At 40.4% G+C, this 60,948-nt stretch overlaps 1 protein-coding gene across 2 annotated transcripts; it reads right to left on the reverse strand.

The window, feature by feature from the left end:
• Window positions 1–25,284: 25,284 nt before the first annotated feature.
• LOC105489713 (zinc finger protein 626) lies at window positions 25,285–58,761 on the reverse strand. Of its 2 annotated transcripts, none has more exons than XM_011754719.2 (4): window positions 58,615–58,761; window positions 43,732–43,858; window positions 43,111–43,206; window positions 25,285–32,216 (listed from the first exon to the last, which is right to left on the reverse strand). In XM_011754719.2, exons 1-4 carry the CDS (start codon window positions 58,615–58,617, stop codon window positions 30,655–30,657), a joined length of 1,788 nt encoding a protein of 595 aa, XP_011753021.3. In that variant the 5' UTR covers window positions 58,618–58,761; the 3' UTR covers window positions 25,285–30,654. The 2 variants fall into 2 exon arrangements, with proteins under 2 accessions (XP_011753021.3, XP_024651129.1); XM_024795361.2 differs by lacking the exon at window positions 25,285–32,216 and adding an exon at window positions 38,771–42,879.
• Window positions 58,762–60,948: the final 2,187 nt, after the last annotated feature.

The following is a 60,948-nucleotide window of genomic DNA, read 5'->3' on the forward strand; positions in this document are numbered from 1 at the left end:
GTTAGGCCGTTTCGAGTCCCAGTGCTGGTTGCTGTCCCTCCCCCAAGAAGCTCAAACAGCTAAGACAGCAGCCAGCTGCAACTGTGGTACTGGTCGCCCCTCCAGTGGGAACTCCGCAGGCTTAAGCAGATTCTAGCTCATAGGCTGTTCATAATCTGCTCAACTCCAGGGTTGTGTCAGGCATAATAAGTCCCTCTTCAAAGGGTAACTTCCTTGTTCTTTGTTCTCAAAATCAACTTCCTTGTACCTTCCGCTCCTAGCTACCTGCTCTGTAAACATCTCTTCTCCCCGTCTCAATCTGTAACCCACATCTCTTCCTTATTTGGAAGAAGCCCTCCTCGCTCCTAGTTATCTGCTCTATAAACAACCTTCCTGCCAGTCTCGATTTAAAACAGCCATTGAGTTAGCTTAGATTGTGCCATCTGACTCCGGCCAATGGGAGCAGGACACAGAAGCAGGGACTGTGTTAGGGATAAAAACCCCTTCCCTCCCTTGTATGCTGTGCTCTCACAACAGCCAGAGACATGACTGGCACCCTTCTGCAGAAGTAAATTTGCCTTGCTGAGAAATTCCTTGTTTCATTGCTCTTTTTCTTTGCGACTCTCAGCTCTTGTTTCCAACAGTTGGGACCTTAGGCTCCAGTGGCGTGGGTTCATGAGTGGAATCTTCTAATCCATGGGTTGCAAGTTTCATGGAAAAAGCACAGTTTCCCAGGATGGATAGCATGCTCACTCATGGCCTCCTTTGGCTGGGTGGGGGTGGGGGCTCCCCAGGCCCATGTGGGTGTCAGGTGGGCTGCGTACCACACTGCTCTTCCTTCCTCTCCATGGGTCACGCCAGCCACCTAGTCAGTTCTGATGAGAGAACCTAGATACCTCAGGTTGTGGTGCAGGATTGACACACTATTATGGTTCTTTTTTATGGGATGCTGCATCTAGTCAGCCGTCTTTGCCCTGCCCCCACCAATTTTTCTTTGAAAGTCTAATATAATTCAGCTGTGAATCCACCTAGTTCTGAACTTTTTTTTTTTTTGGTTGGCAATTTTTAAAAATTATTATTTCAATCTCACTTCTTGTTATTAGTCTGTTCAGAGTTGTTGTTTTTTAATCCAGGAGGGTTGTACATTTGCAGGAATTTATTCATCTCCTTTAGGTTTTCTAATTTGTGCACATAAAGGTGTTCACAGTCACCCTGAATGATCTTTTGTATTTCTGTGGCATCGGTTGCAATATCTTCTGTTTCATTTCTAATTGAGCTTATTTGGATCTTCTCTCTTCTTGGTTAATGCTGTTAATGGTCTATCCATTTTGTTTATCTTTCCTAAGAGCCAAGTTTTCATTTCATTTATGGTTTGGATTTTTTGGTGGTGGTTGTTTCAGTTTCATTTAGTTCTGCTCTGATCTTTGTTATTTCTTTTCTTCTGCTGGATTTGGGTTTGGCTTGTTCTTGTTTCTCTAGTTCCTTGAGTTGTTATCTTACATTGTCTACTTATGCTCTTTCAGACTTTTTTGATGGAGGCTCTTGATGCTATGAACACTCCTTTTAACACCACTTCTGCTGTATCCCAGACGTTTTGATAGGTTGTGCCATTATTATTGTTCCATTCAAAAAATTTTTAAATTCCAATCTTGATTTCATCCAATGATCATTCAGAAACAGGTTGATCTTAAATTTAATATTTAATTTAATTTCCATGGTTTTATTTAATTTCTAAAATTTAATTTCCATGTATTTGCATGGTTTTGATGGTTCATTTGGAGTTGATTTTCAATTTTATTCCACTGCAGTCTTAGAGACTAGTTGATATAATTTTGATTGCCTTAAATTTATTGCAACTTGTTTTGTGGCCTATCATATGTCTGTCTTGGAGAATGTTCCATGTGCTGATGAATAAAATGTATATTCTGCAGTTGTTGGGTAGAATGTTCTGTAAGTATTTGTCAAGTCCATTTGTTCTAGGATGTAGTTTAAGTCCACTGTGTTTTTTTGTTGTTATTGTTGACTTTCTGTCTTGATGACTTGTCTAGTGCTGTCAGTAGAGTATTGAAATTCCCCATTATTAATGTGTTGCCATTTATCTCAGTTCTTAGGTCTAGTAGTGATTGTTTTATGAATTTGGGAGCTCCAGTGTTAGGTGCATACATATTTAGGATTATGATATTTTCCTGTTGGACTAGTCCTTTTATCATTATATAATGTCCCTTTTTGTGTTTTTTATTTTTACCTGTTTTTGCTTTAAAGCCTGTTTTGTCTGATGCAAGAATGACTACCCATTTATAACTATGTTATCTTTGACAAAGTTGATGATAACGATCAATTGGGAAGTAACTTCTTATTCAATAAATGGTACTGAGATAATGGACTAGCCATATGCAGAAGTTTGAAACTGGACCTCTATCTCTCGCCATGTACAAAATTAACCTAACGTTGATTAGAGACTCAAATATAAAATCTAAAACTGTAAAGTCCCTAGAAGAAAACCTAGGAAATACCATTCTGCACATAGGTTTTGACAAAGATTTCATGATGCTGACTCTCAAAGCAACTGCAACAAATACAGAAACTCACAAACAGGACCTGATTAAACTTAAGAGCTTCTACACAGTGAAAAAAACCATCAATAAAGTAAACAGACAACCTGCAGAATCAGAGAAAATATTTGAAAACTCTGCATCTGAAAACGGTCTAATATCCAGAATCTATAAAGAAACATAAACAAATCAACAAGCAAAATATAAACAACCAATTAAAGAATGAACAAAGACATAAACAGACACGTCTCAGCTGGGCACTGTGGCTCACGCCTGTAATCCCAGCACTTTGGGAGGCTGAGGCAGACGGATCTCAAGGTCAGAAGTTTGAGACCAGCCTTGCCAACATGACAAAACCCCGTCTCTACTAAAAATACAAAAATTAGCCAGGCGCGGTGGTGGGTGCCTGGAATCCCAGCTACTCGGGAGACTGAGGCAGGAGAATCGCTTAAACCCGGAGGGTGGAGGTTGCAGTGAGCAGAGATCCTACCACTATACTCTAGTTTGGGTGACAGAGCAAGACTCCATCTCAAAACAAAAACCAGATACTTCTCAAAAGAAGACATACACAAAGCCAAAGAGCACATTTAAAAATGGTAAACATTACAATTATTAAAGAAATGCAAAAAAAACCCACAATGTGATATTGGTCAGGTTGCAGAACAAGGGGAATGTAAGTTAGTTCAGCCACTGTGGAAAGAGCAGTGTGAAGATTTCTCAAATAACTTTAAACCATTTGACACAGCCATCCTGTTACCAGGTATATACCAAAAGGGATATAAATCATTCTACTATAAAGACACATGCACACATATGTTCACTGTAGCCCTTTTGACAATAGCAAAGATATGTAATCAATCTACGTGCCCATCAACAGTTGACTGAATTAGAAAAACGTGGCGCCCGGCGCGGTGGCTCACGCCTGTAATCTCAGCACTTTGGGAGGCCGAGGCGGGCGGATCACAAGGTCAGGAGATCGAGACCATCCTGACTAACACGGTGAAACCCCGTCTCTACTAAAAATACAAAAAATTAGCCGGGCGCGGTGGCCCCAGCTACCCGGGAGGCTGAGGCAGGAGAATGGCATGAACCCGGGAGGCGGAGCTTGCAGTGAGCCGAGATGGCGCCACTGAACTCCAGCCTGGGCGACAGAGCAAGACTCCGTCTCAAAAAAAAAAAAAAAAAAAAAAGAAAGAAAAACGTGGCGCATGTACACCATGGAATACAAGTCAGACATAAAACAGAGTAAAATTACGTCCTTTGCAGCAACATGGATACAGCTGGAGGCCATTATTATAAGCAAATTAATGCAGGAACAGAAAACAAAATACTGAATATTCTCACTTATAAATTGAAGCTAAACATTGAGTACACATGACTCAAAGAGGAAAACAATAAACACCAGGGTCTATGTGAGAGTAGAGGGTGTGAGCAGGGTGAGGATCAAAAATCCAGCTATCTGCCAGGCACGGTGGCTCACGCCTGTAATCCCAGCACTTGGGAAGGCTGAGGCAGGCGGATCACCTGAGGTCAGGAGTTGGACACCAGCCTGGCCACCATGGTAAAACCTTGTCTCAAAATACAAAAATTGGGCCAGGCGCGGTGGCTCATGCCTATATTCCCAGCACTTTGGGAGCCTGAGGCAGGCAGATCACAAGGTCAGGAGTTCGAGACCATCCTGGTTAATATGGTGAAACTTGGTCTCTATTAAAAATACAAAAATTAGCCGAGCATGGTGGCATGAACCTGTAATCCCAGCTACTCAGGAGGCTATGGCAGGAGAATCACTTGAACCTGGGATGCAGAGAGGTTGCAGTGAGCCAAGATGAGGCCACTGCACCCCAGCCTGGGCAACAAGAGCAAAACTCCATAAAAAAACAAATAAATAAATCTACCTATCAAGCACCATGCTGACTATCTGGCTGATGAAATAATGTGTACACTAAACCCCAGTGACATGCAATTTACCCATTTCACAAACCTGCACATGCACCCTTGATCCTAACATAGAAGTTGGAAGAAAACAGCACAAATAAAATAAAATTCAGAAATTGAGTAGATGGAACAACGATGATTTTTAAAAAGAGCTTTTTTGGCTTTCAAAAATATGGATGTTAATAGATGTTCTGGATCTTCAGCCTCGTCTTGGACCATGAAGAATGGAAAACGAATGTCAGGGGTGATGGAGCAGAGATACCCCTAAATGCTTCCTGAAGCTTCCATGCTGGCCCAGGTATGCCTAACTCCCAAGTTTTTATGAAAAAAAAAAAAAATTACTTAGGTGTTTTAAGTCATTATGGATAGATCTCAATTATTCATAGCTGAATAAAGGAAAATGAGCTGTTGAACTTGAACAAAAAAATAAGATATTTTGAAAAATTTGCTCCAGTTACAATTTACCAATAACAATTACAGCTCTTTGCCAGGTGTGGTGGCTCCCTTCTGTAATTTTAGCATTTTGGGAAGCCGAAGTGGACAGATCACCTGAGGTCAGGAGTTTGAGACCAGCCTGGCCAACATGGTGAAACACCATCTCTACTGAAAACACAAAAATTAGTCAGGTGTGGTGGGGTGCACCTGTAATCCCAGCTACGTGGGAGGCAGAGGCAGGAGATTAGCTTGAACCTGGAAGATGGAGGTTGCAATGAGCTGAGATCATGCCACTGCACTCCAGCCTGAGCTTGGAAAAGTGAAGTGACATCTTCTGTGATGTGTTGTAAGGAATTGAAAAGTTAAATAATATAGTTTTGATTTATGAACAGATTTAGAGACAAATGGAATATAAAATTCAAAAATAGTATGAAATATATATGAAATGTAGTATATGATAGATGCAGCAGTAGTGAAATAGGAGATGTGTGCTCAATGTGTCTCACTGGAGACTAAAACCCACAAATATGCAGTGAGGGCCTTGTCTCCCAATGTTTTATGTTTGCACATCTGATGTTTCCACATGTGCAGAGAAGATGTTTAATATTTGACTGTCTTTGGCTGTGGTCTGATGGATGAGTTTCTCCTGACTCAATACACATTGTAACCTGTTCTGAGTTCACAGTATGTCTCTTGGTGAATGTAGATGTTACTACTGTCTGGAAAGGTTGACCATCTACAGCAGACACTCTTGCTCTGTTTGGGAATAGGCACATATTGTTTCTGTAGTTATTTTCAGTTGATGAATTTTCTGGGGGACTTCCCCACGCCCTTGCCCCACATGAGGTAATTGTCTTAAAGCAGTTCAGGAAGAACAACTTTGTGTAGACTCTGGAATGGGCTGCTTTAAAGTAGGATACTCTATATAACCTATATTCTAATATGCAACCAACAGAAGACAGTACACTTTTTTTTTCTTTTTTCTTTTTGTTTTTTAGAAAAAAACTTTTGGAGAAAATAGGCAAGGCATGTTGGCTCATGCCAATAATCCAAGGACTTTGGGAAGCCATGACAGGAGAATCACTTGAGGCCAGGAGTTTGAGATCAGGCTGGGCAACCTAGGGAGACTTTGTCTCTCTATATAAAAAAAGAAATTAGGCCGGGCGCGGTGGCTCAAGCCTGTAATCCCAGCACTTTGGGAGGCCGAGACGGGTGGATCACGAGGTCAGGAGATCGAGACCATCCTGGCTAACACAGTGAAACCCCGTCTCTACTAAAAATACAAAAAACTAGCCGGGCGAGGTGGCGGGCGCCTGTAGTCCCAGCTACTCGGGAGGCTGAGGCAGGAGAATGGCTTAAACCCGGGAGGCAGAGTTTGCAGTGAGCTGAGATCCGGCCACTGCACTCCAGCCTGGGCAACAGAGCGAGACTCTGTCTCAAAAAAAAAAAAAAGAAATTAATAGGGCATGTTGACATGCAACTACAGTCCCACCTACTCAGGAGGCCAAGGCAGGAAGATCACCTGAGTTCAGGAGTTCCAGGCTACAGTGAGCTATAATCATACCACTGCACTCCAGCCTGAGTGACAAAGTAAGATGTTGTTTATAAATAAAAGAAACAAATAAAGATTCTTTGTTATAAGAAATAAAACTAATCTTAAGAGGATGTTCTATAATGTAAATTAACAGATGTTTTATGCCTATATTGAAACTTTTGTTTGTTTATTTGTTTGTTTTTGAGACAGAGTCTCACTCTGTTGCCCAGGCTGGAGTGCAGTGGTGTGATCTTGCCTCACCGCAACCTCCACCTCCCGGGTTCAGCTGTAATCCCAGCCACTCAGGAGGCTGAGGCAGGAGAAATAACATGGTGAAAGTACCAATAAACATGGTGAAATACCGTCTCTACTAAAAATACAAGAATTAGCCTGGCATGGTGGCACACGCCTGTAGTCCCAGCTACTTGGGAGGCTGAGGCAGAAGGATCACTTGAACCCGGGAGGTGGAGGTTGTAGTGAGCCAAGATTGCATCACTGAACTCCAGCCTGGGGGATGGAGCGAGGTTCTTTCCAAACAAAAAAAAAAGAAGAAGAAAAAGAAAAAAAGAAAAAAGAAAGACTTTTTTCTAATAAAAGAAATCAGAAGAAGAAAAAAATAGTGGAGAGATACAACATGATCATGAATGGAAATACTCCATATTGTCAAGATGTCAGTCCTTCCTAGCTTGATCTGTGATGCACTACAACCTTAAACAAAATTCCACAAACTTCTTTTGGGGCTATTGACAAACTGATTCTAAAGTTTATATGTACAAGCAAAAACCTAGAATAAGTTTACATGTAGAGGCTAAAGACCTAGAATAGCCAACACAATATTGCAGGAGAATATAAAATTGGATGACTGAGACACCACTCAGCTTCAAGATTAAATATAAAGCTATAGTAATCAAGAGAGTGTGATATTGGTAAAAGAACAGACAAATCAGTTGATGGAATGAATGCAGAGCCCAGAGGTAAGCCCATATTAATATGCTGAATGAATCTCTGATAAAAGACTAAAGGCAGTTGTAATGCAGCCAAGAGAATCCTTTCAACAAATGATGCTAAAACAATTGGACATCCACATACAAAAGCATGAATCACAAACATTACAGCCTCACAAAAACTAACACAAATGGATCACAGACCTAAATTTAAAATGCAAAACTCTAAGATTCCTAGAATGTAATTAGAGAAAATCTAGATGACCCGGGATTTAGCAATTATAAGTTAGATAAAATACCACCAGTTCATTTTCTAAAAGTAAAAAATTGATGTCAAATTTACCAAAATTAAGTATTTTTGCTCTGTGAAAGACACTGTAGAGAATGAAAAGAAAGACACAGTACGGAAGAAAATATTTGCAAAAGATATATCTGATAAGGATTGTTATCCAAAATATAGAAATGGTTTTTAAACAACAATGAAACAAACGACCTGACTGAAAAGTAAAAATAAAGAGTGAGCCAAAGACCTCAATCAATACCGCACCTGAGGGCAGCAGGAATGAAATAACCACAGGTAAACCGCTGCTTACCACCTGTTGCCCATCCTTCTTTCAGAGAACAGACAGTGAACAAAGGATGCTGGGGCCACAGGAGAAGAAAACTCTATGTCTTCAGATCTGTTCACAGTCTGGAACTTTCATGTTTACATAGGAAAAAAATAGATTAAAGGCAAACTTATTTTGCTATTTGGCCTTGACCCTAATGGTCACGCTGTGGTTATCTGTTTTCTCCTGTGGTATGGGAAACTGAGTGAATATAAGCACCAATCACATGCATACATGTCCACAGGTCCATATGTATTTCTGCATTTATTTATTTATTTATCTTTTTTTTTTTTTTTTTTTTTTTTTTGAGACTGAGTTTTGCTCTTGTTGCCCAGGCTGGAGTGCAATAGCATGATCTTGGCTCACAGCAACCTCTGCCGCCCGGGTTCAAGAGATTCTCCTACCTCAGCCTCTTGAGGAGTAGCTGGGATTACAGATATGTGAAACCACGCCCGGCTAATTTTTTGTATTTTTAGTAGAGATGAGGTTGCTCCATGTTGGTCAGGCTGCTCTCGAACTCCCGACCTCAGGTGATCTGCCCCACCTCGGCCTCCCAAAGTGCTGGGATTACAGGCGTGAGCCACCGCACCCAGCAATAATAGTTCTGCATTTCTCAACATTATCTTACAAGACATCTAACTTTAAATAGGGAAAAATATCAGTACTTTTATGGTGCTCAGCATTAGAAGGTAACTAGTAATCAACCTGTCATTAAATCTTGGCATTCTATCTGCACTGGGTGCATGTATTAGTGACCTTTGGCAGCATAACAAACCATCCAAAACTGATTAGCTCATAATTGAACTGCTCAGCCATTTAGCCATTCTTCTCTCTAAGAACTCTAGGAACAGAAGGCCATTCTTCTATTCTCAGTTGAGCTCCTTCAGACATGTATCATGAGCTGCTCATTGACTAGGAAGGCAGCCCTCTTCTAGGGGTGAGCTTCTGCGTCCTGGGCTGTCAACAGGGGCACCTTGCTTCTCCTCCCCATGGTATCTTATCCTCCAGCTGGCTAATATGGGATTGTCTCATGAACATGGCAGCGTTCTGAAAGAAAAACAGAAGCAGGCCTGGCATGGTGGCTCACGCCTGTAATCCCAGAACTTTAGTAGGCCAAGGCAGGTGGATCACCTTAGGTCAGGAGTTTGAGACCAGCCGGGCCAACATGGTGAAACCCTGTCTCTACTAAAAATACAAAAATTAGCTGGGTGTGGTGACACATGCCTGTAGTCTCAGCTACTCGGGAGGCTGAGTCAGGAGAATTGCTTGAACCTGGGAGATGGAGGTTGCAGTGAGACAAGATCATGCCACTGCACTCCAGCCATGATGACAGAGAAAGACTCCTTCTCAAAAAAAGAGAAAAACAGAGAGAGAAAAGAAAAGGAAAACAGAATTGGTCAAAACTGTTTGAATCTAGGCCCCATACTAACACATTGTCATGTTCCCAGGTTTCTACTGCCCTGAGCAAGTAGGGCCAGCCAGAGCAAGTGTTTGGAAAATAGATTCTGGATCTTGATGGCAATGGCTATAAAAGCACCTGACAATGGACATGAATACAGGAGGGATGAAAAATTGCTACCTTATTTGCAATCAGTATCATTCTGCTGTTGTTTGTTTGTTTTTGTTTGTTTTGAGAGGGAGTCTTGCTCTGTCGCCAGGCTGGAGTGCAGTGGTTCAAGCTATTCTTGTGCCTCAGCCTCTTGAGTAGCTGGGATTACAGGCCCACACCGCCACACCCAGTTAATTTTTGTATTATTAGTAGAGACGGGGTTTCACCATGTTGGCCAGGATGGTCTCGATCTCCTGACCTCGTGATCTGCCTGCCTCGGCCTCCCAAAGTGCTGGGATTACAAGCGTGAGCCACCGCACCTAGCCCATTCTGCTTTTTCTTCATATGCGGTCCACGGAACTCTTCCACATCAAGACATTTTCCAAACACCCACAGCTACTAAGTGGCTGGGCTGGGACTCAGGATCAACTATCACTCCAAAGCCTCTGTACCTCCATGGAGCGCACTATTCAAGTAGCTGCCCTAGACTCTTAAAATCCTGGAGAGTGACACTTCAAAAATAGAAACCAGATTGCTTTTAGATTTGTGCCCATATAGTACTGTTTATCAGTGGGAAAAATCTCACGAAATTACTGAGGTACACGGTGGCTCACATCTGTAATTCTAACACTTTGGGAGGCTGAGATGGGAGGCTCACTTAAGCTCAGGAGTCCAAGTACAGCCTGGGCAACACAGGAAGATCCTGTCTCAATAAAAGAAATTAAAAAAATTAACCAGGCATGATGATACTCAGGCGTCTAGGGTAGTATTGTTTAAACCTGGAAGGTGGAGGCTGTATTAAGCCATGATTGATTACACCACTGCACTCCGGCCTGGGTGACAGATTGAGACAGAGTGTTTTGTTTGTTTGTCTCAAACAAAACAAAACAAAAACAAAAAAGAAATTGCAAAAGCATTTTGAAAGAACCTAGAAAAACTTGGAAAAAGCAGCTGACATAGCTGATACGGAATAATTTGGAAAACACAACTTATTTTAGGTAATCAAAGCCTAACAACACATCACTTATTTTTTTTTTAATCATACAAAACATTTGAAGACTTTTAAAAGAAAAAAAACTTCAGAGAAATTAAGTTTAACATAGTTTAATTGAGCAAAGAATAATTTGCAAATTAAGCAGCCTGTGGGTCCCTAGTAGCCTCAGACAGACTCCAGCACAGCCACAAGGTAAAAAAGATTTATGTACAGAGAAAGCAAAGTGACATACAGAAAATACAAGTGAGGTACAGAAACAGCCAGATTTATTACAGCTTGGGATTTGCCTTATTTGAATATCGTTTGATCATTCGATGTTCTTTTATTGTCAAAAACACAGTGGTTGGTACAAGAATAGGTTACAATCTATGTACATATTCAGCTAGGTTTTCATTTACTATGTACAGAAAACCCTATTAACCAAAATTAAACATAAAAGGGGTCAGCTTTAGGCTATAATTAATTTAGCAATATCTCCCTTTTGGTTATCTCCTCAATTTCAAGCAATAAACCAAAACTTTAGACAATGATATTACTTTGTCACCATTACAAATGTACTTATTTAGTCTCAAATTCCACTATAAAATAGCAGAACTGTGGGTTTTACAAAGTGAAAACAAGTACTTCAGTCTATTATTTTTAAAAATGATTACAGTAGAAGAAACCTCCTTGTATCGAAATCTGCTTTTTACCAAAGAAAAACAAGACGTGGCCAGTTTTAGAATCTACCTATTTCTTTAAATTTGCAGTTTGACTATGTCACATTTAGCATGAATGACTCCATTTTGGTTTGGTTTGGTTTGGTCTGTTTGGGCCTAGCGAACAAGCTCAGTCTAGAATGATGGCCTCGAATAACTTTGTTTAAAATATTTCCCCCTTTTGGGCCGGGCGCGGTGGCTCAAGCCTGTAATCCCAGCACTTTGGGAGGCCGAGACGGGCGGATCACGAGGTCAGGGGATCAAGACCATCCTGGCTAACACGGCGAAACCCCGTCTCTACTAAAAATACAAAAAACTAGCCAGGTGAGGTGGTGGCGAGTGCCTGTAGTCCCAGCTACTCGGGAGGCTGAGGCAGGAGAATGGCGTGAACCCGGGAGGCGGAGCTTGCAGTGAGCCGAGATGGTGCCACTGCACTCCAGCCCGGGCGACAGAGCGAGACTCCGTCTCAAAAAAAAAAAAAAAAAAAAAAAAAAAAAAAAATTTCCCCCTTTTGATTAAGTTTTCACATAGGTCAGAGTGTCACCAAAACTTAGGGTCTTAGTGTCACTCTCAGTTTCCATTATTTTAGGTTTCCGTTCTTATCCGGTCATTCATAGGTTATGGTGTTCTCATGGTCACATACATCTTCAAGTTTTCATCATTCCTGTTAAAGACAGACCACATGAGATGACTGCATGCAAAGATTTATAACTTTTGAGACAATAGAGTGCAGTAGGGAGACTATTATTTTGACTATCAGGAAAATAATGTCAAGAGCTAGAAGTATGCTTTTTTTTTGTTTCTTTTGAGATGAAATCTCACTCTTGTCACCCAGGCTGGAGTGCAATGGCACGATCTCAGCTCACTGCAACCTCTGCCTCCTGGGTTCAAGTGATTCTCCTGCCTCAGCCTCCCAAGTAGCTGGGATTTCAGGCATGTGTCACTATCCCCGGCTAATTTTTGTATTTTTAGTAGAGACAGGGTTTCACCATGTTGGCCAGGCGGGTCTCGAATTTCTGACTGGTGATCCTGCCTCGGCTTCCCGAAGTGCTGGGATTACATGTGTGAGCCACCGCTGCAGGCCTGAAGTATGCTTTCTATCCAAGGACCCCATGAACCAACCAACTAAGATTAAATAGATCAAATAATTAGCTTGTTAAACGGTCTACTCATTTCAACCAAGCAGTCTGTTCATTAATTTCCTACAACGGAATCTCTGTAATACTCGATGTATTTCTCCATGTGCAACTACAAATACTAGCAACTGCACAGATACTTCTCTGTTTATCCAGTAAGTAAACTAGATACATTCTTTTATTTAGCACAACTTTAGTTTAAAAAAAAAAAAAAAAAAAAGCCGGGCCCGGTGGTTGAAGTCTGTAATCCCAGCACTTTGGGAGGACGAGTCGGCTGCATCATGAGGTCGGGAGATCGACACCATCCTGGCTAACACGGTGAAACCCCGTCTCATTAAAAAATGCAAAAAATCTAGCCGGGTGAGGTGGCAGGGGCCTGTGGTCCCAGCTACTTGGGAGGCTGAGGCAGGAGAATGGTGTGGGCCCGGGAGGTGGAGCTTGCAGTGCCACTGCACTGCAGCCTGGGCAACAGAGCCAGACTCTGTCTCAAAAAAAAAAAAAGGCTTCCAATGACCTTTTGTAAAGGTCAACACATTTTTTCCATTCTAAGTGGATCTGACTGTCATCAATTGCAATTACAAAAGCAATCTAGTGAATTTAGTTAGCTTTGCTCAGTACTATTGTATCTGTAATACCTTATTTAACCGTTTTACAAGTTTTCTTTTTCTTTTTTTTTTTTTTTTTTTTTGAGACGGAGTCTGGCTCTGTCACCCAGGCTGGAGTGCTGAGACGGAGTCTGGCTCTGTCACCCAGGCTGGAGTGCAGTGGCGCGATCTCGGCTCACTGCAAGCTCCGCCTCCCGGGTTTACGCCATTCTCCTGCCTCAGCCTCCCGAGTAGCTGGGACTACAGGCGCCCGTCACCTCGCCGGGCTAGTTTTTTGTATTTTTTAGTAGAGACGGGGTTTCACCGTGTTAGCCAGGATGGTCTCGATCTCCTGACCTCGTGATCCGCCCGTCTCGGCCTCCCAAAGTGCTGGGATTACAGGCTTGAGCCACCGCGCCCGGCCCGTTTTACAAGTTTTCTAGTGAAATAAGTATCTTTGTAATTGGACAACTTTTCAGAAAGTTTTCATGAGGGAAAAAAAGTCTTAGTATCCTTTTAGCTACGGTTAAAACATCATCCTTCTTGCATCAGAAAGCTTTTATACTACCAGAAAACATGCATTAAAAATGACAGTTGCCAGGTGTGCAGTTTTCTGTCCATTGCTCATGTCTGTAATCCCAGTATTTTGGGACTGAGGTGTGAGGATCCCCAGAGGGCAGGAGTTCGAGACCAGACTAACATGGTAAAATCCCGTCTCTACTAAAACACAAAAATCACCTGGGCGTAGTAGCGGCCCCCTGTAATCCTAGCTACGCGGGAGGCTGAGGCAGGACAATTGCTTGAACCTGGAAGGCAGAGGTTGCAGTGAGCCAAGATCGCGCCATTGCACTCCAGCCTGGGCAACATGAGTGAAACTCAGTCTCAAAAAAGAAAAAAAAAAAAAAAGCCTGGCGCGGTGGCTCATGCCTGTAATCCCAGCACTTTGGGAGGCTGAGGCAGGTGGATCACGAGGTCAGGAGTTCGAGACCAGCCTGGCTAATACGGTGAAACCCCGTCTCTACTAAAAATACAAAAATTAGCTAGGCATGATGGTACGTGCCTGTAGTCCCAGCTACTTGGGAGATTGAGGCAGAAGAATCGCTTGAATCCAAGAGGTCAAGGTTGCAATAAGCCGCGATCTTGCCACTGCACTCCAGCCTGGGCCACAGAGTGAGACTCTGTCTCAAAAAAAAAAAAAATGACAATTTCTGTATAAATGTTTAAATGGCCTATAAGGTAGTAGAAACATACATAAACTTAATTGTCTTCTAAGAATTATAAGTTTGACAAAAAAAAATTGGTCTTAACTTAGTGTAGTAATTTAGAATCGTCACCACACACATACACACACACACACTAAATTTATATTTAATGTGAATTACTTTATCTTTTCTGTGATGAGTAGTGAAATGCAGAGTTTTTAATAATGGAAACTTCAAGAACTCAGGAATAGGGACCGAACACGGAGCCTCACACCTGTAATCCCACCACTTTGGGAGGCTGAAGAAGGCGGATCACAAGGTCAGAAGTGTGAGACCAGGCTGCCCAACATGGTGAAACCCATTTCTACTAAAATTACAAAAATTATGCATGGTGGTAGCCACCTGTTGTCCCAACTACTTGGGAGGCTGAGGCAGGAGAATTGTTTGAACCTGGGAGGTGGAGGTTGCAGTGAGCAGAGATCATGCCATTGCATTCCAGCCTAGGTGACAAGAGTGAAACTACATCTCAAAAAAAAATTAATTTAATTCTAAAAAAAGAACTCAGGAAAAATCAAGTGGCTGCCTAGGTTCTCCGTGAGTCCACACTTAACATTAAATTTATGTCTTCTTAAACACTTCTTAAACATTTCTTAAACATTGGGTTACTTCCCCTAATTTAGGTGCACACCACTATTCCTGAGAGGTTATCATAGTTAATTTGACTTGGACCACAGAGTTTATTTAAAAAGCATATCTAAAACATTTCTGTACTGGCTGATATAACTTTAAAAATGTGGCAGAGTACTTTTGTAATGGTCAATTAATTTTTGTCTTGTCTGGGCTCACAGGTTTTTTTGTTTGCTTGTTTTGGTTTTTTGTTTTGTTTTCGAGATGGAGTTTCTCTCTTGTTGCCCGGGCTGGAAATGGCACGATCTTGGCTCACCGCAACCTCCGCCTCATGGGTTCAAGCAATTCTCCTGCCTCAGTCTCCCAAGTGGCTGGGAATACAGGCATGTGCCACCATGCCCAGCTAATTTTGTATTTTTAGTAGAGATGGGGGTTTCTTCATGTTGGCCAGGCTGGTCTCCAACTCCTAACCTCAGGTGATCTGCCCACCTCGGCCTACCAAAGTGCTGGGATTACAGGCGTGAGTCACCGCACCCCGGCCTGGGCTGACAGTTTTTTAAGAGTCTCTCTCTTCATTCGAATTCTCACAATCCCTGGCCAGTCCAAATAATATGATCCTAAAATTATCAGAAGCCTGTACTTAACTCTGTGGACCCTTTTCATCTTTTCATGAACCTCTTTAAAGACACACTCCTCTAGGATGTCATGTGCTTTTGAAGTTTTTAGAAACTACATCAGAATTAAACCATTAACTATGGAAATGACTTCAAATGGTTATGAAGAAACAAAGGAAAAAAATGATTATACCTGTGGTCTATGATAATTTATCATAGTAACCATAAGTATTACTAATAGCATATACTCAGGTATATTAGATTTTTAGAGATTTCATATAATTTTGAAATGAATAGCATAACATTTATTAAAATATAAGTTGATAAAGGTCATACTTTTTAATTTGACAATGCTTTCCATGTAATTTAACACATCAAAGGATTCTGTTTATCACTCTTTTGGATGCTGCATGGGAACACTGTAGCATTCCAATGTTAGGGGTCAAATACACACAACTTTTAAGCTGAATTTTAATTTTGGGAAGACTGCCAAATATGTCAAAGGGTTAAAATACTTGAACCAAATGGGATCACAGGCCACTATTAAATAATAATCATTCATTTAGCCAAAACAAGTAGTAAAAGATTTTATTTATTTATTTATTTATTTATTTATTGAGACAGAGTCTCCCTCTGTCGCCCAGGCTGGAGTGCAGTGGCGTGATCTTGGCTCACTGCAACCTCTGCCTCCCAGGTTCAAGCAATTCTCCTGCCTCAGCCTCCGGAGTAGCTAAGACTACAGGCGCCCACCATCGTGCCTGGCTAATTTTTGTATTTTAGTAGAGACGGGCTTTTGGCATGTTGGCCAGGCTGATCTCGAACTCCTGACCTCAGGTGATCCGCCTGCCTCAACCTCCCAAAGTGCTGAGATTTCAGGCATGAGCCACGGTGCCTGGCCTATTAGAAGATTTATAAAAACAAAACCGTTTACTGTTTGATGCAGGAAATTTAGTTTTACAATCAAATGACCCAAGAAAGACAGCACGAGAAAAACCCTATCTCTACTCTCTCTCTTTTTAAATTAATTCAAAAGGTGAATAAAAATATGTTATTGTGTTATAGTAATAATACATACAATTTTTGTTCCAAGAGAAAATCAACTTTTACTTTTCTATTAGTATGTTATCAATACTAAAGCTAGTTTTGGCCAGGCACAGTGGCTCACACCTGTAATCCCAATACTTTGGAAGGTCGAGGCAGGCAGATCACCTGAGGTTAGGAGTTCGAGACCAGCCTGGCCAATATGCAAAATCCTGTCCCTACTAAATTACAAAAATTAGCCGGGCGTGGTGGCAGGCACCTGTAGTCCCAGCTACCAGAGAGGCTAAGCAGGAGAATCACTTGAACCCAGGAAGTGGAGGTTGCAGTGTGCCAAGATTGCGCCACTGCACTCCATCAGCCTGGGTGACACAGCAAGACTCTGTCTCAAAAAATAAAAATCAAAATTAAAAACATTTAAAAAATTAAAAGCTAATTTTCACAAAACTTTATAAATAAATCCACCAAATCTATCATTTTGACCACGTAGATTTCCATACATAGCTTATAATCTCTTTTAATTACTTTTTTTTTCTTTTTTGATAGGGAGTTTGGCTTTTGTTGCCCAGACTGGAGAGCAATGGTGCAATCTCTCCTCACTGCAACCTCTGCCTCTTGGGTTCAAGTGATTCTCCTGCCTCAGCCTCCCGAGTAGCTGGGATTACAGGCGTGTGCCACCATGTCTGGCTAATTTTGTATTTTTAGTAGAGATGGAGTTTCTCCATGTTGGTCAAGCTAGTCTCCAACTCCCGACCTCAGGTGATCTGCCGCCTCGGCCTCCCAAAATGCTGGGATTATAGGGATGAGCCACCGCGCCCAGGCTTCTTTTAAATACTTTTTAAACTTTCTGTATTTTATTTTTATCTATGTTCTTTTTATTTTCTCAATTTGAGACAATCTTTAAGTAATTTCAAACAAGACAAAATATTTTTAACTTTCTTCATTGAAAGCATATTTTTGCTTTTGTTTGCACACTACGCAAAATTGTTTTTCTTAGATCCAGTAGTTTTAATTATATATATAAATTACATTAACTCTTAAAAACCTAATTTTTAGTGAAATCTCTAGTAAATAATTTTGAACTGTTTGGTACCAGTATTTGTAGACAAAAACCATTTTATATTTTTAATAGATTTTTTTCAAATTCTCTGTTAACTAGCAGATCTAAATATGTTCAGCTTTTCTATATCATATAAAAATAAGAGTCTAGTCGGGTATGGTGGCTCATGCTTGTAATCCCAGAATCGTGAAAGGCCAAGGCACAAAGACTGCTTAAGCCCAGGGATTGGAGGCAAGCCTGGGCAACATGGCAAAACCCCATGTCTACAAAAAATACAAAAATGAGCTCGGCATGGTTAGCTGCATCTGTAGTACCAGCTACTCAGGAGGCTGAGGTAGGAGAATTGCCTGAGCCCAGGAGATCGAGAGTGCAATGAACTGTGATCAAGCCACTTCACTCCATCCTGGATGACAGAGACCCTTTTTAAAAAAATTAAATGCCAAAGCATATAAACTTAATCTTATGGGACTTTGGGGGCGGAGATTTGTTTTTATTATTATATCGACAGCTTTGCAGCTACAGGTGATGTCTGATTACATGAAAAACTTTTTTAGTGGTGATTTCTGAGATTTTAGTGCACCTATATCCCAAACAGTGTACATAGTACCCAATGTGTAGTCTTTTTTTTTCTTTTTTTGAGACAGAGTCTCACTCTGTCGCCCTAGCTGGTATGCAGTGGCGCCATCTCGGCTCACTGCAAGCTCCACCTCCCAGGTTCACGCCACTCTCTTGCCTCAGCCCCCCGAGTAGTTGGGACTACAGGTGCCCTTCACCACGCCCGACTAATTTTTTTTTTTTTTTATTTTTAGTAGAGACGGGGTTTCACCATGTTAGCCAGGATGGTCTTGATCTCCTGACCTCGTGATCCGCCTGCCTCGGCCTCCCAAAGTGCAGAAGCTTTTTAGTTTAATTAAGTCACATTTATTGATCTTTGTTTTTGTTGTATTTGGTTTTGGGGTTTTGGTCATGAAATCTCTGCCTAAGCCAATGCCTAGAAGAGTGTTTCCGATGTTATCTTGTAGAATTTTTATAGTTTCAAGTTTTACATTTAAGTTTTTGATCCACTTTGGGTTGATTTTTGTATAAAGTGAGCAATGAAGATACAGTTTTATTCTTCTACATGTGGTTTGCCAATTATCTCAGCAGTATTTGTTGAATAGGATGTCTTTTCCCTACTTCATGTTTTTGTTTAGTTTGTTGAAGATCAGTTGGCTGAAAGTATTTGGCTTTATTTCTTTATTCACTATTCTGTTCCATTTGTCTATTTGCCTATTTTTATACCAGTACCATGCTGCTTTGGTAACTATAGTCTTCTAGTATAGTTTGAAGTCAGATAATATGATATCTCTAGATTTGTTCTTTTTGCTTAGTTTTGTTTTGGCTATGTGGGCTCTTTTATTTTAGGATTTTTTTTTCTAGTTTTGTGAGGAATGATTGTGGTATTTTGACAAGAATGGCATAAATTTGTAGATTGCTTCCAGCACTATGATGATTTTCACAATATTGACTCTACACATCCATTAGCATGGAATGTGTTTCCATTTGTTTGTGTCACCTTTGATCTCTTTCAGCAGTGTTTTCTAATACTCCTTGTAGAGGTCTTTCACCTCTTTGGTTAGGTATATTCCTAAGTATATTTTTTCTGCAGCTGGTGTAAAGGGGTTGAGTGCTTGACTTGATTCTCAGCTCAGTCACTTGGTGTATACAGTGATATTGATTTGTGTACATTGATTTCATATCCTGAAACTTTACTAAATTTATTTATCAAATCTAGGAGCTGTTTGAATAAGTCTTTAGAGTTTTCTAGGTATACAATCATATCATTGACAAGCAGTGACAGTTTGACTTCCTCTTTACCAATTTGGATACCCTTTATTCCATTTTTTTTTTTTTTTTTTTTTTTTTTTGATGGAGTCTCACTCTGTCACCAGTCTGGAATGTAGTGGCCCAGTCTGGGCTCACTGCAACCTCCACCTTCTGGGTTCAAGCGATTCTCCTGCCTCAGCCTCCCAAGTAGCTAAGACGACAGGTACATGCCACCACACCCAACTGATTTTTGTGTTTTTAGTAGAGATGGAATTTCATCATGTTGGCCACAATGGTCTCCATCTTTTGACCTCAGGATCTGCCCGCCTCAGCCTCCCAAAGTACTGGGATTACAGGTATGAGCCACCGCTCACTTATACTTTGACTTGCTATGTCTTTATTCTGCATGAATGTTAACAGAATTATAGATAGATGTAGATATAGATATACATAAGTACATAAACACACACAAGATTATATTAGTTTGTATATGTAAATATTTATGCATACAAAAGGTGTTCATCAATAGACATTTCTAATTTTCCAGCCTAACCTGAGGACACAGATGAAGACTTACTTTTCACCTATATGGCTTTATACCATCTCAGATTGGAACACAGCCATAAAGCATTATGTATAAACATGAACAAACTTCATGTTCACGAGCATGGCCTGTGAAGTAATATTTTGGTAGTGTGATGTAAGGCTTTATGTCCAGCTTAGCATTTTAGGTCCTTACTTTTCTTCTCAGAGTATGCCTGTATTATTCATATCCATCATTTTGAGCCTGGCTTGATGTCTACACTTTCCCAGTTTAGCTAATCTGAGCTGACCTAATTGGCTTTTTGCAATCATGCATGCTGAGCTAATTTGCTTATTTAACTTATCTGGGATGCAGGGGTAGAGATGAAGATGACCTCTGTCCTACATGGGACATATACACAAATAAACTTGACCTATACATACATATGTGACTCATTCTTTGTGTATATGTTTATCTATCAACCTATCTTATATCCATATTTATAGTTACAGAAAAAAGGCACTGAAGTAATGTTGTTTAAAAGGTCATTTCTATTTTCTTTACTTCCAGGCTACATAAATCCAATCAGCCAGTTATCTCAGTGAAGATTTATAAAATCCAAGTCAAAACTTTGCCACACTTTTGTTTTTTTCATAAATTTGAAAATGTCCTTCTTACCTGGCACCCAGGTCTTTTCATTTCTGAATCTCAGTAAATCAGCCTAGTGGGCTTCCGTCCATCCAGTTGAAAAAAGCAGGAATGTCTGACATCAGTAAGACTATCCTTACTCAGAAAGAAGAGAGAAGTTTTGAGCTAGCTAATAAGAGCCACCATTGGCACTTCTGTGTATGATCACTATGGTCTGGTTGAAATGCGGCCTGGTATCATGTACAGTCATATTTGCTTTCACTATGATGGCCTATCTTTTAGAAAGAGTGCTAGACTTTCTTTCCATTACCATAAAGACACTACTTCAGTCACAAAGATGAAAAGACAAAATTGTACTTTTACATCACATACTCATAAAAATGAAGTTGATCCCATGTCTTACAGAAAGCCCTGATGAGAAAAAAAAATAAACATTTTACAATTTGTGAGAACCTTAGGACTGGGGCTGGTTTACCTCTGGCCATATGTTCAACATGAAGGGATGGATCAACCTTGACATGGCAGTGGATGACTTCCATTGGTTAGTGCATGCTCATTTTCCAGAGGTGAGCAATAAAGACCAATGCTTCCTTTATATATGTTAAATGCAGCAGGATGTATGTCAGAGCATACCTTTATTAGTGTACTCTTCTAGATCTAGTTTACAGGGCAGATATATTTATACATGCATAGAAATTACTTTTCTTGGGGGGAGGGGGATGGAGTCTCACTCTGTTGCCCAAACTGGAGTGCAGTGGTGCAACCTCAGTTCACCGCAACCTCTGCCTCCTGGGTTCAAGTGATTCTCCTGCCTCGCCCTCCCAAGTAGCTGGGACTACAGGGATGCACCATTACACCCAGCAAATTTTTGTATTTTTAGTAGAGACGGAGTTTCACCATATTGGCGAGTCTGGTCTCGAACTCCTGACCTCATGATCTGTCTACCTCAACCTCCCAAAGTGCTGAGATTACAGGCCTGAGCCACTGCAGCTGACCAGGTAAATAGATTTTTAAAACTTACATACAGGATTATAGGAGTATGTCTAGGTACATATTTATATATACAAGAAATGTTCCCCAATAGACCATTTTTAATCACTTGGCATATACAAATTATACAGATATATAATTACTTTCAATCTCTTTTGCTCAGTAGCATTTCAGAATGGAACATAGCCATACAATATTGTTTATATAAACATAAAAAAAAACCCTTCACCTTCGGTAGCATAGGCTTCAGAAATAAGCTGACAGCAAAGCCATGTTATTTATGCTGTTCAGGTTTGCACCTCAGGGCCCTGCATTCCTTCTCAGTGTATGTATGTGCTCTTCACACCCACTAGTTTGGGCCTGCTTTGATAAACCTGTAGTCACTATTTAGATAATTGTTTGATTGGATCTACCTAGGCTAAGAAAATTGGCTGATTGGAATCACCTTGGGTTAATCTAATTGGCTAGATTCACCTTTACTGATATAATTGGCTAATTGGCATTACTTGGGCTCATTTAATTGGCAAATTGGAATCACCTTGGGCTAATCTAATTGGCTAATTGGATTCACCTTTACTGATATAATTGCCCAATTGATATCACTTGGGCTCATTTAATTGGCTGATTGGAATCACCTGGGCTGAGCTAACTGGCTGACTAGAATCACATGGGCTGAGTTCATTGACCGTGTCTTGAGGAGAATGAGTAAGGTAATGACCTCTTACATACTTTTCTTTTGGGGCTTTTTATTTCAAGACATATTCATAAATAGACATTAATTAGACATATGTATAGAAGCCTTAGTTTTTATATGTGTTTTCCTACATATATGTCTTATATCTGTTTCTAAATCTACAGAAGAAAGTTTCCGGCCGGGCATGGTGGCTCACGCTTGTAATCCCAGCACTTTGGAAGGCTGAGGTGGGCTGATCACCCAAGGTCAGGGATTCCAGACCAGCGTGGCCAACACGGTAATACCCCGTCTCTACTAAAAGTATAAAAATTAGCCGGGCATAGTGGCAGGCGCCTGTAGTCCCAGCTACTCGGGAGACTGAGGGAGGAGAATCGCTTGAACCTGGAAGGTGGAGGTTGCAATGAGCCGAGATCATTGTTCCACTGCACTCCAGATATTAGTATGTCTGGGCCCTGCTTTTCTTCTCAGTGTAGAAAAGTGCTTTTTACATCCACCATTCTGACTTAATGAATCTACAGTCACTATTCAGATTATTGGCTGATTCGATCCACCTGGGCAGAACTAATTGCCTTATTGGAATCAACTAACTTTAGCTAATTGGTTAATTAGATACTTCTAAACTGAGCTAATTGACTGATTGGAAACACAGAGTTTCAACTAACTGGCTGACTGGACTCGCTAGAACCTAGCTGGTTTCCTGACTAAAATCACATGAGCTGAGCTTTCTGTTTAGAATAATCGCGGCTGAGTTAATTGGCAAATTAGATTCACCGGGGCTAATCTCAGTGACTGAAATTGTTAAGGCTGAACTAATTGGCTGTTTGAAATCACCTGGGCTGAGCTAAGTTACTGATTGGAATCACGTGGGTTGAGTCAATTGGCAAAATGTAATCACCTGGGCTGAGGAAATTTACTGATTGGAATTGCCTAGGTTGAGCTGATTGGATAAATGGAATCACTTGGGCTGAGCTATTTGGCTAATGCGATTCTCCTGGGCTCAGCTAATTTGCTATTTGAAAACACCTAACTTGAGCTCATTGGCTTATTAAATTTGCCTGATGAAATTGTATTCATCTATCTTGAGGAGTATGAGTAGGGACATAACCTCTGATTTACTTTTCATTTGAGTTTTTTGTTTTGTTTTGTTTTTTTGATGGAGTCTCACTCTGTCACCCAGGTTAGAGTGTAATGGCTCCATCGCTGCTCACCGCAACCTCCGCCTCCCTGGTTCAAGTCATTCTCCTGCCTCAGCCTCCCGAGTATCTGGAATTACAGGAACCCACCACCACACCCAGCTCCATCTGAAAAAAAAAAAAAAAGATTCTATTTCTGTGTCACGTATTTGAAAATAAAAGCCCTAAATTTGAGGGAAGCTTTAAAAAGAATTACTTCTCGGCCGGGCGCGGTGGCTCAAGCCTGTAATCCTAGCACTTTCGGAGGCCGAGACGGGTGGATCACGAGGTCAGGAGATCCAGACCATCCTGGCTAACACGGTGAAACCCCGTCTCTACTGAAAAATACAAAAAAAACTAGCCGGGCGAGGTGGCGGGCGCCTGTAGTCCCAGCTACTCGGGAGGCTGAGGCAGGAGAATGGCGTAAACCCGGGAGGCGGAGCTTGCAGTGAGCTGAGATCCGGCCACTGCACTCCAGCCTGGGCGACAGAGTGAGACTCCGTCTCAAAAAAAAAAAAAAAAAAAAAAAAAAAAAAGAATAATTTCTCATTTGCAAATCTGTGTTAAGGCCTTCAAGCTGAGGCTAGTTTATCTATGTTTTCACATTCACCGGAATTAAAAAGGACATTTTTGACTTGGCAATAAATGACTCTCATGGCCTTAGTGCATTTTTGCTAACAGATGTGAGGAACAAAAACCAATTCTTTCTCTGAAAACATTAAATGCAGCAAGATGAAGGTCAGAACATACCTCCATTTGTGTGCTCTTATGGATGGAATTTAAAGGGCAAATAAGATTTTGCATTTATTGAAGTTTTTCTTTAACTTGCTATTAGTACCAACACCCATTTATCCTTTGACCTCTTATATCTTTATTCTGTCTGCATATGGAAAAAATGATAGTTAGATCTGTATATAGATAGTCATGGGTAGACAGAAAAACACACACATATAGAATTATATGACTTCGCCAGTGTAGATATTTATGTATACAAAACGTATTAATCAACAAACATTTTAAATTCCCCAGCCTACACTGAGGATGCAAATATAAACTTACTTTCACCTATATGGATCCATACCATCTCAGATTGGAACACAGCCATACAATGTTGTGTTTAAACATCAACAAAGCTTCACATATGGGTGCATGGCCTGGGAAGTATGTTTTTGGTAAAGCCATGTAAGACTCTAGTTCCAGCTTAGCATTTCAGGGCCCTGCTTCCCTTCTCACTGTATGCCTATGTGATTAACATTTGCCATTTGGGTCCTGCCTGGATGTCTTCACTTTTCTAGTTTAGCTAATTGACTTATATCCATCTAAGATGGTCTAAGTGGCTCATTAAACTCAGCTGGGCTATAGAAGTTGGGAAGGAAAACGACCTCTGACCTACTTATTCTGAGGCTTCCCTACAGGACATAAGCAACAATGGAAATTACATTGGCATACCTATGTTACCCATTTTCCCTGTATATGTTTCTCTAGCCACCTATCTTATATCTGTATCTATATGTATATAAAAGACTGCCAAAGAAGAGTGGGTTAAAGGTGATTTTTTTTTTTTTTTTGAGACGGAGTCTCGCTCTGTCGCCCAGGCTGCAGTGCAGTGGCGCGATCTCGGCTCACTGCAGGCTCCGCCTCCCGGGTTTACGCCATTCTCCTGCCTCAGCCTCCCGAGTAGCTGGGACTACAGGCGCCCACCACCTCGCCCGGCTAGTTTTTTGTATTTTTTAGTAGAGACGGGGTTTCACCATGTTAGCCAGGATGGTCTCGATCTCCTGACCTCATGATCCGCCCATCTCCGCCTCCTAAAGTGCTGGGATTAGAGGTGTGAGCCACCGCGCCTGGCCAATTTTTGTGTAGAGACGGGGTTTCACCATGTTGGTCAGGCTGGTCTCGAACACCTGACCTCATGATTTGCCCACTTTGGCCTCCCAAAGTGCTGAGATTACATGCATGAGCCACTGTGCCTGGTGAGTTTAATTTTTTTTCACAGTCTACATAATTATGCGTTCAAGAAATATTCATATTGTTTACAGTTTATTACAGTGTAGTAAAATCATTTATAATTAGAATTGTTTATGAATTCATTGTTTAAGGTTTTTCAAATGTGAAAACAATTAGGTATGATTTGAAGTAAGTTCAGTTCTAGGACATTACCCACTGGTCTTCATGGTGTTTCTGTAATGAGTAGTGTAAACCCGGGTCACCAGAATGGTGCAGACATGCTGATTGAATTAGAATGAGTTCAGCCTTGTTGGTAGACTATTGGTGTCCCAGAAGCTGATCATTTACTACAGCTTACTAAATGTTGTTCCATGACAGTGGGCACTTTTACCCTGGTTACCTTTTTCATTAATGTGGGCCTGTTGTGGTCTCCTGTTTTTCTTAAGCTATCCCAGGTGAGAGGTGATTATTTCTTGCATGAATGAGATTCCCTTTTCTTCCCTCTGCCATACTCTCCCTACTGGAAGCAACATGCGGAAGGTAGAAATGATGACAATATACAAACATGTTTCCTTCACGTGGCCACCATGAGCAGCTTACAACATGGCCCACAAGTTTAGCACAATCAGGATAATCTCCATTTTGGTAAACACATTTACCATTTTGGTAAACACAAAGTCAACACATAACCTAATTTCATGAGTGATTTCCCACCACAGTCACACATGTTTCTACACTCAAGAGGAAAGTATTACACAGTAGGTGTGCAACAGACTGGGAATCCAGGGTATTATCTTAGAATGTTGCCTACCCACCTGAATAAACTTTAAGAAGTCTTTCTACTGTTTTGTTATCTACATAAACAAAAATGTCATCTGCAAATAATAATGAACTACTTTCTAGTTTTATTCATTACAAATATTTACTAACCTCTTTTTTCTGGCTTAAATTATTTTTCCTTTATGTGCCATTTTATACATTCACACACAAATAGAACAATGAAAATATATCCAATTATTCAATTTTGGTTTAATTTTTATTAAAATAAGCGTTAAAAATAATTTTTTGTGTGTGTTTGAAGAGGGCTTTTATTGTTGTACTCAAGAGTGTTATTTCTGGAGACAAAGTTGCCTGTGCTTTATTCTGGGGAGAATCCAAGCCATAAGCCATAACATTTTACATTTATAAATTCAATACAAAGCAGAAAGTATACATTTGCTTTCAGCATATTCAAGGTGTTTAGTTTTCCATTAGTCACCTAATTAAAATTTTTTTCCAATAATTATGCTTTTCTTCTGAAAATATGTACGAATGCATACTCACCAAACACACTTCATAATTTCTTACACCTAAGGTTTATCTTCAGAGGAGTATGTGTATATTTCACTCTATGAAAATTAAAACTAAAAGTCTCTACGTTTGCAAGCAAAGAGACCACATGTTCAAAGAAAACTATATAACAGATATTTATTAATAACTTTTCAGGACTCAGAAATGTAAAAATTATATATATATATATTTTTTTCTTTTGAGGAATCTCACTCTGTCACCCAGGCTGGAGTGCAGCACTGCAATCTCAGCTCACTGCAACCTCCACTTCCCAGGTTCAAGTGATTCTCCTGCCTCAGCCTCCAGGTATGCGCCACTATGCCTGGCTAATTTTTCTATTTTTAGTAGAGACAGGGTTTCACCATGTTGGCAGGCTGGTCTTGAACTCCTGAACTCAGGCAATCCACCTGCTTTAGTCTCTGAAATTGCTGGGCTAACAGGCGTGAGCCACTGCACATGGCCGTTTTTTTTTGAGATGGAGTCTTGCTCTGTTGCCCTGGCTGGAGTGCAGTGGCACGATCTTGGCTCACTGCAACCTCCACCTCCCGGGATCATGCCATTCTCCTGTCTCAGCCTCCCAAGTAGCTGGGACTACAGGCGCCCGCCACCACGCCCAGGTAATTTTTTGTATTTTTAGTAGAGACGGGGTTTCACCGTGTTAGTCAGGATGGTCTCGATCTCCTGACCTTGTGATTCACCCGCCTCAGCCTCCCAAAGTGCTGGGATTACAGGTGTGAGCCACCGCGCCCGGCTTTTTTTTTTTTTTGAGATGGAGTGTCCCTTTGTCACCCAGGCTGGAGTGCAGTGGTGCTATCTCAGCTCACTGCAACCTCCACCTCCCAGGTTCAAGCCATTCTCCTGCCTCAGGCTCCTGAGTAGCTAGGAATACAGGTGCACCACCATGCCCAACTAATTTATGTAGTTTTAGTAGAGAGTTTCACAATGTTGGTCAGGCTGGTCTTGAACTCCTGACCTCATGATCTGCCCGACTTGGCCTACCAATGTGCTAGGATTACAGGCATGAGCCACTGCACCCAGCCCATATTCTATTTATATATCTGTATAATTTTTATTATGACCATAAAAATAACCCTGTTGTCAATTACAATTTAATTGGATATTTTAAAATAACTAAAAGTGTATAATTACACTGTTTGGAATAGAAAGGATAAATACTAGAGGTGATGGATACCTTATTTACCCTAATTACTACATATTATATGCCTGAATCAAAATATGCTCTATAAGACATATATACACATACTATATACTCAAAAATAGTAATAATAAATTACGAAAAAAGATTAAAAATTTAACTAATGGGAACAATATTCTTCAATTCATTTGCAGTTTAAAGCTACTGGCAAAGTGATTACTAGTGATGGTAGTCCACTATATGCCAAATAGTATATACTTCTTTCATCTTTTACTTACACCATTGAGTATAGTGGGATAGGTTAAAGTTAGTGGCATAATAATGCTTCATTAAATGCACAATAGTTATAAGATGGTAAAAAATAAAATTAGGCCGGGCATACTGGCTCACACCTGTAATCTCAACACTTTGGGAGGCCGAAGTGGGTGGATCGATTGAGCTTAGGAGTTCGAGACTAGCCTGACCAATATGAGCAAACCCTGTGACTACTAAAAATACAAAAATTAGCCAGGAGTGGTATCGCGCACCTGTAGTCCCCACTACTTGGGAGGCTAAGGCAGGAGGATTTCTTGAACTTGGGAGGCAGAGGTTGCAGTCATTGTGCTGAGATCATCCTGCTGCACTCCAGCCTGGGTGGCAGAGCAAGACTCCGTCTCAAGAGAAAAGTTAAATAAATAAATAAATAAAATATAAATTAAGTTCACACATAATCTAACAATTTTAAAATATATTACATTTTATTACATAACAGTAAAATTAGTAAAATAATACAATAATTGATTAACTATAATTTATAATTTCTTTCTCTCAGTATAATGTAAAAAGTATTACTCTGAACACCTACCTTAAACATTGCTTAATTCAGGTTAACTACAATGAGCCTCTCCACTTATATTTTCATCATGCATCTTACATTTTAATGTCCTTACTCTTTTATAGAAAAGGTCATAAAGGGCCGGGCGCGGTGGCTCAAGCCTGTAATCCCAGCACTTTGGGAGGCCGAGGCGGGTGGATCACGAGGTCAGGAGATCGAGACTATCCTGGCTAACATGGTGAAACCCCGTCTCTACTAAAAATACAAAAAACTAGCCGGGTGTGGTGGCGGGCGCCTGTAGTCTCAGCTACTTGGGAGGCTGAGGCGGGAGAATGACGTGAACCCGGGAGGCGGAGCTTGCAGTGAGCCGAGATCACGCCACTGCACTCCAGCCTGGGAGACACAGCGAGACTCCGTCTCAAAAAAAAAAAAAAAAAAAAAAAAAGTCATAAAGAATGTCCAATAAAGAATCTCTAATATCTCTGATGCAGTGACAATTGATCACATATGTTCACATGTGAATACAATAGAAATAAAGTAACAGCATAATTTGAAAGCTGTATTACATCATTATTCACTTTTCAAAAAATTGTTTTCAAGGAAACCAGTATACTTTCAATGTAATTACAAAGCTTCAAAAAAAATCTCCTTTTTTATATAGTTATATACAAATAGTTATATCAAAAGTTATATTCAAATAATTTAACTTTAGTTGTGAATTCATTTTTATGCTCAACACTGTTATTTAGTGTAATGTCTGAAGTGTCAGTACCTTATTCTTTAATTCTCTGATATGTACATACAATTAATTTTGAATTAAATATTTTTTCATGTTGACTGCCTCTGCAAAAATATTTTTTAGTATAAACTCTGGTGTTTTCTGAGCTGTACTTTTTTTTTTTTTAAGTGTTTCCAAATTCATTACATTTGCAAGACTCTTCTCCAATATAAGTTCCCTGATGTTGAGCAAAGCTGGAGCAACTGCTTCAGGGTTTTCCTCTAGTACAAAATGTGTGCAATAAACCCCCTCTAAATTTGTAATGGTTGTCTTCAGAATAAACACTCTTCTTCACTTTAAAGGCTTATATTTTCTGAAAGACTTTTTGACAATAATTGCACTTTTAATGCTTTTATTAACTATGAACCTTCTTATGTTGAGTAAGATGTGAGTAGGCATTCATGGGTTTTCCATATTCTTTATATTGGTACAATTTTTCTCAAGGATACTAGCTTTCCTGCAAAATAAGGTGTACACACTGACTAAAAGTTTTGCCACATTCTTCATGCTTGTAGGAATTTTGCCAGTATGAATTATCTTACTATCAAAAATGGCAACCATATAAAGGTTGTTTCACATTTTATATATTTCTAGGGTTTCACACTAGTATAAATTTTTTATGTCTAGAAAGGATGGAGGTGTTGATAAAAGCACTGTCACACCTTTCACGTTTGCAGAGTTCCTCTTCAGCATGAATTATCACCATATCTCTTCAGAATTAAGAACTTGTGGCCAGGCATGGTAGCTCATGCCTATAATTCCAGCACTTTAGGAGGCCGAGGTGGGTGGATTATGTGAGGTCAGGAGTTGGATACCAGCCTGACAAACATGGTGTAACCCTGTCTCTACTACAAATACAAAAGTTAGCTGGGCGTGGGGGTGGGCACCGGTAATCCCCTCTACTTGGGAGGCTGAGGCAGGAGAATGGATTGAACCCAGGAGGCAGAGGTTGCAGTGAGTCGAGATTGTGCTGTTGCACACCAGCCTGGGTGATAAGAGTTGAAACTCCATCTCAAAAAAAAAAAAAAAAAAAAAAAAAAAAGAACTTGTTATATGCCTTGCCACATTCTTCAAACTTGTAGAGTTTCTTTCCAGTATGAATTATGTGTAATAAAAGTTGAGAAGTTCCTTAAAAAATTTGTCGCATTCTTTATATTTGTAGGGTTTATATTCCATATCAATTCTCATAGTTAGAATTGAGGGCTGGTTAAAAGCTTTTCCACCTTCATCACATTCATATGGTTTCTCTCCAGTATGAATTATCTTATGTGTAGTAAGGTGTGAGGATAGGTGAAAAGCTCTGCCACATTACTCACATCTGTAGGGTTTCTCTCCAGTATGAAATCTCTTATGTGTAGTAAGTTTAGAGGAGCGCTCAAAGGCTTTGCCACATTCTTCACATCTGTAGGGTTTTCCAGTATGAATTTTCTTATGTGTAGTAAGGTTAGAGAACTGCTTAAAAGCTTTGCTGCATTCTTCACATTTGTAGAATTTCTCTCGAGTATGAATTATCTTTTGTGTAGTAAGGCGTGAGGACCGCTTGAAGGTTTTACCACATTCTTCACATTTGTAGAATTTCTCTCCAGTATGAATTCTCTTATGTGCAGTAAGGTGTGAGAACTGGTAAAAGGCTTTGTCACATTCTTCACATTTGTAGGGTCTCTCTTCAGTATGAATTTTCTTATGTGTAGTAAGGTTAGAGGAGTAATTAAAAGCTTTGCCACATGCTTCACAGTTGTAGGGTTTCTCTCCAGTATGAATTATCTTATGTGTAGTAAGGTCTGAGGACCGCCTGAAGGCTTTGCCACATTCTTCACATTTGTAGGGTCTCTCGCCAGTATGAATTTTCTTATGTGTAGTAAGGTTAGAGGAGTACTTAAAAGCTTTGCCACACGCTTCACAGTTGTAGGGTTTCTCTCCAGTATGAATTATCTTATGTGTAGTAAGGTCTGAGGACCGCTTGAAGGCTTTGCCACATTCTTCACATTTGTAGGGTTTCTCTCCAGTATGAATTCTCTTATGTGTAGTAAGGGTAGAGGAGTATTTAAAGGCTTTGCCACATTCTTCACATTTGTATGGTTTCTCTTCAGTATGAATTCTCTTATGTGTAGTAAGGTTATAGGAGTACTTAAAGGCTTTGCCACATTCTTCACATTTGTAGGGTTTCTCTCCAGTATGAATTATCTTATGTGTCGTAAGGGTTGAGGACCGGTTGAAGGCTTTGCCACATTCTTCACATTTATAGGGTTTCTTTTCCGTATGAATTATCTCATGTTTACTAAGGGTTGAGGATGACATAAAGGCTTTGCCACATTTATCACACTTGTACGGTTTCTCTCCAGTATGATTTCTCTTATGGGTAGTAAGAGTGGAGGAGTGCTTAAAGGCTTTGCCACATTCTTCACATTTGTAGGGTTTCTCTCCAGTATGAATTTTCTTATGTCTAGTAAGGCCGCAAAAGTAGTTAAAGGCTTTGTCACATTCTTCACATTTGTAGCGTTTCCCTCCAGTATGAATTTTCTTATGTGTAGTAAGAGTTGATAACTGCTTATAAGCTTTGCCACATTCTATATATTTGAAAGGTTTTTTCCCAGTATGTCCTCTCTTTTGTCTGTTTGAATTTGAAAATTGATGAAACACTTTCACATATTTATCACATTGAAATATTTTTCTCGGGGTAGTTGTCAAACATTGGTTAAGTTCATTATAACCTTCTTTGTGCACCTTGCACTCATCCACACTTTCAGGTCCTTTTTTTAACTGTAAATCGCCATGTCCACATTTTTCATACCTTCTCAGTATCACTTTTTGGAAAGTATCTTTTATGCTCTGCTCTGGCCAAAGGTCTTGGGCAAAATGAGAATATATAACTGAAAGAAACAACAAAAATACATTACTTCAATTGGTAGACTCAGATAAATATAAATATGTCATCTTGCTTATGTAGTTTGTATAAAACTATAAAAACTACATAAGCAAGATGACACAGCAAAATACCACAGCTGTAATTTCTTCCTGGACATATAAATTTAACAAAAACATACTGACCAAAATACATTTGTAAAAAACTTGTAAGTTGTGAAGGGCCCCAGGTGAGCACAATGCAAAGGGCCAAATGGAAGATAATAGAAAAGTCTGTTACTTATACCCAACACAGCTGTTTTTGCTCTCCAGTATAACATTGTGCCTTTAAAAGCAAATTGTCGACTGGCCAGGGTGACTCATGCCTGTAATCCCAGCATGTTGGGAGGCTGACGTGGGTGGATCAGAAGGTCAGGAGTTTAAGACCAGCTTGACAAAAACGGTGAAATTCAATCTGTACTAAAATTCAAAAAATTAGCTGGGTGTGGTGGTGGACACCTGTAATCCCAGCTACTCAGGAGGCTGAGGCAGAGAATTGCTTGAACCTGGGAGGTGAAGGTTGCAGTGAGCTGAGATTCCCAGAATCTCTAGTTAAGACAATTGATTTCAGACTATGCCAGGACAAAGCTATATTACAAAGATTGTAACAGGTAGCATTTTGTTAATGTCAAAATCTCAAAGATTACAATAAATACAAAATATTAGAGCAATATGACCCCATCAAAGTTATAAAATTTTCAAAAGCAACCATAAAATGTATATAATTTTTAAAATTCCCAATAAACTGTACAGGTCAAGCTTGGTGGCTCATTCCTGGAATCCCAACACACTAGGAGGCCAAGGTGGGTAAACCACATTAGATCAGAGTTTGAGACCAGCCTGGCCAACATGGTGAAACCCTGTATCTACTAAAATTACAAAAACTAGCTGGGCGTGGTAGCATGTGCCTGTAATCCCAGCTACTTGGGAGGCTGACAAACAAGAATTGCTTGAACATGGGAGGGGACGATTGCAGTGAGTGGATATTGTACCACTGCACTCCAGACTGGGTGACAGAGCAAGACTGTCTCAAAACTAAAATAAAATAGGCTGGGCACAATGGCTCACGCCTATAATCCCAGGAACTTAGGAGGCCAAGGTAGGTGGATCATTTGAAGTCAGGAGTCCAAAATTAGCCTGGCCAACATGGTGAAAACCCGTCTCTGCTAAAAATACAAAAAATTAGCCGGGCATGCCAGCAGCCACCTGTAACCCCAGCTACTTGGGAAACGGAGGCAGGAGAATCGCTGGAACTCAGGAGGCAGAGGTTGCCATGAGCAGAGATCGTACCACTGCACTCCAGAGACTGGGCAACAGAAAAAGACTCCATCTCAGAATGAATGAATGAATGAATAAATAAATAAATAAATAAATTTGAAAAATATTAGGTAAGTGAAACAGATAAGTACTGAAGATAAAAATGAGGATAATAATAAGAAATATTAAAATAGCAAAAAACAAAAATTGTGGATATAAAAAATTCAAAAAATAACTGAAAAATTTCTTAAAAGAAAAACTAATGTAAACATGAAAAAGCTGAACAAACTAGGATACACACAAAGATATTTATAACAAACACACATACAAGCAAAACTTCAAAACTCACAGATAAGAGAAATTTTAGGAGCTGCAATGTAGGCAGATGTAATGATGAAGAATTTTTGTATTCAACTGAAGTTTATTTTTTACCACATTCAAATATATTGTTGGATCTTTTAGAGGTTTCATGTAATCCCCAAGGTACTGCTAAGAAAATATTTGTATGGATACACAAAAGAAAATTTAAAGAATCCTGAATGCATACCAATACAAAAATCAAAAAAACACAAAAACCACAGAAAGAGAAAAGGAGAGACAAAGATACAAGAATCAAATATAACAATTAATAAAATAACATTAGTAAGTTTTTCTCTTTCAGAAAACCATTTAAATATATATATAATTATCTTTCCAATCAAGAGATATACTTTCAATAAACAGGTTTATTAAGAAATTATAAAAATCAAGATTCAACTTGCCTTTCTACAAGAGTCAGCTGAGATCTAATGACAAAAAAAGACTGAAAGTGGCAAAACGGAAGTAGAAATTTCATGTAAATATTAACAAAATGAGAGGAGAAGGGGTCAAAATAATATTACACAAGCTACATGTTAAGTTAAAAACTGTCATACTTTTTAAAATGTACTTTAAGTCAAAACTTCAAAAAGACAAAGAAGGACATTAAAAAAATATATAGATTCATTCACTGGGAACCTATTACAAATTTGTATATACATGTGTGTATTTATGTGTGTGTGTCTCATATTGGGGTTTCAAATATATAAAGCAAATACTAACAAAACTGAATAAACACAGAGAGAGCAATATGATTATAATATGACATTTCAATACTCCACTTTCTTTAATAAAACAAGAGAGAATATTAGTAAGGAAACAGAAGGCTAGAAGGCAGTAAAAAACAATGATTTCTAATGAAGGTATAGAGAACGCTCCTCAACAACAACAGAATACACAGCCTTCTCAATAGCTCATACAACTTTCTTCTTTATAGACCACCTGTTAGGCCAAAAACAAAGCCTTAACACATTTTTTAAAACTGAAATTTTATAGATCACTTTCTATAACAAAAATGGAATTAGAGTATAAAACAATAATATAAATAATTGATAAATTTAAAAATACATAGAAATGATACAACACACTATTAAGCATGCACTTGTTGAAATTACTGGGCTGGGTGCAGTGGCTAATGCCTGTAATCCCAGCACTTTGGGAGGCCGAGGTGGGTGAATTTAACTCCATCTCAAAAACAAACAATCAAAAAAGGAATAATATTGTGAAGATGTCTATACCGTTCAATTTAATCTACATAATTAATGCAATATTTTTCAAATTTCTCATTGCTTTTTTTTTTTTTTTTTTTTTTTTTTTTTTTTGAGACGGAGTCTCGCTCTGTAGCCCAGGCTGGAGTGCAGTGGCCGGATCTCAGCTCACTGCAAGCTCCGCCTCCTGGGTTTATGCCATTCTCCGGCCTCAGCCTCCCGAGTAGCTGGGACTACAGGCACCCGCCACCTCGCCCGGCTAGTTTTTTGCATTTCTTAGTAGAGACGGGGTTTCACCGTGTTAGCCAGGATGGTCTCGATCTCCTGACCTCGTGATCCGCCCGTCTCGGCCTCCCAAAGTGCTGGGATTACAGGCTTGAGCCACCGTGCCCGGCCCTCATTGCATTTTTGAATAAAAACAGCAAATCCAAAAGTATATGGAATCTAAAGAGATAATAAAGTACCCAATAATCTTCAAGGAATAATGTTGGAGGCATTACAATTTCTGATTTCTAAATACATCAAAAAGCTACAGAATTAAAACAATTTGGTATGAGTATAAAAGTGAAAAAGTAGACCAATAAAACAGAATGCAGGCCGGGCACGGTGGCTCATGCCTGTAATCCCAGCACTTTGGGAGGCCGAGGCGGGTGGATCACGAGGTCAGGAGATCGAGACCATCCTGGCTAACATGGTGAAACCCCATCTCTACTAAAAATACACAAAAAAATTAGCCGGGCATGGTGGCAGGCGCCTGTAGTCCCAGCTTCTCGGGAGGCTGAGGCAGGAGAATGGCATGAACTCAGGAGGCGGCGGAGCGTGCAGTGAGCAGAGATCACGCCACTGCACTCCAGCCTGGGCGACAGAGCGAGACTCCATCTCAAAAAAAAAAAAAAGAAAAAAAAAAGAAAAAAAATGAATGCAGCATGCACGTTAGCTTTCACATAATTATTGCAGCATTGTTACTGAAAGCCAATAGGTTAAAGCAATGCAAATTTCTGTCACCAAGTCATTCAGTAGATAGAAAAATACTGGAATCTCATTCAGTTTTCAAATAGCAGAAAATAGTCTAACTATTAAGATAAATATTGATGACATTATGCAAAATAAAATGAGCCAGCCAGAAAAAGACAGAGATTGTATGAGATATATAAAGCAGTTATACTCTTAAAAACAGAAAACAGAGTGGTGTTTGAAAAGTGCCACGAAATGGGAAGAATTGGTAGTTGTTTATTATGTAGTGAGATTTAGCTTTGCAAGATAAAAACATTCTAGTGATATGTTGCATAACAATGTCAATATAATTAATATGACCAAACTGAGTATTTAGAAATATGTACTTATCACTCTCTCAGGCAAAACTGCAGTGGCATTATCTCAGCTCACTGCAACCTCCACCTCCTGGGTTTAAGCGATTCCCCTGCCTCAGCCTTCTCAGTAGCTGGAATTATAGGTGCACGCCACCACGACTGGCTAATTTTTTGTATTTTAGTAGAGACGGGGTTTCACCATGTTGGCCAGGATGGTCTCGATCTTCTGACACCATGATCCACCTGCCTTGGCCTTTGAAAGTGATGGGATTACAGGCATAAGCCACCGTGCCCGGCCTAGAAAATCTTGTTGTTAATTTTGTTATGTGTTTTTGACACATAACACATAAGTAAAAATAAACAACAATACCTAAAATAGATACAGAGTAATTATTGTTTTTAAATTATCTTCAGATTCAAAAGTGTTTCTCTGACACAAAATTAATATAGATTCACAAATAAATAGACGTTGAAGTTGGGAGAGATTTTATGACTACTCACCTAGACAGGATTAAAAAACTGTTACAGGCCAGGTGAAGTGGCTCACGCCTGTAATCACAGCACTGTGGGAGGCCGAGGCAGGCAGACCACCTGAGGTTAGGAGTTCGAGACCAACCTGACCAAAATGGTGAAACCCTGTCTCTACTAAAAGTACAAAATTAGGCAGGTGTGGTGGCGCATGCCTGTAATCCCAGCTACTCAGGAGGCTGAGGTAGGAGAATGGCTTGAACCCAGAAGTTGGAGGTTTCAGTGAGCTGAGATCCCACCATTGTACTGCAGCCTGCATAACAAGAGCAAAATTCCCTCTCAAAAAAACCAAAACCAAAACCAAAACCAAAACCCTGTTACACCAAACCTACACAACAAATATACAAGTGACACAAAACTACAGGGGTAATATTTATACAGGCAAAGAAACATAGAAATAATTATATTGGCAATAGACAGATGGCTTTTTCATATTTAATTTTGCTCTACACTGTCTTAAATTGTACAGTTAAATATTCTTATATACAATTATAATATAAACTAAAAAAATGTTATATACAATTATAAACTAAAAAATCAACACATAATTAACTGGTGTGATGTGACATACCCAAAAATATATAACACAAAATATTAAATTACAAAAAAATTAAAACATGGGATGTAAAACAAGTAGATCCATGTATTCATGAAAGGAATCTTAGAATATAAGGTAAAGTAATACAAAGATTACTTGAAGATTTAAAAAAAAGCTGAGAACTTCCCAAATTTTAATGTAACAACAACAAAAACTTCTAACCAGTAATACTTGATTCAAAATTATTTTACTTCAAAAAGAGTATAAAGACTTTCCAAAATAAAAGTTGGGTGTTCATCACCATTAGCACAATCTTACAAGATATACCATACGGGGTTGTGCGCCCTGGCTCACACCTGTAATCCCAACACTTTGGGAGGCTGAGGCGGGTGGATTGTCTGAGGTCAGGAGTTCAAGACCAGCCTGAATAACATGGAGAAACACCGTCTGTACTAAAAGTGTAAAAGTTATTCGGACATGGTGGCGCATTCCTGTTGTCCCAGCTACTGAGGAAGACAAGGCAGGAGAATTTCTTGAATCAAGGAGGTGGAGGTTGCAGTGAGCCAAAATCCTGCCATGGTACTCCAGCCTGTGCGATAGAGAAAGACTCCATCTCACAAAAAAAGGCCAGGTGCAATGGTGCCCACTGCACTCCACTACTGCACTCCATCCTGAGCAACAGAGTGACACTCAGTCTCAAAAAACAAAACAAAAACAAAAACAAAAACAAAACAAAATCAAAATGATTGTTCATAAAACCTTTAAAGTTCTTTTATAGAATATAAAAAACGTAAGTAAATGTGCATAAATCAGCCGGGCACAGTGGCTCATGCCTGTAATCCCAGTGCTTTGGAAGGCCAAGGAGGGCGAATCATAAGGCCAGGACTTTGAGACCAGCCTGGCCAGCACGGTGAAACCCTGTCTCTACTAAAAATACAAAAATTAGCCGGGCATGGTGGTGCACACCTATAATCCCAGCTACATGGGAGGCTGAGGTAGGACAACCACTTGTACCTGGGAGGTGGAGCCTGTAGTGAGCTGAGATTGTGTCATTGCATTCCAGCCTGGACAATAGAGTGAGACTCTGTCTCAAAAAAAAAAAAAAAAAAAAAAATTCTGCCTAAATTTGTTAATAAATATACCATATAATAACTGGAAAATATAGAGACATAGCTTTTGTATTAAATTGAAATTGTTATAAAATTAAAACATATTGTTTTAACTTTAAGATATAGGTAATCTCCAGTTTTCAAGATGATTACAAAGATAATATTTATAGACTATATGCAAAAGAAAGTAAAAAATAATGCATGCCAGTACAAAATTAAATAAAAATTAAGAAAGTAAAGCAGGAAATGAGAAAAATAAAACTACTAGAAACACATAAAACAATCACAATATAATGGGAAATAACAACTTCATTTCTTTAAGCAATCATTTTAAATATAAATTAAAGTACTTAATAAAATAAAATGTAATCTTAGGACTTTGGAAGGCCAACGTAGGCTGATCACTTGATCCCAGGAGTTCAAGACCAGCCTGGGCAACATGGGAAAACTCTGTCTCTACAAAAAAATACAAAAAACTAGCTGGGTGTGATGACACATACTAGTAACCCAGCTACTTGGGAGGCTAAAATGAGAGGACAATCTGAGTTTGGGAGGTTTGGATAGCAGTGAGACATGCAAATCAGCCTGGTTGACAGAATGAGGCCCTATTTCAAAAATAAATGAGGTCAGGCAGGTGGCTCACGCCTGTAATCCCAGCACTTTGAGAGGCCGAAATGCGCAGCTCATCTGAAGTCAGGAGTTCAAGACCAGCCTGGCCATCATGGTGAAACCCTGTCTCTACTAAAAATACAAAAAATTAGCCTGGCATGGTGGCGGGCACCTGTAATGTGGAAGCTGAGGCAGGAGAATCGCTTAAATCCGGGAGGCGGAGGTTGAAGTGAACTGAGATCGCACCATTGCACTCCAGCCTGGGCAACAAGAGCAAAACTGCATGTCTAAATAAATAAATATATAAATAAATAAAATTATATAAAGAAAAAGAAATATGGTGAAACACTGTCTCGAATAATAATGCAAGAATTTGCAGGGAATGGTGGCGCGCCTGTAGTGCCAGCTACTCAGGAGGCTGAGGCAGAAGAATGGCTTGAACGCGGAAGGCGGAAGTTGCAATGTGCTGAGATTGTGCCAGTGCACTTTAGCCTGGGCAAGAGAGTGAGACTTCCTCTCAAAACAACAACAACAACAAACAAAAAAACTACACTGAAAAAACACGCTAATACAGAACTTCAAACAGTAAGATAAATGTTTACTCATAAAATCTGGTATAACACATGGAAATATCATTACAAAAACTTGTCAGGCCAGGCGCTGTGGCTCATGCCTGTAATCTCAGCACTTTGGGAGGCTGAGGCGGGCGGATGACCTGAGGTTAGGAGTTTAAGACTAGTCTGGTCAACGTGATGAAACCCCATCTCTACTAAAAATACAAAAATTAGTCAGGCACGGTGGTACATCCCTGTAATCCCCGCTACTTGGGAGGCTGAGGCATGAGAATTGCTTGAACCCGGAAGGTGAAGGTTGCAGTGAGCCAAGATCTCACTGCCGCACTCCAGCCTGGATGAGAGAGGGTAGGTAACTCCTCCTCAAAAAAACAAAACAACAACAAAAAAAACTGTTGAGGTAACTGCAATCTTTAACTGTTATTATGTACTCATCATATACAGGTATTTTGAATCATTGGCATGCACTGTGTGGCAGTAAAATTTCAGAGAATATGCAGTATAATTATAAAAAGATTCTAATGAGAAACTTTTAATAAATTAGCATTTAAAAGAAACTAGAGTTGATTTTTATGTTTTAAATATATGTTATTCTTACACAAAACTGCTGTATTCCAACTTTAGAAGCAAAGAATAGCCTTACATTGTTAAATATAGAAAATATATATATATATTTTGCAGAATAGGGTTAGACCCTCTGATACGTAAAACAAATATTAGGAAATAAATTCTGTTATTATTTATATACAGGGTGAAGAAAGTAGATGAAAATCCCATAATTTTATAACTACTTATAACTAGTAACTATTTATATTTAGTAACTATAACCATTTAGTAACTATTTTCATAAATATGGAGTGCTTACTAATTATCTAATTTACTTTTGGCATACCATGCAAATTCTAGCATATTGTCTAAATATCTGAATCTAAAATTACAAATTTGAAAGAGAATATAGAAAGAAAGAAATGTATAAGGAGAGTGACATCAGTAAGATGAAAAGAATAAAAGTGCTCTATTTTCATATCCCCTTAAAGCAAAAAAAGTCAGCCATCCCTGACCAAAAATGACTTTATGAGAGAACCAGGCATTATGGTTCACACCTGTAATGACTGCTACATGGTACATTACTGTTGGAGAAATGCTTCAGGCCAGGATTTTGAGACTAGCCTTGGTTATGTAGCAAGACGCCATCTCCAAAATAAGTGCCTCTAAGAGATATTTGAGATCCAGGGATGGAGTTGTGAAATGCTGTTAAAGCTTCAGTTCGAGACATGTTCTATTCAGAAGGCAGGCCCTCATTCAGGTGGGAAATTACAGGACCCCTGTTCTTGGCTACAGACCAGGATAGGGTTCACCCAACTTGGTCCCACAGAGAATTCTGAACTTACTCTGTAACCACCACAGACTCCTCCCAGCCCCGGTCTGGCAGAGGTCCTGCTTTGCCAGAGACCTGGAGGAAGGCACCCATTTACAGCCATGTAGGCAGGACTGCAGACTTTGGCCTTTACCGTGGTTCCTGAAACAGTTCACTGACTCAGTTTCAGTTATGTAAGCCACAGTTTATAGTCAGTTCTGCCTATATAGAAACCCACAGTTACCTGAGGAAATGTTCTCTGGTACTTACTGAAAGCCACACTCATCCACATCCTGATTTAATAAGGCCCAGCATATGCAGACCTGACTGCAAAAGCATGCCCTAGGTCTGCGCTACAGAGCAAAGTCCTAAAAATATGCAGTCTGTCCAAAAATAAAATGGAAATTACAACTACCCAAGCCCCCGTAACAGGCCAACTGAAGGTGAACCCTAGTGGAGACCCAGCATCCTTGTGACCAAGCTACAACCCCTCTTCACTACAAATTCAGAGGGCATCTCATCACCCTAAGGGCCCAATAAAAGAAAATCTTTACCTTCTAAAATCAGTTTATGAAAACTTGAAGAGGTGTTTGTTCTATCAAATTCAGATACCAATACAAAACTATATTGTGCCCATTGTCAATGCTTCTATTTTAATGTAGCACTGGAAGTATGTGGCAGAAGAATTACTCAAAGAAATAAAAAAACTGAAATTAAAAAATAAGTAAAATGCTATTTGTAGATCATACAATCTTATATTTAAAAAACCATAAACAGTATATTAAAATCTGTCGAAACTAATAGATATACTCAGTAAATTAGCAAAATATAAAATTAACATACATCTATGGTTTCATACATATCTGATAAAATGGAAGAAGAAAAAAATTTTATTGACTATACCATTAAATAATAAATTTCTGAGGAAAATATTAACCAAGGAGGTAAAAAATCTTTACAATAAAAAAGGAAAGGCCGGGCGTGGTGGCTCAAACCTGTAATCCCAGCACTTTGGGAGGCCGAGATGGGCGGATCACGAGATCAGGAGATCGAGACCATCCTGGCTAACCCGGTGAAACCCCGTCTCTACTAAAAAATACAAGAAAAAAAAACTAGCCGGGCGAAGTGGCGGGCGCCTGTAGTCCCATTTACTCAGGAGGCTGAGGCAGGAGAATGGCGTAAACCCGGGAGGCGGAGTTTGCAGTGAGCCGAGATTTGGCCACTGCACTCCAGCCTGAGCGACACAGCAAGACTCCGTCTCAAAAAAAAAAAGGAAAAATTAGAAAAGATACAAATAAATTTTAAAATATTTTATCTATGAATTGAAAAAATAAGTATTATTGAAGTGCCATATTATCCAATCTATAGATTAAATAAACCTCCTATTAATTAAAATTGCAGTGGTACTATTTTCACAATAATGGAAAATACAATTCAAAAATTTACATGAAACTAAAATGAACTTTGAATAGCCAAAGCAACCATGAGGAAAAATAACAAAGCAGAGGGATGTCATACTTATAATTTCAAACTATATATTTCAAGACTAGATAGTAATAAAAACGGAATGGACTGTGCAGAAAAATGAACAAAGAAAATTCAACAGAAACTATTACTCTCAGACATTTCAGACCTGATGCAAAAAGAGAACTTTGAGTAATTTTAGTTTCTCAAAATCATGCAGATATTTGTGTGTCCCAAAAATTAAGGAAAAGCAGCCACACTGTACAGTCTCTTTATGCCATGAAGAGGACTTTGGCTCTCACTGTGAACTTGAAGGAAGCTCACTGAAAGAAAAGGAAAATCCTTAGAGAATTTAAAAGCATAAGACAGATGATGCTCCTTTGTAAGAGCAAAATTAAAATAGAAAAAACAAAAAAACAAACCAACCCAGCTGCCCAGGAACTATTTCCTTTGGAACACAGCTTCCCAAATCACACTTTAAGGACTGGCTTTCTCTTTGACCTTGGGACCCCTTATCTGTGTCGTCTGTTGTATTCATTTTCACTCGCACCTACCTGGGGATTTGGCAACCATCTCATGTCTCTTCATAGTCCAAGGTTTTTTTCCTTGCTCCAGACAGGTGATCAGGTCTGGCTTAGAAACAGGAATACCTGTTTTATTAAAAATAAAGAACATAAATCTTGCTTATATTCTCCAATTACAAGCTACTAATGTGCTCAGCAGAGAGAATGTGATAAAATATGCTAGTAAATTAATATAAAAATACTAAGTTATAACAGAAATTTCTAAATAATTAGAAAACACTTTCAACTTGTAGGTTTCTTAATTTCACTATCTGGTTCTACTGAATCAAAAATTGGTGGTGGCAATCAGATTTTCAGGTGGGGGCAACAATATTTTATGCCACTAAATTTCTGGAATTACCACTAATTTAGAATGAAGAATACAGCTCAACGCAGGAATGTGGAAAGTTTGGATTAAGATGGAACACGTTGAAGAAATTCTTTTCTAAATGAACAAATTCTGAAGATTTTCTGGAAAATGGGGATCTGAAACTCTTTTATGCAAAGAATAAATTACTAAAAAAATTCTACAAAAATAAATAAATAAATAAATAAATAAATAAATAAATAAAACATTTAGGGTATATTATTATGTACTCAAGTTATCCTCACCAAGGAAGACCAGGTTTCTGTAGTTCTCTAACATCACATCCCTATATAAATTCCGCTGTGCAGTGTCCAGGCAATGCCACTCCTCCAGAGAGAATTCTATGGCCACATCTCTAAATTGCAATGGTCCCTGAAAAACATACACACACACACACACACACACACACACACACACACACACACATTTTTACCAAGTGGGCATGGGCGGAATTTTTAATTTGACTTAAGGTGAAATGAGCGAGTAAAGAGAACTGGTTCTGACTTACAGGACTGACTAAAATTACCCAATAAAATGATTTCAAAACAGAAGTATTATCTAATGTATTCTCTAACTCTGAGAAGAAAGAACAGCATAAGATCCACATCAATTCATGTATTTTTCTAGATAATAAAAGTAAAAAATTAAGGGCAAGAACATGAACATGTATATTTTTGAGTGCTATATTTACATCATACAGAATGAGTTGTGAATATTTTTCAGATGGAGAAGACATGTTGAGTTAGAAGGCATCTCTACAGTTGTAATATGTATAATAAGCTGAAGACCTCGTTATGCAGGTCCCCCCTCCCCCCCAGAAGATCTGGAATAAAGTCTGATTGATTTATTTATTTAGAGATGGAGTTTCGCTCTTGTTGCCCAAGCTGGAGTGAAATGGTGCCATCTCGGCTCACCGCCACCTTCACCTCCCAGGTTCAAGCAATTCTCCTGCCTCAGCCTCCCAAGTATCTGGGATTGCAGGCATGCTCCACTACACTCGGTAATTTTTTTTTTTTTTTTTGTATTTTTAGTAGAGATGGTGTTTCTTTATGTTGGTCAGGCTGGTCTTGAACTCCCTACCTCAGGTGATCTGCCCCCTCTGGCCTCCTAAAGTGTTGGGATTACAAGTGGAGACACCGTGCCCAGCTAATTTTGTGAATTTCTAATAAGTTCACCAGTAATGCCAATGTTTTTGGCCCAAGAAGGATATTTTGACAAACATCTAGTAAGTGGAAGAGCCTGTGTTTTTCCCACTTTTTCTAGCCTGTAAACAAACATAATAGCCTTCATTCACCATGGAAACATATGTAGAGGAAAAAAAGGACAGTTGCCAGATTAAATGTGATGGTTTATGCACATCAGCTGCATCAAGATACTTAATAATAAAGAGGAAAAATAATTAACTCTACAGTGAAAAAAATATATCAGAGATATTTAACCAAGTGAATCATTAACCATTAACTTCACTAGGACAATTTTTTTTTTTTGAGATGGAGTCTTGCTCTGTCGCCCAGGCTGGAGTGCAGTGGTGTGGTCTCGGCTCACTGCAAGCTCTGCCTCCCGAGTTCACACCATTCTCCTGCCGCAGCCTCCTAAGTAGCTGGGATTACAGGTGTCCACCACCATGCCCGGCTAATTGTTTTGTATTTTTAGTAGAGATGGGGTTTCACCGTATTAGCCAGGATGGTCTTGATCTCCTGACCTCGTGATCCACCTGCCTCGGCCTCCCAAAGTGCTGGGAATACAGGCGTGAGCCACTGCGCCCAGCCTAGGACAAATTTTTATGATGTGCTAATGCACACGGAAGAACACAGCATCACTGTTGAAATATTCCTCCCAAAAAAAATAAATTATAGTCTGAATGTAACCATAAAGAAACATCAGTTTTAGGCCAGGCACGGTGGCTCATGCCTGTGATCCCAGCAATTTGGGAGGCTGTGGGGGAAGGATCACAAGGTCAGGAGTTCGAGACCAGCGTGACTAACATGGTGTAACCCTGTCTCTACTAAAAATACAAAAATTAGCCGAGTGTTGTGGCAAGCACTTGTAATCCCGGCTACTTAGCATGCTAAGGCAGGAGAATTGCTTGAACCTGGGAGGCGAAGGTTGCAGTGAGCCGAGATCAGGCTGCTGCACTCCAGCCTCGGTGACAGAGCCAGACTCCGTGTCAAAAAAAAAAAAAAAAAAGAAACATCAGTTTTATACAAACTTTAAAATACAGACGACTGCTACGTTCTGTAATTTTTAGTAGTAATTTTAAGTAGGCTTCATTTAGCACCCTAAAGAGCAGGTATCTCCTAATAACTTTTTTCAGAACTTTCTAGGTAATAAATGCCATCCCATTTAAATAAGCATTTCCTTTTCTTTTGTTTTTTTGGATGGAGTCTCGCTCTGTCCCCCAGGCTGGAGTGCAATGGAGCCATCTCGGCCCACTGCAAGCTCCTCCTCCTGGGTTCACACCATTCTCCTGCCTCAGCCTCCAGAGTAGCTGGGACTACAGATGCCCACCACCACGCCTGGCTAATTTTTTGTATTTTTAGTAGAGACAGGGTTTCACTGTGTTAGCCAGGATAGTCTCGATCTCCTGACCTCGTGATCCACCCATCTCAGCCTCCCAAAATGCTGCAATTACAGTTGTGAGCCACCGCACCTAGCCTAAATAAGCATTTTCTTAATCCTGGTCTGCATACAGCTAATGGAACACACAGATGGAGCCTCATCATTACATGTTCTCCATCTTTACTAAGGACCACAGTTTTCCCCGATAGAAATCTTGAGTATCCACATCTTTTCATGTTCAACAGCCACAAAGGGAACATTTTAAAAATTGCAGATCCTAAATTCTTGCTGAGAATTCTACATGGCATATAAGAAGCTATGATGCAGAGAATAAAGAGAAGGCTCTGGAATACAGGAAAGAAATATTTTTCAGAGACTCCTGAGTGTCATAAGAATTTAAAGACGTAATTAAACCAAACTCATTAGGGAGGAAAAACACAAGTAGAGAAGTAAAGGTTTGTGAGTACTAAACGCATGGCAGTCCAGGAGGCAGAGTCGACACTGCTCTTCATCTGAGACATGTTTACCTGAAGAAAAGCCACTTTTTTTCTTTCTCCTCCTCCTCCGAAATTCCTTCTGAGATGAGATTCTCTAGACAAATTACACCTGAATCTTGAGAATATGTCTTTAAAGGTTTCAGTACCACATGTTTACCTGTTAGCATGACATCAACTGGCAGAAAAACAAAGATAGAAAAAGTCCACCCATTTCTGTCCTTTAAAACAGAAGACATTCAGGAACAATGAGCTGCTCCATGAAGATAAAAATATAAATTTATCTTTCCTGTCCTCAGATGCTCTCCCCTGCCACAGACACCAGCCATTTCTGCTACAGTAATGGAAATAAGCGCCACACTGACCTGTCCCTACCAAACCCAAACAGAACAGGCCCTGTGACCACCCTTTAGTGCAAAGTTGGAACTGAACTCTCATGAATGTATTTTGAAGCCCTCATACTTGATTCTGGATGTTTCCACCCAGAATAATAATCAGAAGCTGTGGAGAGGGCACAAGAAATTTCTGCAAATTGGCCATGTGATCCTAATGAGAAGCCTCGGCTGATAATCACCAAGATAAGCATTTTCTCTCAAGCTTTAACAAGCTTATAAATCACTTGGTAATTTTGGCCCCAATTTATGTAATGTGACTACGGAGGTCTGAAAAGGGTCCATGAATGGGTGTTTTAAACAAGTTCCCTGTCAATGCTGATGTTGCTTCCCCTTGGCTCATTATTAGCATTAGTTAGAGAAGCAGGCACAGCACAAGGTCCCTTACACTCAGCACTCTTGTCACAACCAAATACTTCTGGCACAAATAAGGACAACCTATCTCCATCTAAAAGTTTTGTAGCCTTTGCTGGTTCTTTAAAGTTTACAGAAAAAACAGAAGGCAGCAGTTTCTGAATAAGTCTGGATTTAAAAAACATGTACACATGTACTAATGCAATGTTTGTTAAACAGGTACTATGTGCTCAAGAGTATGATACAGAACACTGTGCTGGGCATAACACATTATGTGATTTAATTCTCATAACACCCTGGGAGCTGGTACTAAGTGTATAATAATTTTCAGGATTTAGGTAAAGGGCCCAGCATTTTTGTTGCTTCTTCTGTTTCTCTGCCGTCAAATTTTTTTAAAAACTGCAAAAAATTAAAGCTAAATATAGACAGATGAAAGAAACATGGAAAGCAAGAGTTTAATGTAGTTTACAGAAAATTTTATTCTGTTTATATTTACATTTTTGTGACTTGTGGAGCAACTACCGGATATGCAGGAATGGAAAACAAGTTCCTAAACAGAATGTCTCTGCAAACACTGGTTTTAATATAAAATTTAAAAACCAAGATCCTACAACACATAATTTATTTTCCCATTTATCTGTTTTTTGGATTTCAGGAAATTGTAAGCACCAGCTCTAGAAAGACAACAGGATTCGCCAGCCAAAACTCTGATCTCTTCTACAAGGTTCTGTGAGGCAAGACTCCAGGGTAGGGTCACACCTAAATAAGGCCTCCAAAAAGGGTGAATCTCAACAGAACTGGGTCAGGAAGTGGACCCTATGTAGAATTCTGTTCTCTATGCCACTGGGGTATTTCCAGTTCTGTTTTTTCTAAGCTTACCTAAAAAAACCTTAAATCCCAGAGTCTGTGTAATTTTAATCTTTTCTAGCCACTGCCCTGTCAACTCCATATTATATGCTAATATGCAATTTAAACAAATCCCTTAAGGTTTTCTAGGGTAAGTTTATTAGGAAACAAATATATACACTTAACAGGATGAAAGAAATAGAAATACTGCTGGGCCTGTTGGCTCATGCCCGTAATCTCAACACTTTGGGAAGCTGAGGTAAGTGGATCATGAGGTCAGGAGTTCAAGACCAGACTGACCAACATTTTGAAACTCCGTCTCTATTAAAATTACGAAAATTAGCTGGGTGTGGTGGCGGACACCTGTAATCCCAGCTATTCAGGAGGCTAAGGCAGAAGAATCACTTGAACCCAAAAGCCAGAGTTTGTGGTGAGTCGAGATTGTGCCACTGAATTCCAGCCTGGGTGACATAGGGAGACTCCATATCAAAAAAGAAAAAAAAAAAGAAATTATAACAACAATTCTGTTCATAAATATCCTTTCAAGTATAGACATCAGAAGTCACAATATAAAGTGGCAAATAATGTCCAATATTTTGGGCATATCTATTTGTTGTACCAACCATATGATGGTTCAATTATTTACTCAGTTGCTAGTCTAGACAAAATTTCTGGATTGTAGGAACCATGACTGCTTCATGTTTTATTTTAATGGTCATATGAAACGGAAGTTACTAGTTTATCTATTTGGGTCTCCAGATGTCCTCCTTGTTTATCATCCAAGTACCAGGAAACTGGAGAAACTCTCATCTGGGTACCTACCAAAGACACCCCTTGTATGAGGGGATGAACAAACACAGGATGATTCATTTCTCTTACACTGAGAAAGAAGCAGAATTAACTACTCTTGTCAGCCGGACACAATTCTGCTCTGGACATCCTCAAATCCCTCAAAGACACCTGGATGATTGTGAGAGAATTCCCAGTGACCTGGGACTGATGGCCCAATGATAAGCCAGGCTGGAGAGACTCAGGCTGATTCTCAATGAGAAATGGAACTGCCTTGGTGAAGCTCCAGAAGCTGGATCACCTGTCCTGATTTGCTAGCTCTTGGGTAAGAGAAAGAACACAAATACTGTACTCCAGTATCACGTTTTACAGGTAAATATAGTTGTGGTCATAGCTCTGGATACTTTGTGGCCTTGTTCTCTCACTTTTAAGATGCTTTTTTATACTTACACATATTCTGTCATCAGATTCTATTTCCTCCTGGAAGCTCTCACATCACTGTAGCAGGTCAATGAACAAGATGTGAAAAATCTCACAGAGTCACACTCCCAAATGGGAGCTGTAAGCTGTCTAGGTTGACATCTCGCAATGCAGAAAATGCCTTTTGTTAGTTTTCTGTACATTCTCTATCCAAAGTCCGGCCCTTTTTTGTAAATTCCAGGCAGAGGCCAGATGTTACCTGCAGATTCTAAGTAGGATCTACCTGGCTCTGCATCCTTTGGTGTTACAGCAAGTGGAATACAAAAGAAGAAGAGATCCCCTCATAGAGGCTGCTCTAGCACATTCTAAATGATAAATCTACATGGAACAAAAAAAAAAAAAAAAAAGCTGACACAACATGAATATTAAGTGGACAGTTTATTTGGGTAAAGTTTACAGATTATAACCTGGGAGCAAAGATTAAAGTTGTCTGGAATCTACACTTCGATTCGCAGCAGTTACAAGAAGATTTGTAAAGACAACAAGAGAAACAGAGTGGGCTGACACGAAGTTGTCAGAAATTTCTATTTATTTAAAAAAATAACATTGATTATTAATTAGATATATATCGTTATAGTTTAGGGTATGGGATATAGTGTCCAATGTGGCATTATTAGTTTAATTTATAGCTACATGTGGCAATACTGAACAGTTTCAAAAGATGAATACACAATTCAAAGGGAGGAGAAAGACATAATTGCACTTTTATTTTAACATCTCTGAGTTTGATAACTAAAAGGACTTGCATTTTTCAGATAAAAGTTTTTTAATTCCCAAATCCCAAGACCTGGATTCAAAATATGGAGCTGCAGATTTAGGGCTTGAGTGGCTGGAGCAGCAGCACATGTTACCTGCACATTTGTGAGCTTTTTAGCAAGGGAAGGAAGACAAAAATGGAGATTTTCTTGTCTACATGTCTACTCAATGCACACATGTTACTCTACTTGGGTTTATGGGCCCCATGGTCTCTGAATCAGTTTCAGGATTGAAGATAAAAGAGTCATTGAAAGAGGTAAAATGACTGATTGCTGCCCTGTGAAATTCATAGAAATCTGATCTAGACTTTCTAGAAGTGACTGGTGTAGAGGACTATAAATAACAAATAGGCAGAAACACAATTCTGCCTGCACATTTAGGGGACAGCATACACTTCTCTGCACAAATGTGAGTTAACCGGAAGCCTGAGAGGGAACGTCCCCTCTAGAGTAAATTCTGGTTGGCACCATATGTGTTTATATCACGTCTGGTAATTCTAGACTGTTTGGAAACAATAATTAAAAGAAAAATTTTCTCCAGCCCCAGAGAAACTCCACAATAATAGAACAGAAAGAAAATGGTTTTATTACATAATTAAACTTGAATGTGACATGCATCATAGTCAATCTGCTTAAGAGACTGCAAAGATAGAAAGACAGCCACCATAATCAGTCCACAAGTAGAAGAATTTCCACACCATATCATACATAGTTCATCCTAAATTCACCTGGAGATTGAAGAGGTCATCTGTGTATGCTAATTACTTATATTCAATGACAAATAAACTTTTCACCTCTTCATAACAGGAGGTAGTTTAGCAGCTTGAAGCCAGGTGCCTGCTAAACGTAGGCTCTCACTCTGCTACAAAAATGGCTGAATAGTGTTCTATCTTTTTGGCTATTTACATTTTAGAGCAGTGGCTCTGTACTCCTTGGCAATGGGCTACAGCACTCCTGCTTGCTTTCTCCTGAGTGCTAGTGTCCTCTCTTGACCTCTAGCATCCGCCACTGAGGCACAGCTCAGAGCACAGTTTACAGTTTATGTGAACTCCATTTGCCACAGCAGCACTCGAGGGTTACATCAGAAATGGAAGCCCGAGCTACAGGAGGAGAGCCTGCAGGCCTCCTGGGTAGAATTTCACCTTCACAATAATGGAAATGGGAGCAGTGTTTCCGCCTCAGTTTCTACTTATAATGGTGACAAGGAAAAGATACTGCTGAATTTCCAGCATGAGTCCAGATGGAGATAGCTCCAAAAGTTATCTGTCTCACTGTGACAGCCTACCTTATTCAGAAACCATGGGATATTAATAGGGTTTCTGAAACAGACACCCAAAGCATTGGAGAGAAAAACAGATCTCCATCTGAGCAAGATTCTTTTGAGAGAAAAAAGTTAAAACGATCTTAAGAAAAAGCTCCTGTAATCCCAGCACTTTGGGAGGCCGAGACGGGCGGATCATGAGGTCAGGAGATCGAGACCATCCTGGCTAACACGGTGAAACCTTGTCTCTACTAAAAAAAAAAATACAAAAAACTAGCTGGGCGTGGTGGCGGGTGCCTGTAGTCCCAGCTACTCGGGAGGCTGAGGCAGGAGAATGGCGTAAACCCGGGAGGTGGAGCTTGCAGTGAGTTGAGATCCGGCCACTGCACTCCAGCCTGGGCGACAGAGCGAGACTCCGTCTCAACAAAAAAAAGAAAAAGCTCAGTTTACATATAAGATTGTTGATGTCAGCCAGAAAATATTCCCCTAAAAGCAATTTCTCTCTAAACACCCAAAGTGCACAGCTACTCTAAGCATGAGAAACACGTGCATTATGAAGGAAGGGGGCAAGGCCGGGCGGGTGTGATGGCTCACGCCTGTAATCCTGGCACTTTGGGAAGCTGAGGCGAGTGGATCACAAGATCAGGAGTTCAAGACTAGCCTGGCCACTATGGTGAAACCCCATCTCTACTAAAAATACAAAAAAATTCACAGGGCATGGTGGTGGGTGCTATAGTCCCAGCTACTTGGGAGGCGGAGGCAGGAGAATCACTTGAATCCAGGAAGCAGAGGTTGCAGTGAGCCCAGATAGCGCCAGTGTACTCCAGCCAGGGGACAGAGCGAGACTCTGTTCCCCTAAAAAAAAAAAAAAAAAAAAGGAAAAGAACAGGGACATATTTTCAGAAGAATTTTATAAAGTTCCATTTCCATTTCTGCTGTGCTCTCCTAGCCATTGAATGGGGGTCTATACTGAAATATATCTTACAACTTCCAATGACACATTTTGATGAAAAAAAAGAAACTGACTGTGTTCATACACTGGAATATATTAGATCTTGCAACATAGCTAATTGAAGAACTACTATAGTTTTTGGGTGGCCACATCACCTGTCTGTATTTGTCCTGTAACAGCCGCATACAAATTTAGTGAAATAAAAGATACTAAAATTGTGTTTACTCATAATTATCCTGATTGAATAAAGTAATAAACATGTCTGACTAATATCTACTAACTGTAACAATTTGGTTGTAAATATTCTTTGGATATTAGATATAAATATCTAAGTATGAATAATTTTAATGAACTAGTCATAATGTATGTAGCATTTTTAAAAATTAAAATTATACATCAGTTAGGCTGCGCGCGGTGGCTCATGCCTGTAATGCCAGCACTTTCGGAGACCGAGGATGGTGAATCACGAGGTCAGTTCGAGAACAGCCTGGCCAATATAGTGAAACTCTGTCTCTACTAAAACCATATAAAAAAATTAGCCGGACCTGGTGGCTCACAACTGTACTACCAGCTACTTGGGAGGCTGAGGCAGGAGAATTGCTTGAACCTCGGAGGCAGAGTTTGCAGTGAGCCGAGATCGCACCACTGCACTCCAGCCTGGGCAACAGAGGCCGGGTGTGGTGGCTTAGGCCTGTAATCCTAGCCCTTGGGAGGCCGAGGCAGGTGAATCACGAGGTCAGGAGATCGAGACCATCCTGGCTAACACGGTGAAACCCCGTCTCTACTGAAAATACAAAAAAAATTAGCCAGGCATGGTGGCGGGGGCCTGTAGTCCCCAGCTACTCAGGAGGCTGAGGCAGGAGAATGGCGTGAACCCGGGAGGCGGAGGTTGCAGTAAGCCGAGATGGGCCACTGCACTCCACCCCCGCCACAGAGCGAAACTCCGGTGGGGGGTGGGTGGGGAATCTATTCTTCAGTTAAAACATTTTATGTTTCAAAAGCATAAATAACAGTATTAAAATAACCATTTAAGTGATTAATTCAAAGTAAATATTGTGGCTTTATATTCATACTATTTTAGAAAATACTGTTTACAGCTCATGCCTGTAATCCCAGCACTCTGGGAGGCTGAGGCGTGTGGATCACCTGAGGTCAGCAGTTCAAGTTCAAGCTGGTGAACATGGTAATATCCCATCTCTACTATAAATACAAAAACTCAGCCAGGTATGGTGATGCATGTCTGTAAACCTAGCTACTCAGGGGACTGAGGCAGGAGAATCACCTCAACCTGGGAGGCAGCAGTTGTAGTGAGCAGAGATCAAACAACTGCACTCCAGCCTCGGCAACGGAGTGAGACTCTGTCTCAAAAAAGAAAATATTGTTTAATTTATGTGAATGCAGGTTATCTACAAACATTACACATAACTATGCTAATTGCTCTGAAGTAATAAATAGAAAGCAAGGTACAACTACAGACTCAACTGTTCAGCTTATACCCTGAACTGTTCTTGCTTTCACAGTGTACGTACTTCAGCCTACAAATACTGGATAGTTACCTTGGATTATCAGGTTTCTGTCACAGAAACTGAGTATCATTTAGTCTTTATTATTCTGTATTGCTACCTTTAATCTTATCTTTGTGCTAAGCTCTATGTGCTCTTAGAATGAGCTTTTATCTAAACAAATCTGTGTCTACTTTAAAGGAATAAAAATCAAAAAAAATAAACTTTTCAGAACCAAAAACAAATCAATAAATCTGAAGTACTAGTTAAAGATAATCTGGAGTCATAAAAAATGACAAAAGCAGCCGGGCGCGGTGGCTCAAGCCTGTAATCCCAGCACTTTGGGAGGCCGAGACGGGCGGATCACGAGGTCAGGAGATCGAGACCATCCTGGCTAACACAGTGAAACCCCATCTCTACTAAAAAATACAAAAAGCTAGCCGGGCGAGGTGGTGGGCGCTTGTAGTCCCAGCTACTCGGGAGGCTGAGGCAGGAGAATGGCGTAAACCCGGGAGGCGGAGCTTGCACTGAGCTGAGATCCGGCCACTGCACTCCAGCCCGGGCGACAGAGCGAGACTCCGTCTCAAAAAAAAAAAAAAAAAAATGACAAAAGTTTTATTTAGTTGTTGACATGATTTATGTATATTTCAAATAAGCAGAGAAAAATATCTACATATATTCTAAATTCCTTAAGAAAAGAGGGAATAGCAGCCAGGCGCTGTGGCTCACGCCTGTAATCCCAGCACTTTGGGAGGCTGAGGCAGGCAGATCACGAGGTCAGGAGATCGAGACCATCCTGGCTAACACGGTGAAACCCCATCTCCACTGAAAATACGAAAAAAAAAAAGAAAAGTCCGTTGGGCATGGTGGCGGGCGCCTGTAGTCCCAGCTACTTGGGAGGCTGAGGCAGGAGAATGGCGTGAACCCAGGAGCTGGAGCTTGCAGTGAGCTGAGATCGCGCCACTGCACTCCAGCCTGGGCCACAGAGCCAGACTCGGTCTCAAAAAAAAAAAAAAAAAAAAAAAAATGTAAGAGCTAAGTAATAAGAACACATCAACACAAAGAGAACAACAGACAGTGAGGCCTAGTTGAGGGGGGAGGGTGGGAGCAGTAAGAGGACCAGAAAACATACCTGTTTGGTGCTATGCTTAGCACCTCAGTGACAAAATAATCTGCACTCCAAACTCCCATGACATAATTTTAGCTTTATAACAAACCCACATGTGTACACCCGACCAAAAATCAAAGCTTAAAAAAAAAAAAAAAAAAAACCCCTGTGTGGGAGTGGGAGTGGGAGAGAGTGCAATGTAGGTGAAAGGACTGATTTTCATTACAGATAGTGGCCCAGGTGGTGCTGTATTCTGATTGATTTTTGTTTGCATGCAGACATGTGATTATAAACAGGAAGTCCAGAACCTTAGGTTGGTGGAGAAAACAGGTTGCTGTTGCAGATTCTGTGTCTAGGGGTGGGGATATGCCCAGAGACTTGTAGAGACTTCTGGGTTTTTGGCAAGAAACACTAGGATCAAAAATGCCGTGGTGAAGTTCCTGAGGGTGGTGCTTAGTCCTGGAAAGAGTGTGGCCATGTCAATGTCTAGTGTGTGTGTTTGTGAGTGGGTGGGAATCCTGTGATGGCAGCTGCAAGAAAAGGGGGTCTGTCATCAGAGCTCTTTCCTCTAAGTTTTCAGTCTTCTGTCACCCTGGGAGAAGACCTTAAATCACAGGACAACAGGCAGTGTGGCAGCCTGTGTACAGGAGAACAGAGCCTCCCATTTTCAAATACTCAGAGCTTTGTTCCAGGTCAGGCCTCCGTGATACCTTTTTTCGGACACCAAATCTGTAGAGTTTGCTGAACATCAAACAATTCTCCAACAACAACTCATTGCCTAATATTTGAATTCTGACACCACCCAGAGTCAGCATAGACCCTGATCCAGAGCTCATTCTCACAACATTGTCCTCACTGCAGATGCCAATCAAAAACTCTATAGGCCCATCTATACTTCTGAGCTACTGTTTGAAAACTGAGGACTCCCAAACCTCCCTGAAATTCAATAATTTGGTAGAGCTACTTACAGAACTCAGCAAAACACTGTAGTTATGTTTACCAGTTTCATATATAAGATGCAACCCAGGAAAAGCCAAATGGAAGAAATGCATAGAACAAAGAAAAGAGATGCAGAAAGATGAAACACATAGATAATCCTGGAAAATATTTGTGATTAATAAAATTCTCCATCCTTTGTGTGCTCCAGGAACAGTATATGGAAAGAAACGCCCTTCTCATTATGACTTAGATGGTGCCCTCTTTTCTTACCTATCACACAGCCAGACACATACTCTGCACATTTTCTCCTTTTTCTCATGAAGAAATTCAGTTGAATTTGTCTTCAGTGGTCAAAATAATTTTTTTTTTTTTTGAGATGGAGTCTCGGTTTGCCACCCAGGCTGGAGTTCCTTGGCACCATCTCAGCCCACTGCAACCTCTGCCTCCAGGGTTCAAGCAATTCTCCTGCCTCAGCCTCCCAAGTAGCTGGCATTACAGGTGGCCACCATGACTACTGGCTAATTTTTGTATTTTTAGTAGACACAGGGTATCACCATGTTGACCAGGCTGGTCTGGAACTTCTGACCTCAGGTGATCCGCCTGCCTCGGCCTTCCAAACTGCTGGGATTACATGCCTGAGCCATAGCGCTCAGCCTAAAATATTTCTTAATCAAACTTTACTTAAGTTTATCTCCATCCCTCAGGCTAGTGAACTTTGAGCTGCCCTCAGTCTGAGTCAACATACAACCCCATTTTATGTCCCTCCTAAGAACACACTGATTTCAGGGTAAGACATTCTCTGATCTAAATTCTGACTTTTTCACCCTCCATTTGCAATTCCCCTCTCACCTTCCTCTGTAATCTTGTTTACTCCTCCCTACAAAAGACAGCCCTTTTCTGCCTACATTTTTTGCAAGCCATAAAGATCTTTTAGTCAGTTGGTACTTCTTCCTGTTGCAATACTTTTTTAGGAACTCATTTTTTTTTTTAACGTAAATCTAACATTTTTATTTTAGAAAGTGTAAAAAGTGCCTCAAAACCATAACAACTTCATTACCAGAAAGACCCTCCCAGTTTCCTTTCATCTTAATCTTAACCGCATCTGCCTGTGGGGCCCCAGCTTTCCAGGGCTCTGTAGCTTCTTTCAGAATAAAGTCTCCTTCCATGGCTGGGGTGAGCAGTCTGAGATATCCGCAGGGGAGACTCCCGAGTAAAAACTAACAGTGCCTTTAATAACCTCCTATTAGCCGCGTGCGGTGGCTCACACCGATAATGCCAGCACTTTGGGAGGCTGAGGCGGGCCTGATGCAGAGTTCAAGACCAGCCTGACAAACACGGAGAAAACCAGTCTCTACTAAACACCAAAATTAGCCGGGCGTGATGGTGCATGCCTGTAATCCCAGTTACTGGAGGGGCTGAGGTAGGAGAATCACTTGAACCCGGTAAGCCGAGATCACGCCATTACATTCCAGCCTGGGCACCAAGAGCGACACTGTGTCAAACAACAACAACAACAACAACAACAAAAACCCTCCTGTTGCAGGCTTAATATTAGCCTTAGCTTGGAGACACTAGGTTCAAGCTTTAATTTCCACGTCAGAGTTATTCACTTGGTTTTTTAAACTAACTGTTAGAAAATCAGTGAAATTACTCACAGTGTTTACATAAAGAAGTTTTAAGATGCTTACTTTTTTTTTTTTTTTTTTGAGCCGGAGTCTCGTTTTGTCTAGCAGGCTAAGATGACTGGATCTCAACTCACTGCAACTTCCGCCTCCCGGGTTCCAGAAATTCTCGTGCCTCAGCCTTCCAAGTAGCTGGTACTAGAGGCACGTGCCACCACACCCAGAGAGTTTTCGTATTTTTAGTAGAGACGCCTTTCACCACGTTTGCCAGGCTGGTCTACAACTCCTGACCACGTGATCCACCCGCCTCGGCCTCCGAAGTGCTGGGATTGCAGGCTTGAGCCACCGCGCCCAGCCAGGAAGGGATTTTGAACCCTAATGCACTTCCTGTTTTTGTTTCCCTCCCCTGTTGTCTGGGATCAGACCGCACACTCTAAGCTGATCCCGGTAAGCTTAGACCGAAACTTTTTCCAAATAAGGTAAAGGCGCGACTTGCGAGAAAAGGAAAAGGGGGAAGAAGAAGGGGTAGGGTTGATTTACAACTTTTACAACTTATGACCAGAAAGTTAAGTCATTTAAGAGGAACTTTGTTGTCCTAACACCTCTTTACCTCAAGTGATCCACCCGCCTCGGCTTCCCAAAACGTTGGGATTACAGGCGTGAGCCACCGCGTCCGACCCCATAAATTTTTAATAGGAGAAAAGAGAAACTGTAAACCCAAAGGAACAAAGCTCTTCCCATTCATGAACCCGCACCCCGAGTCGGGATTCTCCCCTGCCCAACCTCCCCTGGTCCTTGCACAATCTGGGAGAGACGCCACGCTGCGGGTGCAGAGCTGCCCAGAGAGGGCTCCACGCCAGGGCACAGTCACCGCGCAGTGAAGAGACAAAGCGCCCGGGGGCCCGGCTGTCAGCACAGCTGCCATCTTATGGCTGAACGGGATTGAGGCCGAGCTGGGCAAGGAGAACTGGGGACGCAGATTGTGGAACTGACTGCGGGGAGGCCTGAGTCCCGCCACAGCCACTTTTCACCGGTTCCAACCAGTCCCTCTCCTCTCTCGGACCAGCACTCTCACCATTTTTGGCTTCCAGGAGGTCCCGGTGTCTTAGCTGTGGATCTCCCAATACCTGCAGGACACAGGACCACACAGCCGGAACGTCCAGGAGCAGTGAGAACGAGACCTAGAGCTCTGACTACAGCGAGAGACAAAGGCCTCACCAAACCCGGAAACCGCCCTCTTCGCTCCAGCTGCCTTTCTGATTGGACGGTTTCCAGCCCGCCGTCCCTGATTGGATAATGCTTAAGACCCGCCCCCTCAGGCCCGGAGTGACAGTAGATGTGATCAGACGCTGGGCTGAGTGAAGAAAGAGTGACAGCCTAAGCTGCAGCCTTTTCAGGCAGGGCTTCCTCCCTGAGCTGAGCCAAGCCCACCCCAGAGCCTGGGAAAATTCTCTTTTCTTTACTCTCTCTCTCGTTGAATGTATTCAAAAGGTGAACAGAAGTATTTTGCTCTCATATTAATAATATATAAATAAAACTTTTTTTTATTTTTTTACTTTGGCAATAATGTATTGTCAATACTAAAGGTAATTTTGATAAAACGTTATAAAAGATCAAATTTGTCATTTTTGACCTCTCGAGATTTACATATATATTTTGTAATCTAATTTTTTAACTGTTTATATTTTATTTTATCTATATTATTTTTATTTTTTCAATTTGAAACAACCTTTAAGTAATTTCAAACTGTTACAGGAGACAGAAAGAAATCATTTAGGGCCAGTCCGCTGGTGCACGCTTGTAATCCCAGCACTTTGGGAAGCGAAAGTGGGTGGATCTCTTGACGTCAAGAGTTCAAGACCAGCCTGGCCAACGTGGCGAAACCTCATCTTTAATAAAAATACAAAAAATTAGCCACGTGTGGTGGTATATACCTGTAGTCCCAGGTGCTACGGAGGCTGAAGCAGGGGAATCGCTTGAACCCAGGAGGCGGAGGTTGTGTAACAGCCTAAGGGCTTCATCTTGTCTAGACAGAGGTGATTCATCAAGACAGGGGAATTTGTGGAGGAAAAGGTAAATATTAAATTTGAACTCAATTGAATGTGGACACACACAATGGTCATCAAGTCCTGGAACAGGTTATGTGAGCCGCTTGAGGCATTCCTCTGCTGACCCTCCCCTGGTCCCTGCACAATCTGGGAGAGACGCTATACTGCAGGTACAGAGCTGCCCAGAGAGGGCTCCAGGCCAGCACACAGTCACAGTGCAGTGAAGAGATAGGACGCCTGGGGGCCTGGCTGTCAGTGCAGCTGCCATCTTCTGGCTGAATGGGACTGAGGCCAAGCTGGGCAAAGAGAACTCGGGGCGCAGATTGTTTTGGAGAAATCTCTACTTTAGTCTATTCCTATATGTTAGTTATTGAAAAACAATAGCCAATCGCAAAAAAAACATGTTGACCTTTTTGTGTTCCTTGAGCCCAGTTGCAAAGAGCCCAGTTGCAACTGGGCCTCATGCCAAACAACTTGTTATAAAAGGAGCTAGGATCCTGGACTGCACCAAAGCTTCAAAGACTTCTCCTTGTCTGTGCAGGGACGGGTGGCTGACTCTTGGGCCCAGGCTGTTGTTTCCTGGTGTGGTGGTGAATCATGGTCTGGTGAGTGGGTGTCGGACTCTGGAGTCCAGACTGTTGCTTCCTGGTCTGCTGATGAATCCTCCATAGTCTGGCGAGTGTATGGAGGATTTTTTTCTCTTCTCCCCTTCCCATTGCAATGTTCTTATTATATCAATTTGCTTATTATAGATGCATTGCCATTTACCTGGGATAAAGCTTGTTTATCCTTAAAGGTATTGCAAGTGTGTGTCTTTTCTTCTCCCCTCATGTGTTTCCTGCACAGAACATTATATTTCTCAAGGGCTTTGCTTGTTCCTTTTTATTATTTTTTGTTTAATCTTGTCTGCATGCCTTATTTTGGCAAGGTAGTCTTCAAACTCTGATGTTCTTTCTTCTGCTTGGTCAATTTGGCTACAAATACTTTTGTATGCTTCATGAAGTTCTCGTGCTGTGTTTTTCACCTCCATTAGATCATTTATGTTCCTCTCTAAACTGGTTATTCTAAGTTAGCAGTTCCTCTAACCTTTTAGCAAGGTTCTTAGCTTCTTGGAATTGGGTTGGAACATGTTTCTTTAGCTCAGCAGAGTTTATTACCCATCTTCTGAAGCCTACATCTGCCAATTCATCCATCTCATCCTCTGTCCAGTTCTGCGCCCTTGCTGAAGAGACATTTTGATAACTCGGAGGAAAAGCAGCACTCTGGCCTTTCAGTGTTCTTTTGTTGATTCTTTCTCATCTTCATGAACTTGTCTAGTTTTGATCTTTGAGTTTGCTGACAATTGAATTGTTGTTTTTGTT

Source organism: Macaca nemestrina, chromosome 20 (genome assembly GCF_043159975.1).
Source record: "Macaca nemestrina isolate mMacNem1 chromosome 20, mMacNem.hap1, whole genome shotgun sequence".
NCBI lineage: Eukaryota > Metazoa > Chordata > Mammalia > Primates > Cercopithecidae > Macaca > Macaca nemestrina.

Excerpts from the sequence above, each read along its gene's own strand:
- LOC105489713 (XM_011754719.2), bottom strand. Across the intron at positions 43,207-43,731 it reads CAGAAACCTGGTCTTCCTTG|GTATTCCTGTTTCTAAGCCA; the intron begins GTGAGGATAACT and ends TTAATAAAACAG. Across the intron at positions 32,217-43,110 it reads GATGGTTGCCAAATCCCCAG|TTATATATTCTCATTTTGCC; the intron begins GTAGGTGCGAGT and ends TGTTTCTTTCAG.